Source organism: Myotis nattereri (assembly GCF_964212035.1).
Source record: "Myotis nattereri genome assembly, chromosome: 3".
In the NCBI taxonomy this organism is placed as follows: Eukaryota; Metazoa; Chordata; class Mammalia; order Chiroptera; family Vespertilionidae; genus Myotis; species Myotis nattereri.
This window is the reverse complement of record NC_138077.1, coordinates 6867028-6930857: the sequence shown is the minus strand read 5'-3', so window position 1 is coordinate 6930857 and position 63830 is coordinate 6867028. Positions and strand designations below refer to the sequence as shown.

At 53.3% G+C, this 63830-nt stretch overlaps 1 protein-coding gene across 1 annotated transcript; it reads left to right on the top strand.

Annotated features, from left to right (window-relative positions):
* Window positions 1-10441: 10441 nt before the first annotated feature.
* PRDM15 (PR/SET domain 15) lies at window positions 10442-46283 on the top strand (the record flags this gene model as incomplete). Its single annotated transcript, XM_081088044.1, has 25 exons — window positions 10442-10556; window positions 10810-11021; window positions 14136-14238; window positions 14681-14774; window positions 16691-16844; window positions 19373-19625; window positions 22434-22535; window positions 24313-24549; window positions 25368-25500; window positions 27220-27401; window positions 27527-27621; window positions 28006-28093; window positions 32245-32412; window positions 33316-33410; window positions 34432-34563; window positions 35766-35900; window positions 36693-36856; window positions 37672-37751; window positions 38095-38214; window positions 38538-38669; window positions 40233-40316; window positions 40783-40958; window positions 42974-43054; window positions 44577-44786; window positions 45727-46283. 25 exons carry the CDS (start codon window positions 10442-10444, stop codon window positions 46204-46206), a joined length of 3825 nt encoding a protein of 1274 aa, XP_080944170.1. The 3' UTR covers window positions 46207-46283.
* Between the last annotated feature and the right edge of the window lie 17547 nt (window positions 46284-63830).

The window sequence follows — 63830 nt, the reverse complement described above, 5'->3', positions numbered from 1 at the left end:
TCAGAAGACAAATAAATTTAAAAATTAACCGCCGTAGAGGTTAGTAGCTTTTCTTGGAGAAATTGTATTTGAGAAAGAGCCCCATTCCTTAGGGCGCACCTCAGGTGCCGCTCCTTCGATACGTCTTTGCAGAAGGTCCGGAAAGGAACCCTCTGCCATTTTGCAGGTTTAAGGCAGCTCTCAGGCACTTGGCTCCAGAGGTTAGGATGGAAAGCAGTGACCTAAATGCTTCCTCGCGTCCTTCTCACAGGTGTGAAGTGTGGGTGGCCCCTGTCCAGTTTACCTCATCATTCATGAGTCCATTCATTCAACAAGTATTTATGAAATGGCACCTATGACATGCCTGGCACTACAGAGAGCGCGAGAGAGTTCTGTTCGGTGGACCTCACGGTCTGGAGGGAGGAAGGTATCGCCAATAAACAAGACTGTCAGGTTGGCAATGGTTAGAGCAGGGAGCGGGAAGGATCGCCAGCAGGTGGAGGCAGTGGTATAGGTAGGGGTGGGTGCACTTGGGCTGTCAGGACTAGAAAGATCTGAGCAGGAGACCAGTGCTTTGAGGGGCTCAGTGGAGATCTGGGGTGAGGGTGTCCCTGGCAGATGAATGGCAAGTGCAAAGGCCCTGGGGTGGGAACAGCTTTGTGTGCCCAAGGATGAAAAGGACCTGTGTGGCTGGGGGAGGAAGCACAGGGCGGCCGCACAGGCTGTCCACCAGGGTTTATCCTGAGTGCCAAGTGGATGCCGCTGGGGGCTTTGGGGCAGGAGGGACAGAATCCGTGTCTTTTCAGAGATGACCCTGTGGCTGACACATGGGGAATCCAGGCCCCACAAGATTCCACTAGAAATGGGAGAAGCAGAAGGGGAAATGAGGAGTGAGGACAATGTGTATTTCCAGAGCGAGGCAGGTCTTGCTGTTGGTTTGGTTAGGGAATGTGTGGTGAGTGACAGGAGGTGCCATTTACTGAGGTGCATATGACAGGTGTGCAGGGGCGGGAGGTGATTAGGGGGAATCAGGGCCCTGCAGATGAGCGGCATCTTCAAACTGCCCCTCTGGGGTGGGATTAAGCCTGGCCCAGGGCCCAGGTCCCTCACCTTCCTCTTCCTCTAGGAGACGGCGATGCCATCCCCAATCTTGGTGTGAGCCGAGGTCCTGGGGTGTGGAAATCTCAGGGTGTCCACAGATGTGTGGGTTTATGGGGAGTGAGCCCAGTGTGGGTAAGACCTCGGACTTCTGGCAGATGGAAGGCGCCCTCAAGCTGCCGGAGGAAATGGGGACCGTTGGCATTTATGGTGTCCTTGGTGAGTGGCTGTGGGCCACTGCCATAATCAAGCTCTTCCATTCCCATCTTCCATTCCATTCCAGTCTTGTCTGTGGAACAATATTTCCTGCACTCACATTATAAACATGGAGACGGGGCAGAGGTGAACATTTGCCCATGATCTGTGAACTGGTTGTGGGGGAAAGCCCTACCCGCCTCACTGAAGGTGACTGTTCACCGAAGCCGACGCTGTATTTCCTGTGGTGCTCAGTGGGGTCTCAGTGATTGCAATAATAACTCAATCCAGAAGAAATTAGCACACCCTAATGGCCATACAAAGTCAAGACTAATAGCTTTCTATGCCTATTTTATTTTATTTATTTATTTATTTATTTATTTATTTTTTTAATATATTTTATTGATTTTTTACAGAGAGGAAGGGAGAGAGATAGAGAGTTAGAAACATCGATGAGAGAGAAACATCAATCAGCTGCCTCCTGCACATCTCCCACTGGGGATGTGCCCGCAACCCAGGTACATGCCCTTGACCGGAATCGAACCTGGGACCTTTCAGTCCGCAGGCCGACGCTCTATCCACTGAGCCAAACCGGTTTCGGCATTCTATGCCTATTTTAAGTGTGATCAGTAGTCATCTTGAGCAGGAATATGTAACATTGGGCTCAGTGTCTGCAGTGGTGGAGACAGACCACAGAGAAAGAAGTGCTGTGAGCTTCCCGATGTAAAGAGTCGTTGGTGTGTTTCATAGTAGATGGCAGTGGGCGTCACACCGCAGTGCTGGGGCCCAGGGGACATGTTTAGAAGAGTGACATACGCTGTTATTTTAAGAAGTCAATACTTATACTGGAAGTTATATTCCTTGCAGCTGTTTGAACCAAGGATGCCAGTTGAAGCTGTCAGCTTAAGTGCAGGGAATAGTATTTTGTAAAAACACTTTTGCAGAAATATTGACAAAATGTTGGGTGGTGCCAGGAAACAGGCATCAAGTGGGGTCCAGGGCCTTGGGAGGGCCCACGCTGGGCTGGGGCCATGGGCTAAGAGATGATGGGGCAGGTGCTGGGTGCAGAGGGAGAGAGGACGGGCCAGCCGGGTTACCCCCTGTAGTGGCTTTGGATGGGAGATGGGGATGAAGAGGGGCTTAGGAGGGAGCTCCCAGGGCATGGAAAGAAGAAAGTGACTGGGAGACCGCAGAAGACAGGTTCTCCAGAGGGAAGGGCGCGGCTGGTGGAGGGTATGTGACAAGGAGAAGAGGTTTTCCCATTGAAGAGAGAATGGGAGGTGAGGAAGCCACGGGAGTTCTTCCCAGGATTTTTGCAATGAAAGAACAGAAATGGGGCAGTGGCGTTCAGGGGGTGCATGAGTGGGTGCTGGCGTGAATGACCCTTTCCTTACTGAGAGGTGCCCTACGTTATTGGCTCCATTTGACTCGTCGATGGCCAGCAGGGTTGTGTCTCCAACTTAGAGCTGCAGGCGTTGATATATTGCAAGTGTCGTCATAACACCTGACTAACTGGCCTTCTGCCCTTGATGGGGCTGGGAGCAAACACATTCGAGGTGGAATGTCCTTAAATCATGCTTCCTGTGAGCGGACTGCCACCTCCCACTGGCTCTCTGGGGAGAAGGGACTGTACCTGCTGGACAAAGAGTATGCCTTTGAGAAGGAGTATTCCAAGTGTTTTGTAACTCTGAAGGCCTTTGGCCTGTTGTAAGTTAAAAAAAAAAAAAAAGTATGCTAATTAGTTATAGTAATTTTGCCTTTTATTGTGCCCAAAAACATAAATATAATTTTAGCACCTTATTAGTCAAGAGGTTCACGGCGACCCTTGTTGGCACCAGGCCACTTCAGTTCTATTAATTGGTCCTGTTATCTGGATCCCTTATGTCCCTCTTGGGTGTGTTTTCTCCAGCACATCTGCCTCCTCTGGACTCGGTTCCCTGACACTGCTCATTCTCTACACCAGGGGTGGGCAAACTTTTTGACTCAAGGGCCACAATGGGTTCTTAAACTGGACCGGAGGGCTGGAACAAAAGCATGGATGGAATGTTTGTGTGAACTAACACATGTTAACACTGCTGCTGGTGAAGGAGCGGAGGGGAGAGCAAGAGAACCCTCCGCTCCTTCGGCTCCGCGGGCTGGATAGAACAGCTGAACGGGCCGGATCCGGCCCGCGGGCCGTAGTTTGCCCATGGCTGCTCTATACGGTGCTCCCCATCCTTAGGCAGGAGGACCCTTTCCAAGCTCCCAGGGGGCCTAGTTTTAAAATTTTTTGTCTGTCACAGAAGGCCTATTATTTAATAAGAATCAGTGCTCACACTCCCCCCCCCCCCTTTTGTTAAGTGAAAAGATGACTGCCAGTTAAAGCTCTAATCAACGTAATAAAGTTAATGTTACCTCAGTTTCTATTTTTAAGATGGCAGAGTATAGACCTCTCTCTCCCCTCTTTGCTCAGAAATCCCTCTTAAAGAACAAGATGTGAAAAATCAGAAATACAGATGTTGTCTTTGATGAAACTGAGAAGTTCAGAAAGAGAAAACAGGAGAAATAAAAGAAATAATACAATAAAGTTTTCAAGCCCGGCTGGCATGGCTCAGTGGTTGAGCATCAACCTCTGAAGCAGCAGTTCATGGTTTGATTCCTGGTCAGGGTACATGCCTGGGTTGCAGGCTCGGTCCCCAGTGTGGGGCGTGCAGGAGGCAGCCAGTCAATGATTCTTTCTCATCATTGATGTTTTTGTCTCTCCTTCTCCCTTCCTCTCTGAAATCAATAAAAATATATTTACAAAATCTTTTTCAGGCTAAAAGACATGAATGCCTGGGTGCCAGCCAGTGCTCAACATTAAAATAGGCCAGGAAACTTGAGGTCACTGCAGCTAAAATAAAAATTCTAAAAGATTCAGGGGCTTGGGAGTCGCATACAAAAGGTTGCTGGCTAGAAAGACATCAGACTTCTCAGCTGTAACACTGGAAGTTGAAGGACGATGGAGTCCTGCTTTCCTTGTTCTGTGTAAAAACCACCATATGCTCAAGCGAAACAGCATCATGTGGGATTAGAATAAAGACATTTGCAGACATGGTCAGTCCTCATAAAAGCTTTACCTCCTAGGCACCATGTTAAGGAAACTACAGGAAAACGTGCTCCCAGACCAAAGGCCTAACCCAAGAGAATGGAAGCAAGAGGCCTCAGGAAATGGGCTCCATTTATACCAAGAGAACAAACAACTCCGAATGATGGTGAAGGGAAAACAACATAAAATCTACACACTGTGGCAACAAAATTCACATACAAACAAGAACTAAGCAAATGTAAAAAATAAATCAATTACCCCTAGAAGGTTGTACTAGTAATGAACTTTAGCGTTTCCTATAGGGCAGTTTATTGAGCCCTCAATAATATTTTCAGAGTCATCATATTATATGCACTCATTTAACCAGAATTATGTTGGGGAGAGAGGGGAAGGGAGAGCATGTAAGAAAGTGAACTATTGCCGAAACCGGTTTGGCTCAGTGGATAGAGCGTCGGCCTGCGGACTGAAAGGTCCCAGGTTCGATTCCGGTCAAGGGCATGTACCTGGGTTGCGGGCACATCCCCAGTGGGAGATGTGCAGGAGGCAGCTGATCGATGTTTCTCTCTCATCGATGTTTCTGACTCTCTATCTCTCTCCCTTCCTCTCTGTGAAAAATCAATAAAATATATTAAAAAAAAAAAGATTTAAAAAAAAGGGAAAAAAAGAAAGTGAACTATTCTCTACAGTAGTAAGCACTAAAAAGGTAGGGGCCCTCAGTAGAAGCCTGTTATTTCGAGATATGGAAGTAGATGTAGCAGAAAAACCCAAGGACTGGAGAGAGTCGACCTGGGAACGGATCGGAAGAAGGGAGGGGGAGGGGCGCTTTTTGGCCTCTCAGACTATGCATATGCTTTACAGCCATTCACATTGTTAGAAAGAAAAAAAAAGATCTTAGCCCTAGCCGGTTTGGCTCAGTGGATAGAGCATTGGCCTGCAGACTGAAGAGTCCCAGGTTCGAATCCAGTCAAGGGCATGTACCTTGGTTTCGGGCACATCCCCAGTGAGGGGTGTGCAGGAGGCAGCTGATCCATGTTTCTCTCTCATCATCGCTATTTCTAACTCTCTGTCCCTTTCCTTTCCTCTCTGTAAAAAAATCAATAAAATATATATATTTTTTAAAAAATGATCTTAGATGGGAACAGAAGGAAGCCGTGGGAATGAAAGACCACTGCTCTGTCATTGAAGAACCTGGCCCTGAGAGGGCTTCAGGAGGCCCGGGGGCTGGTTGGACCGTGTAGGTCTGTGCCACGTCACTCAGGCGCCGTCCTGCTCCCGATTCCTGTGTCTGGCACAGCAGCCGTTGGGGAGCGGGAAGCTTCCTGAAGTTAGGCAGCTGCTGGGGGGTTGTGGGTCGTAGCGGCCCAGGCCCACTGTTCCATTTCCGTCCTGTTAGGGTTCCTCGCAGGGGGACTCTGCTTCCCACATCTACTCTCCATCCTGGATTGGGAGCCGGTGGGTCAGATAAGGTGTGGTTCTGGGAATTAGCCTCTAGGCCAGTGGTTCTCAACCGTGGCTGCACATTAGAATCACCTGGGAATCTTTTTAAAATCCTGATTTCTGGGCCCCATCCTCCGGAAATTCTGTTTCTTTGTTACTAATGTTGTGGCCCCACCCCATAACAAAGAAACAGAATTTCCGGAGGATGAGGCCCAGAAATCAGGATTTTAAAAAGATTCCCAGGTGATTCTAATGTGCAGCCACGGTTGAGAACCAGTGGTCGGCAAACTCATTAGTCAACAGAGCCAAATATCAACAGTACAACGATTGAAATTTCTTTTGAGAGCCAAATTTTTTAAACTTAAACTATGTAGGTAGGTACATTGTTACTAACTTAATTAGGGTACTCCTAAGGCTTAGGAAGAGCCACACTCAAGGTACCAAAGAGCCGCATGTGGCTCGCGAGCCGCAGTTTGCCGACCACTGCTCTAGGCGATGAAATGCTCCAGATACAGTCAGTCACCAAACCTGAGGCCGGGCCGAGCCGTCAGACTCCGATTCTGCACTCATGGTGGGCTCGCTGTGGCAGGAGAGACAGGATGGGGCATGGACAGTGACAGCTGGGGGGGCGGTGCTTAAATAATGGCAATTGCAGCCACAGACAGACAGACAGAGAAGACCCAGTGAGACAGTAGGCGGTTGTGCCAGTGGGAGGGGATGTAGTGGAGGATCAGAAAAAAACAGAAATATAAACTCCTGCGGCAGGGAAGTCACCTCATTTGGATGGAGCAACTCATCATGTATAATGAGAAATAAGATTAAAAAGAAAGGGAAGTCATGTTAGTTTACACTACAGGATTATCAGTGCCAGATTCATGAGTTTGAAGCTTTGTTGGTTAATAAGCAATGAGGACTGATTGCTGTATATGCCGTTTCTTTATTGAAAGCTGGCTTTTGAAAAATACATACATAGCACAGTCATGATGGGGGATAGAGGATTGTGGGGTGGAAATCTTTGAGAACCACCATTATATGAGGTAACGATGAACTAGAGTTAAAACTTCACCTCTGCAGGCTGGAAGGGGCTCAGAGTAGATACTCTACCCCTCTCCTTGTATAGATGAGGAAATGGAGGCCCATGGAGGGGAAATAAGGAGCTCGAGGTTTCACATCTAGTCAGCGGCAGAGTCAAGCTCACTCCCTGGTCCCTGGTGCCTGTCCGGTCACAACAGGATCAGCCCCTTCCCTTGTACTAGCGTGTTCTCGGCCCAGGTAAATTCAGGAACTGCTGGGCTAAACACATTCCCACAGATTTCTATTGCAGGACTTCTCAGGGCCTTTAATGTGCCATTATGTGTCAAAACTCCAGAATGGGAATTGCAGCACGTCACAAATTTATTGGTCACAAAATTCATCTCTACCCACCTACTTCCCCCACCTTGGCCCTCACAGCGCATCTTTCAGAACAATTCTGCAGCACATTAGTGAAAATCACTCTTTTTTGTGTGTGATTTTTTCCTTTCATTATTTTTTTCTTTAGTGCTTTTAATAGTGTCATGAGGGCATGCATCCAGTGGGAAATGTCTGTCTGGATTAAAAAAGTATCCTGAGCCTCTCGGCCAGGGCTGGCTGCTGAGCACTTGAAATGCGACTGATCGAATGGGGATGGGCTCGAAGTATGAAATGCAGCCTGGATTTTCAAGACTTAGTATGAGGAAGTTACAAAGGAGTTGTAATGTGACTCACACGTTGAAATGATAATATTTGGGATGTGTTCTGTTAAATAAAATGTTACCAAAATTACATATGTGGATCCTGACAAGAATTTTGGTAGACAAGATTGTTCTAAAACTTATATGGAAGGGCAAGGAACCAGAATGGCTGAAAGCATTTTGAAAAAGCAAGGGAACCAGTCTACCCAATTATAAGACTTCCTGTAAAGTGATGGCAATCAAGACTGTACTGATTGATCTCTGCCGAGTGGTGTGGGCGCAAGGATAGACACAGAAATCAATAGGACAGGAAGGAGAACCGGAAACAGACCCGCACAGGTGTGGCCGTCTGGTTTTGGACAAAGGTGCAAGAGCGATTCAGTGGTGCTGACACAATTGGACGCCTCTAAGCACAAAACTGAACTCGGACTGTAACCTCACATCTTATACACAGATGAAATCCAATTGGATATTAGACTTACATGTGAACTATAAAAAGGTAAGTCTTTTCTAAGAAATATAGGAGAAAACCTTTGGGACTTAGAGTCGCATGCAGGGTCTTAGATGTGGCACCAAAAGCACAATCCAAAATGGAAAAACTGGTAAGTTGGATTTCATCAAAATTGTGAAGAGGATGAAAAGACAAGCCCTAACCAGGGAGAATATATTTGCAAACCACGTATTCGACAAAGGATCTAGGTGTATAAGGAACTTTCAAAACACAGCGATCGAAAACCCTGGCAGTCCAGCTAGATTAGAACATGGGCAAGAGACAAGAAGAGACATTTTACTGAAGAGGATTTACAAATGGTAGCACATTGAGAAGGCGTTTAATCTCATTAGCCATTAGGGAAGGAAATGCAGATTAAAACGATAGCAAGAGACCTCTCTGAGAATGACCAGAATAAAAACCGTGAACCAGATGCTGGTGAGGAGGGGGAGAAACTGGATCTTAAAAACTAAACATACAGCCAGGCCAGTGTGGCTCAGTGGTTGAGCATCGACCCATGAACCAGGGGGACATGGTTTGATTCCTGGTCAGGGCACATGCCCAGGTTGCAGGCTCAATCCCCAGTAGGGGGCATGCAGGAGGCAGCCAGTCGATGATTTTCTCTCATCATTGACGTTTCTCTCTCCCCCTCTCCCTTCCTCTCTCTGAAATCAATAAAAACACAAAACTAAACGTCCACTTAACGTGTATATTATGTGGCAGTGATGCGGCCCTGACTCCTGGTGACCCTATGAATGAGTGACAACCACAATGTCCCATAGACTCGTGCCTGTGGCTTTTTTTATGGAATCGGTTCATCTCCTATGTAGTCGTCCTTGTTTCCTGCTGCCCTCCATTTTACCAATACCCACTTAATACGTGGCCAGAGATGCATTCGTGGGCATTTATGCCAGAGGAATGACCACTCATGCCCACAGGAAACCCTATGCACAGTTGTTTATAGAGGCTTCATTTATAGTAGACAGAAACGGGGGAATCCTGTGTCTTCGGTGGGTGAGTGGGTCGCCCTTGCCGTGGAATATTATACAGCAGTAAAAAGGAAGGGACTCCTCATGCACGCATCACCCTGCATGGTTCGGAAGGGCATTATGCTGAGTTAGAAAAACAAAACGAAAAGCTAGTTTCCAAAGGTCGCACACTGTATGGGTCCATTTATATGGCATTCCCGGAAGGAAACATGGCCAATGGAGTCGGGTGGCGGGGAGCAGGAGGCGACTGTAAAGGCGACACAGAAGGAGGTCCTCCCAGCAGGGAACAGAGCTGAATCTTGATGGCAGTGCTGGTCGCGTGAGTCTGCACCTGTGATAAAATGACAGAATTGGGTGCACACGCGCTGTGCCAACGTCAGTTTTCCTGGTTTGAGAGATCTGTTCTTAGTGCTGCAGTTATGTAAGAGTTTTTACAGTATATACATAGTTATGTAAGATACAAGCCTGGGGAAAACGGAGTGAAAGGTACATGGGGCCTCTCTGTGCTATTTTTGAAGCTTCCTGCGAATCTGTAATATTTCACAACTGAATAACAGCCACAATCATCTCCCATGTGTGGCTCGCCTTGTACTGCTCTTGGGGAGTGCTGCTTTGCACCTGAAAAGGCTCTGGTGGGTCATCCAGGCCAGAGGTACGTGCCCAGGAGGCAGCCCTATTGCCCCTCCTCTGCCTCCCTGTGTCCTGTAAGTGGGCAGGGATGGCCTGGGACGTCTCAGCCAGGTAACAAATGGAAGGATCTTCGTGTCACACTCACACAACAGCCTCCTGGGAAATGCTGTTTTTTTGTTTGTTTGTTTACTTATTTTTAGCTACGTGTATTTTAAAATCATGAGTTTTCATTTTCCAATGTTTCAAAGCTGATTACTTTTTCTAAAGCCCAGCCTTTGCAGATCACATTAAAAAGTAATCTTTTACCACCTCACATCCATTAGGATGGCTACTATTTTTTAAAAAATCACAAACCAACAAGTGCTGAAGAGGAGGTGGAGGAACTGGGACTCCAGCCCCTGTTGGTGGGATGGAAAGTGGTGAAGCCGCGTGGGAGGCAGCACGGAGGTTCCTCCAAAAATTAAACGTAGAGCTGCCATGTGACCCAGCAGTCCCGCGTCTGAGATACACCCCAAAGCACTGAAGGTGGCTCCCACAGAGGTACGCGTGCACTCCAGTCCCAGCAGCATCTATTTGCAGGGGTCCTCAAACTACAGCCCGCGGCCACATGAAATACAAATATTGTATTTGTTCCCGTTTTGTTTTTTTACTTCAAAATAAGATGTGCAGTGTGCACAGGAATTTGTTCATAGTTCTTTTTTAAACTATAGTCCAGCCCTCCAACGGTCTGAGGGGCAGTGAACTGGCCCCCTGTTTAAAAAGTTTGAGGGCCCCTGATGCACAGTAGAGAGACCACGGCAGCAATGCAAATGGCCAGCCAGAGGACAGATAAACAGGGTGCTCCATGCAGACAGTGGAGTGGGATTCAGCCTCAAGAAGGAAGGACGGTCTGACACAGGCTGCAGCACGAGTGAACCCTGAGGACATGATGCGGAGTGAAGTAAGCCAGTCGCAGACGGGTACTGCGTGTACGTTGAGGGACCAGAGTAGTCACATGCCTGTTAAGTGGTCTTTTAAACTGTCCTGTGCATGTTCTGCCATCGAGTGAGCCTGGGCTTCCTCGGGACCCTGCACCGCCCTGTCTGCCGGGGCCTGGGCGCCAGGTCTGCGCTGGGATACAGGGCAGTCCCTCGGATTCTCAGGTCACTGCTGGGTGAGCGCAGGCTTCAACGCCTCATGCTGGTGTCCTGGAAAAACACCGTGTTTTTACAGAAAATGTGCCAAGCTCGCAGGAGTCTGATGAGGTTTCTGAGCTTTCCGCGCTGCCGGTGGCGGTGGGGCCTCTTGCCATCTCAGTCCTGCACGGTGGACATCGCAGCCTGGAGCGGAAGCGGCCCGCGTACTGCCCACCTGAGGGCTGGGTCCGGCCCCACGGCTCCGCGCCCGGCTCCGCGCCCGGGGGCACAGCCGTCCCGTCCCGGAGGGTGGCAGGGCCCGATGTGCTCAGGCAGCTGCTCCGCCCGGGCAGGTGGCCGCTGGGTGGGACCTGGAGGGCCAGCTTCCCGGTGACCACAGGGAGCCTGCGCACCTCGTTCTGGAGCAGCGGTTCTCAACCTCGGCTGCACGTCAGGATCACCTGGGGATCTTTTTAAAATCCTGATTTCTGGGCCTCATCCTCTGGAAATTCTGTTTCTTTGTTATGGGGGGGGGGGGGCACAGCATTAGTAACAAAGAAATAGAATTTCTGGAGGATGAGGCCCAGAAATCAGGATTTTAAAAAGATTCCCAGGTGATCCTGACGTGCAGCCGAGGTTGAGAACCGCTGCTCTAGATTTTTTCCCCCCATTGTTGACCGTGTAGGGTTTCCCTGGGGAGCTGAAGCATTTGCCAGTGTCTCCCCAGAAGCAGAAGATGAGGACACATTTGTTTGGCCAAATCTGGGTCCTTCCACCAGCCCCATCTGTGTCCTCCCAGAGGCCCCGACCACCCCTTGCCCTGCAGTGGGCCGTGGCGGGGAGGCTCACGCTTGTCCTGCTGCCCCAGGTGAAGCCATCCTTTAGCACAGCCTGGTGGTAGGTGTCCCGGGAGTGCCTGGTGAGGGAGGGGCACGTCTTATTAGAGCTGATACAATGTTCTCCAGGCGCAGACGCTTGCCCGAAAAGCTGCCCTTTCCTGTAAGAGCATCGTTGTTTTGTAAGATTTGACTATCAGGTTTTCTGTTTAAACTGTCTTCCAAGTATGTGTAGCAGGAAACCCTCAAATAGCCTTAGCGTCCAGGGCAGTGAGGCGAGCACAGGCCAGTGCCCCCCTCTCCCCGGAGGCCACGAAGGAGGACCAGTCAGCTCCAGGCCTGGCCTGCTCGGGGCAGGAGCAGCTGGGGCCTCCGAGGCCTGGGCCAAGGTGGTGCCAGGACGTGCTCCGTAAACACCGAGAGAGTGAGCGAAGCAGTTAAGATCACTTTGTACTTGAAACGAGTAGACTTTCCAGATCTCACTGCTAATCTAACCAGACTTTTTAACTTCGTGGCGTACATTGTACAAATGAAGTATTTGAAATTTTTCGACCAACTCGTGATTGTCTGGCGGTCCGGTCACCGGCTGCCGGGGCCCAGCTGTCACGGAGGATTGCGTGCGGATGCGTGAGGACCAGCGTGCGGAAGCGGTGGCCAGTCTGCCAGCACTCCGCCCCCTGCCTGGCCATGGCCACTGTGCTGAGCCTGTGCTGCTGTCCCACCTCGGGGCCCTCCAGGTCCAGTGAGGGGAGAGTCACTAGTCCAGGGGTCCTCAAACTTTTTAAACAGGGGGCCAGTTCACTGTCCCTCAGACCGTTGGAGGGCCGGACTATAGTTCAAAAAAAAACTATGAACAAATTCCTATGCACACTGCACATACCTTATTTTGAAGTAAAAAAACAAAACGGGAACAAATACAATATTTGTATTTGCATGTGGCCCGCGGGCCGCAGTTTGAGGACCCCTGCCCTAGATAGACAGCACACACATGATGGTCACAGCGGTGCCAACTGGTGAAGGGAGATTGCAGGGCGCTTTCAGGAAGTGTTACAAGGGCCCTGATTTGGACCCGTGGGTCGGAAAGCACTCCCCGAAGAAGTGACAATTACACGAAGACGAGAGGAGTGAGTAGGCACCAGCGAGCCGCAGAGATGGGGAGAGGCTCCAGGCACGTGTGTGTGTGTGTGTGTGTGTGTGTGTGTGTGTGTGTGTGTGTGAGGCCTGGAGGCAGGAGGGAGCTGGGAACTAAATAAAACAAGGCTGTGGTGGCCGCGAGGGCCAGTGAGGGGGAGGTGGGCACAGGGTGTGAGGACTGCAGCCCGTACCCCGGTACCAGGCTGGAGTTTGGGTTTCATGCCAGGAACAGTGGGACGCCGCTAAGCTTCGGGTTGGCAAGTAACCTGATTGGGCTCATGTTCTAGAAGAACCCCTGTGCAGTGTGGAAAATGGGGGGCCAGCCAGGGGAGAGCAGGAAGAGCCACCTTCCAGGTGGGAGAAGGTGGGGCGTGGCCCAGGGAGGTAGTGGAGACTGCTGGGAAGAATGCACCCTGGCTGTTTCTTGGGCATTTTAGGGCAAATGGGCAGGCCCATCTCCCTGCCTTGTCTCCCTGTTTATCCCCTCGGCCGCAGTGAGGTTCTCTTCTCTGCTGACCAAGCGTATGTTCGGCAGATCTGAGTTTTCATCTGGACTTTGCATTGTCTGCGTTTCATTCTTCAAGCTCCCGGGGAGAGGGCGGCTTGTGGAATAGCTTTCAGGAAGTGCCAGGCCGCACACTTTCCCAAAAGGTGTGCCCAGCAGAGAGGCTCGGGCGACAAGTAGGATGCAGGAAGGATGCCGGGTTGGCTTATCCGGGGATGGAGGGCGTGGGAGAGAAGGGAGTCACACTGGGTGGCATTGTTGATGCCAGGTGTATCGCACTTCATGCTTCCCCACAACTGCACGAGGTGAGCCTTTTCATTTCCATTTCACAGGTCAGGAATCGGGCTCTGGAATTGACATGTGCAGGTCACCCTGAAATAAGTGGGGGGTCTGAGCCCAGCTGCCTCTGTGCAGGTCACTCTTGAGCTGTACCTTGAGGATGACTAGGGAATAGAAGTGACCGGATCTGACAGGTTTTGTGGAGAGCAGGGGCGCCCCCTCCACGAGGCCATGGCTGCCTTAGTTCCTGGAGAACCGAGTGCTCCCTGCGTTGCAGGCCCCGGGTGGCAGCTCCAGGCGCCGTTGCCCTGGAGGAAGTCACAGTCCAGTGAGGGCGGGGACACCAGCTTTTAAAAAAATGCTGATGTATTTATTTTACAAATGGAAACACGGCTAACATAAAAAGGCGAAAGTGTGAATTCACGAAGACTTCCTCCTAGAGGCCACTCAACTCAATTGCTTTTATTAAAAACAACATTATTTTGGGTGAGAACACATTTCAAGGCCCCAACCCCATCCCACCATAAAGAGCCCCCCTCCCCCCCCCCCCCCCCCCGCATGTGCCTCAAAGCCCAGGCGCAAGGAGGCCTTTGGCAGGAATTGTCTTTTCAAATTGCTCTGGCAAAAAGCCCATCATTAACGACGCTCTCTCGCTCTCGTGCCTGACAGGTGTCGGCGATGGCTGAGGACGGCAGCGAGGAGATCATGTTCATCTGTGAGTGGCCTGTGCGCCGTGTGGCTGATGTGGCGCTGGCTGTCCGGGCAAAGCCACGTCCACACTGTGTCTTTATAGGACAGACAGAGAGCTGTTTCTTTTTCCATGGAGATGACTTTACTTGCTGTAACAAACACGATTTATCACATGAGAAACCTGTTGCCGGGGTGCAGTTCTAACAGGCTCACCTTTCTCAAATTCCCAGCAAAGGGCACTTCGCAGGGGCGGCGGTGGGTGCAGGAAAGTAATCCAAGGGCATAGAAAGTGATTCACGGTGCGGGAGATTTATGGCAAACAGGTGAAATTGGTGACTTTTCGTTTACTGTCATTTCTCGGGAAGATCTTCTTCGTCACCACAGAGGGGACTCTGCCTGCTGTGAGCTGGGCCTTTTTCTTGGGGGCATGTCCTGTGTTGTGTTTGTGGGGAGCACTTCGGTCACCCCCATCGGCCTTGGAGCTGAGCAGTGTCCTCCTGCTGATGCTGGCTGTCTGTTCGCAGGGTGTGAGGACTGCAGCCAGTATCACGACTCTGAATGTCCTGAGCTGGGCCCAGTGGTCATGGTCAAAGACTCCTTTGTGCTAAGCAGAGCCAGGTGAGTGAGCGCCTTGGACTGTGTTTACAGTGCTGCCTGTCTGACAGGGTTGTCTGCCTGTCAGCTGTGGGGAGGGCCAGGCTGCTGGGAGGGCCTGGCTGGGGGGAGGGGGAGGGCCAGGCTGGGGGGAGGGCCAGGCTGGGGGGAGGGGGAGGGCCAGGCTGCTGGGAGGGCCTGGATGGGGGAGTGGGGAGGGCCTGGCTGCTGGGAGGGCCTGGATGGGGGCAGGGGGAGGGCCTGGCTGCTGGGAGGGCCTGGATGGGGGGAGGGGGAGGGCTTGGCTGCTGGGAGGGCCTGGCTGGGAGGAGGGGGGAGGGCCAGGCTGCGGGGAGGGCCTGGCGGCCTCTTGTCTGCACAAAGGGAGGAAACAGTGGAAGGAGAGGACTGACCTGTGATTTCCGTCCCCTGTGAACTGAGTGGCGTGCTGCCAGGAGGAGCGGAGACATGCGCCACGCTTCAGAGGGAATGTCTGTGTCTCGTTCATGGTTCTGAGCAGCCACACTGAGACCCAGGTGGTGCCGTGGAAGAGCTGATTGGTTGGGTTGGTTTATGGGTCGAGGAGCGACGACCAAGTTGTAGGTCTCTTCGCACGGTTTCCCCGTAGCCCGAATGTAGGCCCGCCTCCTACCATCAGTGCCCACTGTGGGCAAGGTGGGCTGGGGTAGAGGCAGCAGTGAGTGCAGGTAGCAAGGCAGAGCCATGGCAGCTTCTGGAAAAGCTCCTGCAGGTCTAGTCAGGAGGCTCGGTGGCTCTGCCACGCTGTGCCCCCGTGGGGGCCGTGTCACTGGGGGCGGAGCGAGGGTGAGTAACTGCGGGTTCACAGCCCAGGCCGGACACGCGGTAGCTCTTTGAACTTGGATGAGGCCTTCTCTCTGCACCTCAGTTGCGTCACCTGCAGACAGAGCAGAATAGCAGTGCCTGTGAGGTCACGGTGCTCATTATACACAGTCTAGTGCCGCGCAGGGAGGCCCTGTCCTCCTCTTCTCAGCGCTGTTTCTAGAAGCCTCCCAGCTGGTTTTCCAGCCTCTCCATTTAGTTCCTTCTCCTCACTGTGAGTTACCTTCTCAAAACAAAGAGATACTATTTTTGCCTAAAGTAGAGATTGGATCAGCGCTCCCCCAAAACCTCCAGCGGCTGCCGGTGCCCACAAAACTCCACGGGGAGCCGTCCGTCCCGCAGTGGGACCCTCCGTCCTTGGGTTCCTCCGGCTCGCTGATGCTGTGGCTGGTGCTGGAGTCCCAGCCACGTGCCCTCTCCTCCAGCACCCCACCCTTGACCTTCTCCTGGTTTACTTAAAGAGCCCGCACCCTCCATGAAACCGGCGGTTCAGCCCAGCTGGAAGTCTTCTCTGGCCTTTGGAATGCGTGGCTCTTTCTTTCTCGTGGCACTTTCCACGTGGCACTTCGTCCCGAAGCTGCCGTAGTCCTCTCTCCCTGGACTCTGTGCTCCGCCTGCGCCCTCCCTGTTGGCCCGTCACACCCGCACCCGGAGCCCCTGCTGTTGGCTCTGTCTCTGGTGGACGGGGATTGTAACCGGCCTTTAGTAAGTGGCCCTCCATCGTGTGCCCTGGGTGGTCCCTGAGAGCCAGCTTTTCATCTCGTAACCGTCTGTGTCCTGGTGTGAGTGGCTGCCCCAGCCGATGGCACTCAGGGACTTGGTTTATTTTGGTTGTTTTTTTAAAAATATATTTCTATTGATTTCAGAGAAGAAGAGAGAGGGAAAGAGATAGAAACATCAATGATGAGAGAGAATCATTGATCGGCTGCCTCCTGCATGCCCCACACTGGGGACTGAATCCGCAACCTGGGCATTTGCCCTGACCGGGAATCGAACTGTGACCTCCTGGTTCGCAGGTCAATGCTTAACCACTGAGCCACACTGGCCGGGCACAAGGACTTATTTTGTTCCATGTCTAGGTCATCCCTTCCTTCCAACTTGGAGATCAGACGACTGGAAGATGGAGCCGAAGGCGTGTTTGCTGTAACGCAGCTCGTCAAGCGAACGCAGTTCGGTCCCTTTGAGTCGAGGAGAGTCGCCAAGTGGGAGAAGGAATCTGCGTTCCCGCTGAAGGTAAAGGCTGTGCCCGCGGTGCTGGGGAGCCCGTGCTGTATGACCGTCCGCTGTGCCAGGGGGCAGCATAGCCACTGAGTGCAGTGGCTCACAGATGTCCTGGAAACGCTCTGCGTAATTTCCAACGAAAGGCTGCTTCCTGTAATTTTCAGCTCCACAAACACGAGAGAGAGAGAGAGTGCATTTAAAGTGTCTGCAGGAGGTGCCCCAAACGCCACCAGTTCTGTTCCGACCCAGGTGGACGTTGCAGGCTGCAGGAGGTGACAGTTCTGCCACTGGTCACAGTGGGGTGTCGGGCTAGTTACCGTCACACTGTGCAGAGCGCATGTGCTTGCCAAGCTCTTTCTGAAGAAGGTGTCTTGTGGAGGCAGCGGAGAGACACTGGCACTAAGCTTGGCAGCTCTCAAAAGCCCGCCAGACTAGGATAGGACAGCTTTTATGTGAAAGTGAGAAAACAAAATGGAAGGAGCAGGGAGGGCTTAGCCACGGAGAGTAAGACCCGTGGGAGCTCCAGGAGGCCGGGGCCCGCGTGCTGTTCATGGCTCTGTCCCTGGGCCCCGCATGGCCACAGCCCCCAGCGAGCCTGTGAACGAGACGGGAGGAGCAGGGAGCTGGGGCAGCAGTACCCACAGCGGGGACTTTCCTCAGGGACCCTGAGCAGAGATCCACATTCAGGGCCAGAGATGAATAGATAACCTCGGGTTTGGGGCTTGGAAGATGGAACTTACCAGGCAGATTTCAGCACAACGGGGAGAGGAAAGGAGCTTGATGTTCACAAGGGAAGAGAGAAAGGAGAGAAAGCGAGGCCGTTGGCTGCTGTCCTTCAGGGGACCCGGGCCGCACGATACACAGCCTCCGCGGGCCATTGAACAGTCCTTGGTGCCCGTCTTGGTTTCTTTCAGTGACTCACTTCTGAAGGTCTGTGTCTGGCACGAGCTGTTCTCAGTATAGGCTCAGCATTGGCACCTGTGTGCCTGGAGCGCTTTATGCCACCGGAAGGAGGGCGGGGCCCCCTGGGAGTGCACTCCACACCAGGCGGGGGTCATTGGCCCTTCCGCCCTCCCCTCTAGTGTCCGAGGGCTTCATCCTCAGAGGGGCCTCCAGCCCCTACAGGAAGCGCTCAGGAGAGGGGAGAGACCCCTCCTCCAGGGAGGAAGTCCCAAGGCATCAGGAAATAGGGGACAAGAGCCCTATACAGTGTGGTTACTTTGAACTTCAGAATATTTAAGTTTCTCCACCTGCTCCCCGCCTGCCTTTAACCCACACGGAACAGTGCTGGTTTGCAGCTGAGGGCGCACCCTGTAAAGACCGAGGGACTTGGCTAATGTCACTGAGCACCTGTGATAGAGCCAGGAGAGCTCGCGTGTCCCGATGCCCATCGGACCCGAGTACAACCTAACATCCGATTCCCAGCTGGGCCACGTGTGGGACTCAGGTGTCCCAGTGACACCTGGACCAGGTACAGAATTCAGGCTTCCCAGTTCCCAACTGAGCCATGCTTAGAACTCAGGTGACTTGACGGCACCTGGACCAGGTGTAGAATTCAGGTGTCCCAGTTCCCAACTGAGCCATGCTTAGAACTCAGGTGACTTGACGGCACCTGGACCAGGTGTAGAGCTCAGGTATCCCAGTGACACCTGGACCATGAGTAGAACCCCAGAATCCCAGTTCCTAACTGGGCCGTGGGTTGAACTCAGGTGTCCCAATGACACCTGACCCAGGTGTAGAGCGCAGGTGTTCCAGTTCCCACCTGGGCCAGGAGTAGAGCTCAGGCATTCTAATTCCCAACAAGGTCATTTTTAGAACTCAGCTGTCCCGATGATGCCTGGACAAGGGGTAGAGCTCAGACGCCTCAATGACATGTGTGCTAGGAGTAGAACCCAGCTGTTCTGATGACACCTGAACAAGGACTAGAACTCAGATGTCCTGATGCCACCGAGACCAAGAGAAGAACTCAGATGTTTTTGCCCATCCAGGAGTAGGCCTCAAGTAGACCTCAGATGTCCCACTTCCCTGCTCGGTCATGCAGAGACCTCAGGTCTCCTGGTAACTCTTGGCCTAGGAGTACACCTCAGGTTTCCCTGTGCCACCTGGGCCACAAATAGGACTACCCAGGAACCCACCTAGACCACAGCTCAAAATCGGGTGTTCCGGTTTCCAGCTGGGCCGTGCATAGAACTCAAGTGTCCCAGTGGCGCCTGGACCAGGTGTGGAGCTCTGGTGTTCCAGTCCCCACCTGGGCCAGGCGTAGAACTTGGCTCTCCCTATGACAACTGGATCTTTCACTGTGTCTATACCAATGCCACGAAGTTTCAATCGCACTGTACGTGCGTGCCTGCCCGTGGTATTTTGTGGAAGAGCCACACTCAAGGGGCCAAAGAGCCGCATGTGGCTCACGAGCCGCAGTTTGCCGACCAAGGGTCTAGACTGCTTAGCCCCCTACCCCCCCGCATCCCCCCCCCACGCTGACACACAGACTGATGGGTGACAGGATCCCCCTTGGCCCCTGGTGGGCGTGCTCCCCGCAGGTGTTCCAGAAGGACGGGCACCCCGTGTGCTTTGACACCTCCAACGAGGACGACTGCAACTGGATGATGCTGGTGCGGCCGGCGGTGGAGCCCGAGCACCAGAACCTGACGGCCTACCAGCACGACAACGACGTGTACTTCACCACCTCGAGGGACATCCCCCCGGGCACCGAGCTGCGCGTGTGGTACGCGGCCTTTTACGCCAAGAAGATGGACAAGCCCATGCTGAGGCAGGCCTGCTCCAGTGTCCACGGTATGTGGGAGCCGCGCCCTGGGGACCAGGGGCCTCTGGGCTGCACACAGGAACCCGACGTTAGTGAGGAATTGTGCTGGCGAGCTGGCTGTGCGTGGGGAGGACAAAGGGGGTGGTCTTGACCCCACTTGGCCGGGTCTGTTGTTCTGCTTGTTACATATCCCAGCTGGTAGACAGTTGGAGCCCACACCCGAGCCAGACACCTGCTGGTGGGAACTCGTATCTCTTATCTCTGCTGCAGTAAGCCCTTCGCGCTCTCCACACCATGACTCGGCCTCGTCCTCTGAGGTTGCTCATTGTCCCTGGTTTGGGCAGAGGAAACCGACGGGAGAGAGGGTGAGGAGCCTGCCCTGTCCCAGCGCAGGAGATGGAGGAATCTGCTCCCAAGTGGGGCTGTCACCTTGCAGCTCCCCCAGAATCGGGGGGTGTGCACATATGTATGTGTGCGCAAATACCCGTGACAGTCATACATGTGATTGGCTCAAACCCGATGTTTCTATTGGAAAAGCAAATCGAAGTGCGTACCTGACAAACCAGGGTCCAGGAAAAATAAATAAATAAAAGTTGAGCGACTAAATAAATAAATAAAATGCCGTCTTCAACTTAAAAAATCTTTCCTGTCTTGGTGGCACAGGTCCTTTCCACGGCCCCGAGAGACCCCGTGACACGGCTGGGGCACTGTATAGGGCACTGTTAACCCAAGGGCACCGAGCTCTTTCTGACCTGGTTTCCTTGTGCCCGATTCCTTGTGGCTCAGGCCGCTGACGCCGTGTGTGCCTGGGAGCAGCCCGGACGGCACGTCAGCATTTGGGTTGTTAGAGGCTGAGCTTGTCATTTGTGTCCTGGATGATGGCGCACCCCTCACGACTTTCAAGGTCAAGCTCAGAGCAGAGCCGGGTGCCACTTATCGGCGTTACAGTTGTCCCGTGCCTTTTTACCTGCTGGAGAGTCTTTCTTTCATCTGGAGCTGATTTTGGAGACAATAGATTTTAATGAAATTAGTCCTAACCACTCTCAGTCAGGAATACGAGGTGGCTGGTTCCTCCTCTACGCTTCTGAGAATGGGGGGCACTTAATAATTATGTCAGGCCCTGACCAGTTTGTCTCAGTGGATAGAGCATCAGCCTGCAGACTGAAAGGTCCCAGGTTCAATTCCAGTCAAGGGCATGTACCTTAGTTGCGGACACATCCCCAGTAGGAGGTGTGCAGGAGGCAGCTGATCGATGTTTCTCTCTTCATTGATGTTTGTAACTCTCTATCCTCCCTTCCTCTCTGTAAAAAAAAGAAAATCAATAAAATATATATATATATTTTTAATATATTTTATTGATTTTTCACAGAGAGGAAGGGAGAGAGAGAGAGAGTCAGAAACATCGATGAGAGAGAAACATCGATCAGCCGCCTCCTGCACATCTCCCAGTGGGGATGTGCCCATAACCCAGGTACATGCCCTTGACCGGAATCGAACTTGGGACCTTTCAGTCCGCACGCAGGCCGACGCTCTATCCACTGAGCCAAACCGGTTTCGGCAATAAAATATATTTTTAAAAAATAATTATGTCAGGACAACCAGCATAAACTGGAAGGCAGGCTTACCCTAAGCAAGGCTTTGAGTTGGGAAAAGAAGTAAGCAACTTAGGTACTCTAAAATTTTAGAAATACTTTTTTGAGACAAATGGCAAGCAAGTATTTCTGGAAATGCATTGAAAGTTATTGCCTACTCTTACCTATTTGGTTAGTTGGATTCTTTCTTTCTTTTCCTCCTGAGAGCACTCCCTGTTGAACGTTCATGGAGCCCTGGCAGTGCTGGTGACTCTCCCTCTGTGTGCCAGGCCGCTGGTAAACTAGTGACACAGCAGCTGCCCAGCCCCCTGCGCTGCCTCTGCCGCCTTTTCCCGACACCGAATGCACGGCAGCCTCAACTCTGGGTGATGCAGTTAAGGGCCCAGGAGCTGCTGTGCGAGTGGCCCATGAGTGTCAACACAGGCTGTACAGTGACAGGAGTGGACGTGGTGGGGATGGCTCATGGCCCCGGTCCAGCCCTGATGCAGCCAGGCAGGGTTAGAGAAACCAGGCCGGGCCAGACGATCAGGGCCCCAACACTGAGGTCCCACGAGAGCACCCGTAATTTTTTTAAAGGAGCTGCAGTTCCCCTCCTCAGAGCAGGGCCTCCATGGAGGCTAGTCATCTTCTCCCTCCTTAGCCCCTGTGGTTCTGCAAGGAAGGACGGGAGGCACTGCCTGGACACAGCCGCCTGCCCCGGGGGCTGTTTAAATCCAAATTCAAATGAAATGGGTGTAAGACTTCAGTTCCTCTGGGACACTCGCACGTGTGGCCGCTGTCCCGGACAGCAGGTTACAGAGTATTTCTATCGCTGCACCCAGTGGTGGACAGCGCTGGGCCGAGGCAGCGGCCACACCAGGCTCAGGGCACACTGCCTGGCTGTTTTGGGTCCCTTGTTGTGTGAGCCGATGAGAGACTGAGGAATTTGTTGTCTGTAGGATGCATGTTTTATTCTTGAAGTTGTGTGACGGATGGGCCTGGTCCCACTAGGCTGGCTTCTTGGAGGAAGACACGTTTCTGTGACTGGAGACAGACCCTGCGTCAGGCGGCGGTGGCTCTCGGAGCGCCATGTCCTCATGTGTGAAACGAGGACATTCCGAGAACAGAATGGAGCCTGGACCATTGAAAGTGGTCCGTGAGCGATCGCTGTTGTCAGTGTCACCTGTAGGACAGGTGCATTCTCGGCTGGGCTGGGCCTTCGTGCACAGATGAACTGCCGTGGGTCACCTTGTCTCTCTTTTGAAGCTGCAGGCACCCCGGAGAACAGCACCCCGGTGGAGTCAGAGCCGAGCCAGTGGGTGTGTAAAGTGTGTTCTGCCGCCTTCCTGGAGCTGCAGCTCCTGAATGGTAAGGCGGGGCAGGCGGGGGCAGGTTGTTGAGTCAGAGTTTTGAAAGCCCTCTGTTGAGGTCACTGTGATTTGGGTTCTCTTGCACACCATCCCTTTTGGACAGCAAAACGTGTGGCCATCAGAGGCTCCCTGGCTTCAGTGAGCTGCTCGGCTCTGAAGCCTGTCTCCCAGACCTGCGTGCCTGCGGAACAAGCCCCATCCAGTGCCCCCCCCCCCAGCCCAGTGCCTCCCCAGCCCAGTGCCCCCCCAGCCCAGTGCCCCCCCACCCCCACCCAGTGCCTCCCCGCCGTCCAGTGCCTCCCCCAGCCAGTGCCTCCCCCAGCCCAGTGCCTCCCCCAGCCAGTGCCTCCCCCAGCCAGTGCCTCCCCCAGCCCAGTGCCTCCCCCAGCCAGTGTCTCCCCCAGCCCAGTGCCTCCCCCAGCCAGTGCCTCCCCCAGCCCAGTGCCTCCCCCAGCCAGTGCCTCCCCCAGCCCAGTGCCTCCCCCAGCCAGTGCCTCCCCCAGCTCAGTGCCTCCCCCAGCCCAGTGCCTCCCCCAGCCAGTGTCTCCCCCAGCTCTGCCTCCCCCAGCCCAGTGCCTCCCCCAGCCCAGTGCCTCCCCCACCCAGTGCCCTCCCAGCCCAGTGCGCCCCCAGCCAGTGCCTCCCCCAGCCCAGTGCCTCCCCCAGCCCAGTGCGCCCCCAGCCAGTGCCTCCCCCAGCCCAGTGCCTCCCCCAGCCCAGTGCCTCCCCCAGCTTGTGCTTTTACACTTTGGCTTGAGCCTGTCTGCGTATCTGGCATCAGGAGGTCTTCTCGCTCTTTAGTTCAGCAGTGTATCACGGGGCGGGGGACGAGGAGAAGTCTGTATTTTATCGAGTCTTTCCAAGTGTTTGCAGCCAGTGCGCTCCTTGTTACCTTGTTCTGCTGTGCGGCTGAACTGCCAAACCCTTCCTGTGACGTGTCGCACAACATGGTGTTTGCTGTGTGATTTTCTTTTCTCACTCGTTCTTGTGGGCACGCACCCAGCACAGTGTCCCTCCAGATGGGACAAATGAAGGCGTAATGGCCACTTTATACACAGCACCTGCGTCGACCCAGTGGCGCTTTACAGCAGGAAGAGTCAGTCCTGGGCCCCAGTGAGCCCCCAGGTGCCTTCTGTCATCTGCGCGCGCGCGCGTTAGTCCCATCCTCCCATCCATCCTCCCTCCTCCTTCCTGCTGCCCTGTGGGCCAGCTGGTCTGTGCCGGACTCACCTTCACTGGGACTGTGGCCACTCTCGTCCAGCTTTCTTGTCCTGGGAGGCCTCTGAGGGCTTCTCAGTTGAAAATAAAGCACAGTTTCTGTTCTTTTGCTTTTATCCAGTGTTTTTAGACAGTTTATCGAAAATTGAATATTTCTCTTTTCCTCTTAGAGGTTACATTTGTAAGTAATCGTGTTAGGTATTTATTGTGGAAAAATTAGAAAATGCAAATAAGCTTACAGACAAAAATCACAGTTGCCTGACTGTTGCCATCGAGAGAGAGCTCGTGGGTGTGGCCTCCCACAGTCCTCTTCGCACGTCGTGTGGCGCAGGCTGTTATCTGCACAGAACGGCCCTGCCTTTATCACCTGACTGACTGAAATAGTCGTCTGTTTGGTGTGTGGGAATGCTTTCTTCTCAGAAGCAGTGGGAACACAGTTTACCTCTGCAGAGGGCGCACTATTAGCAAATAAAATTGAAAACAAACGAGCAGTGCGGGAGGGAGCGGACACTGACCGGCTCCCCGCGCCCCGATGCACCTGCCTCCCTCTCCTGCAGAGCATCTGTTGGGTCACTTGGAACAAACCAAAAGCCTCCCCCCGGCCGGCCAGCAGGAGGGGGCTCCAGAGAAGGAACCTGACGGGTCTCAGGGGGAGCCTCCCGCAGTCCCCAAGAGCATCAGTGCCGCCAAAGAGCAGAAGAAAAAGCCTCGAAGGGGGAGAAAACCCAAAGCCTCGAAACCAGAACAGAAACCAGAACAGCCCCTGGTCGTCATTGAAGACAAGGAGCCCGCAGGTGAGGGCTGGCCCTGGGGGCGGAGCCAGCAGGTGAGGGCTGGCCCTGGGGGCGGAGCCAGCAGGTGAGGGTTGGCCCTGGGGGCGGAGCCAGCAGGTGAGGGCTGGCCCTGGGGGCGGAGCCAGCAGGTGAGGGCTGGCCCTGGGGGCGGAGCCAGCAAGGTGTGCTCTGTGGACTTGACAGGGCCTGAGGGGTTAGACTTCCTGCAGTTTCCCTTCCCTAAACAGGCCAGGCCAGTGAAGGGGCCGGAGCCTCTTCAGTGATGGGTCCACTAGTGGTCAGTTGCATGAGAAAGGCATGTGGGAGGCATGTGGGAGGACCGGTGCTAATTTGTGTGTGACCTTCCCGTGTTTCATTTGTGCAGAGGTTCAGACCTGGGTCCCTGTTACTGTGGCTATGTCGTGTTTGACTCTTGTGCTTGCCGTTATCTGCTTTTGAACATACTCACGGTGGCTTGTCTAATAACAAAATTAATATTTCTAAGTCTCTGTCACCATAATTTAATATATTTTAAGATCCCAATATATATGAAAATGTTGTGGTTTGGGTTGGTATGCTGAGGGATTGAAATAGTGCTAGGACTGCCATGGTTTTAATAAAGCATCACAATTTATAACCTAGTTTTGAGTTATGAATATCATTTTGACTTTCTATATATACAGATAAATATGTAGGTTCTAAAATATTGCTAGTTTTCCTTTCTTTCCTTGTTAACCGTGTAAACCTGTCCCGGCTGTGTCCCCTGGGCGTGCCGTCTTGGCTGGCTGTGTTCTGCCCCTGCCCGGCTGTGACGTGGCTGTCCCGTTCTTTCTGCACAGAGCAAGTGGCCGAGATCATCACCGAGGTGCCACCGGACGAGCCCGTGCCTGCGGCGCCGGACGAGCACATCATGGAGCTGGTCTTGGGGAAGCTGGCCACCACCACCACCAGCGAGGCCCCTTCAGTGCCAAAGTGAGTCCTGCCACAGCACTCGGGCCGGCAGCGAGGGGGCAGCGACTTCGTGGGGGGCGGGGGGAGGGCCTGACGAGTGGGGGTTTGCGTCTCATGGTGGAAGCAGATGAGTGTGTTTCTGAACAAGCAGCAGGAACACTCTGGACCCAGGAGCTTAATGGGGCGTCCACTGTGAAAACAGTTTGAAAAATATTTTTATTGTGGTAAAATAGACATAACATGAAATTTACCATCATCATAATTTTTAAGAGTACACGTCAGTGGTTTTAAATACATTCACATACATTCACCATCATCCATCTCCATAACTTCTTTATGTTCCTTGAACTGAAACTCCATATTATTTTTTTTAATATATTGATTTTTTACAGAGAGGAAGGGAGAGGGGTAGTTAGAAACATCGATGAGAGAGAAACATCGATCAGCTGCCTCCTGCACACCCCCCAGCGGGGATGTGCCCACAACCCAGGTACATGCCCTTGACGGGAATTGAACCCGGGACCCCTGAGTCGGCAGGCCAACGCTCTATCCACTGAGCCAAATCTCCATATTATTTAATAATTATTCCTTACCCCATCCCCAGCCGCGTCTGTGAATCTGAACAGCCTAGGTGCCCATGTAAGGGGGATCACACAGGAGTGGTCCTTCTGTGACGGGCTTGCTCCACTCGGCATGCTGCTCTCCAGGCCCATCCAAGTGCAGCCTAGGTCAGGATGTCCTCCCTCTCAGGCTGCGTGGCGGTCGCTGTGGGGGGGGCCACACTGGCTTGTCCATTCCTGCTTCCGTGGCACTTGGGCTGCCCCCCTCCTGCCTGTTGTGAATATTGCTGCTGTGATAAAGCAGTTTGGGCCGAAACCGGTTTGGCTCAGTGGATAGAGCGTCAGCCTGCGGACTGAAAGGTCCCAGGTTCGATCCCGGTCAAGGGCATGTACCTTGGTTGCGGGCACATCCCCGGTAGGAGATGTGCAGGAGGCGGCTGATCGATGTTTCTCTCTCATCGATGTTTCTAACTCTCTATCTCTCTCCCTTCCTCTCTGTAAAAAATCAATAAAATATATATATTTTTTTAAAAAAAGCAGTTTGGTATTGGAATTTCTGTAAATTGCTTTCCTTACTTTGTGTTTTCCCTTTTCTTTCAGTGAACAAGGAAAATGTTTGCATTTTGTTGTCATTCTTGGGAAATTATTGTCCTGAAGCTGAGTAAGCTGATGGCAATTTTTTCTCCACTGGCTCTTTTTGGGGTTCCCCTTTCTGTTGTCAAAGTGCACCTGGTCCTTCGTAGGCTGGGAACCTGTGGAAATACTGAAACCAAAGGCATGTCAGAAATGCTGTTACCTGTTTGTTTATTTACAATCTGAGTGCCTGGAGAGTTTCCATGGAAACAGTCAGAAACACAGAAGCAGATGAGATTTTAAAAATCCGGTTCAGGGAGAATATAAAGCCGAGAGGCCGTACCCATGAGGAGAGCTCAGGGACCTGGCTGCTCTAGGTGAAGCGCGCATTGTGTGACGCTTCCCGGCGGCCAGAGGTCAACGCAGTGAGACGTGCAGCTGGTCCGCTCACGGTGCCTCTCCTCTGGGTGCCCCTGGCCCTGGCTGATGCCGAGCTTGGCCCCTTTCTCCCATCGAGCAGGGACGATTCGGCAAGACCCTTTCCAAGATGACTGTAACCTTGAACTCAGTCTCCCACCTGTCTTCCCGTTCCCTGTCCACCTGGCAGGTTCCCGCATCATCAGAGCGGCAGCATCACCCTCAAGAGGAGTCTGATTCTCTCCACCCGGCACGGCATCCGGCGGAAGCTGGTCCGGCAGCTGGGGGAGCACCGGCGGGTGTACCAGTGCGGCACCTGCAGCAAGGTCTTCCAGAACAGCAGCAACCTGAGCCGGCACGTGCGCTCGCACGGTGAGTCCCAGCCTCTCTGTGGGCGGCGTGGCCCAGGGGCTGCCCGCCCCGCGTGGAGGGCCAGGGCGCCCATGTCTCCGGCCGCGCTGCAGTCATGGACCGGCTTGTTCTTGTTGGCTCCATAGGTGATAAGCTGTTCAAGTGTGAGGAGTGTGCGAAGCTGTTCAGCAGAAAGGAGAGTCTAAAGCAGCATGTCTCCTACAAGCACAGCAGGAACGAGGTGGGTGCAGCCACGGTTGTCCTCCCAGCTACGGGAGAAGCAGGCCACGGACCAAACAGTCCGAGGGGGAGAGAAGTTAGAGTCAGGGGAGAGGAGAGAACCACAGCGGCCGAGCCCGGCGGTTCTGGACACATCCAGGTGCCTGGCCTGGCGGGAGCAGGTGGCCCTGGGGGCTGTGCAGGTGCCTGAGTATGGGGTGCTCTTTCTAGGGCAATGGGGCGGGAAGAGTGAAAACTCTTCATGTTCCTAAGCTGAGGAGGAGAGTAGTAGAGAAACGTCGTAAACCACACACACGGAAGTTGCTAGAATGTTTCCTCAGGGAGCCCGTTCTGCTTGAGCCTCCCCTGGGCTCCTCCTCTCACTGACGCGCTGCCCTCTGCCCAGGTGGACAGCGAGTACAGGTACCGGTGTGGCACCTGTGAGAAGACCTTCCGCATCGAGAGCGCGCTGGAATTTCACAACTGCAGGACAGGTGAGCGGGCCGGCCAGCGTCGAGTCCCAGGGGACGGGGTGGGAGCTGGGGAACGTCAGAGGGGGTAAAGGTAGGGTTAACAAATAACCCCACCACGCATTTTGCTTCCGAGCAGTCATTAGCTGGTCTAGAGACAGACGGAGACATCCCGGGTCTAAAGGAACTTATGTTCCCACTTCCTGTTACACATGCCCCCCCATTTGAGTTCCCACACATGCCATCCTTGCCGAGTGTGGCGGGCAGCGGTGTCGGGTTTGCGCTAGGACCATGTGAGAAAGAGTGGTGGGTGGTGCCTGCAGGGGTGTGTCTCTCACTTGTCGGAAGGGGCTTCCGGAACCATTAGCCTCCCTTCTAGTGGAGCTGCCAGTGTCCAGACCATGTTGTTCTGAGTCCACTTCTGCCACCAATGTCCAGAAGTGACAGGAACCTCATTTCCTCATGCTGCCACGAGCCCGTGCCGAGGGGGCCTCCCTGGGTCTGGGCAAGCATGCTGGGCACTGTGTGTGGGCAAGCTGGCAGCTGGCAAGCACGCGTGCTACAGACATCCTCGTGGACAGCAGGAGGCAGTGGCTTAGGAGCCCAGCCCCTGGAGAAAGCCCTGCCCTGTCCCCACTGCTCCTCCTGGGCACCGGGGTGACTTGCGTTCTCCCTCTCTCCAGGAACCCTAGCTCACCCGGGAGAGGGGGGGACCAGTGGCAGTCGGCTTAGCGACCTACCAGGTTAGCCTTTGATACCGACCCTTTCCTGTTGGCCCTCTGTGTGCGTCACTGTATCTCTGTGGGGGTCTTGGTCAGGTGGGTCTCTGGGGAGCCTTAACCGGCTTAGCTAAGTCTCCACAGCCCCTCCCTCCGCAGCCAGCGCCTGCCCGGAAGCGCCCACTGTAACCCTTGCTTGGCTCGTGTGTGTGTTTGTTTGTCGGGTTGGAGGGTCCTGTCTGGAAGCTGGCATGTCTCGCCCATGGCGCCTTGCTCCCATGGCGGGACTGTTCCGAGTGGCAGACGAGCCCTGTTTCACCTGAGCTCCAGCTGCTCCGCAGCATCTGAGTCTGTGGCTTTAAGTGGCCTTGGCAGCTTTCGGATGAACTTCCAGTGTGCCGCACACCTGCACCCTGAGCCCTGCACCCAGGTGCTCCCCAGATCTGGGGCAGTCCCCCAGCCGTCTCCATGCTGCACCAGCTGCAGCCGGCCTTAGCCTGGGCTGTTCTGAGCCGGAAGACGCCCGTGTGGCCACTGGCAGGTCTGTGTGCCTGCAGGAGTGGGGCAGGCTGTCAGGGTGTCAGGAGCATGAGTGGCACCTGTGCAGTGTTTGGTGAGTGACTCAGGGTCCAGGAAGAGGAGGTGTCCTCTGTAGCTGTCTCTCTGGACAAGGTGAAGCAGAAAGTAACAGAAGTCAGAGCCCCGGGTGCTACTCGTGGGTCAAAGTTCTGACAAAGCAGACCTTTCCTTTGTCACGTGGAAGTACCAGCAGCAGCTGAAATGCACCTTCTCTTTTCCCAAGATGCTCTTTCAAAGGGTAGAAGTTTTGGATGGAAAATAAAGGATAAGCCTGGATGTGAGCTCATTTGCAAAATGCAGTATTTGCATACTGTTACGCTTTTTTATGTGTTCACATAAGAAAATGTGTGTCTTCCATAAACCATTAAGCCAAGAATTTGTCCAATGTGAGGGAGAAGCTTTGAAACGTGTAGTCTGCTGGGTTTTTCTCATCCTTCCACTCAGCAGGGCCAGCCCTGGGTGTGACAGGTGTTGGTGTAACTCTTCTGAGTGGTCCCTGAACTGCCCTTGACCATCAGACTGCACTAGTGAATAGCAAAGGTTCATGTCCAGGCTCCCATGCAGGTCGGCTCCACTAGAAATCTGCTGTCTTATCTCTGGGTGACCCTGCACCTACCCCCTCACCAGAACCCAACTGATAGGCATCTGTTTTCAGTCGCTGCATTTTATTAAAACATTAGAGGCCTGGTGCACGAATTCTTGCACGGGTGTGGTCCCTCCACCTGGCTGGTGATCGGGGCCGCGGGAGGTTGGCTGGCCGGCCAGGGGGAGGGACTGCGGGAGGTTGGCCGGCTGAGGGAGCGCACTGACCACCAGGGGGCAGCTCCTGCATTGAGCATCTGCCCCCTGGTGGTCAGTGTGCATCATAGCAACCGGTCGACCTATTGTTTGGTCATTCGGTTGCTTAGGCTTTTATATATATAGATAAATGTAGACCTCAAGGGCACCAGGGTTATTGGTGGGAGAAAGTTATTGTTGGAGCCAGATGCCCATCTGCATTCCTAAACTGGTGACTGGATGCCACACAGGAAACGCACCCTGAGTGAGGGACGTCCCGAAAGCCCTGCCTGCTCCTACCTGGGCAGGGCAGCCACCCTGAGTGAGGGACGTCCCGACAGCCCTGCTCACTCCCTCTACCCGAGCAGAGGCCACAAATGAGTCAGGAATAGTTACAGGTGATTTCTCACCATATGCTGGAGGGACTCCTGAGAGAGAAAGCTAAAGCCATGGGCACACTGTACCTTCCATGCTAGTGGGGTGCCTGCCCATGAGGGCAGCTCACCTATGCTATTAGCACCTGCCCAGGAGGGAGGCTCACCTGGGTGGTTTTGCAAGCCTGGGGTGGGTGGGGGTCTCTGTGATCTGATGGGACAGCTCAGTAATGGTGTGGCCTCCACAAAGCAGATGCAGATGCCCTTGGTCTGGTGGTCCTATCCCTAAGAAGCCATGCTCAGAGGATTCAGCAGAGGCCCCCGGCAACATGAGCCCAGCATCCACGCCCTGGCCACACTGAGGGAGGGGAGGGGAGGGGCCCCGGCCCCGTGGTGGGAGGGGAGGGGCCTCGGGCCGGAGGCTGGGGCGAGGGACGCTGGCATCGTTGCAGGCTGGGCTGAGGGGCCCCCCCGCCCCCATGCATGAATTTCGTGCACTGGGCCTCTAGTAAAAAATAATGCAGTAAATTGTGGTAAAGGAACCAGGTGGACTATTACATAGCCCCTGAAATAAGCATACTAAGCACACATACTGCATACATGTGTGTGTACAGGGGATCATGTAGATGCACCTGGGCTGCACATTGGGGTCACCTAACCCCCTGCCTGGACATTTTGGTTGTCACACTGGCTGTGTGTGTGTGGGGGGAGGGTGGTGCTGCAGGACATCCACAGCACCAGGTTGGCCCCCACAGAGGACGATGTGGCCCACGTGTTGCCAGGGCCCAGTCTGAGACCCTGGGTGTGTGTGTGTGGGGGGGTGTGTGTGTGGGGGGGTGGGGGGGGCAGGGGGTACTTAAACGCACCACGGGCTCCGTGTACAGCACCGTGCGAACCATCAGATTCACGGTAGGAAACAGCAGGGCTTTGTGCAGCCTCAGGGACCTGTGTGTTTGGCAAACGTTTGCTGACTCCAGGAGCAGGTCAGGGGCTGGGACCCAGGCCCAGAAACAAGGATGACACGGTGTGTCCTGAGGCCTCCCTCTGAAGGGGGATGCCCCTGTGACCCACTCTGTCATGCCCACCTGCAGGGGGACCCGGCGTGGGCTGGTGCTCCAGGAGGGCTGTGGGCAGTGAGGGCTGCCTTCAGGGCTTGTGCGGAGGACAGACCCCTGGATGGGGGTGGGGTGAGGGGCAGAGCACAGAACAACACAGAGAGGGTCGGGGCCTGTGCTGGGCATGAGGCCCTGGGATCCCTGAGCCAAGCGGGGAGTCCAGGTGGTCCAGGAAAGACAGACAGCTGGAGGGGTGCTAGCGCCATGCAGGTGCCCCACGCCCGCTGCCTGTGCTCACCCAGGGCAGGCCTTCAGGGGACGTCCTGGCACCTGGAGGGAGAGCGCAGTGGCACAGAGGGAGCAGGTGGGGACTGTCCAGTTCCCGGTGGAGCACTGGGGTTCCTTGGGCGGAATCGTTGAATGCCGTGGGGGAGAGGAGGTGGCGGAGGATGCGGGCTGGGCTGGCGGCAAGAGGAGGCGAGCTAAATCTTGGGAACCAGCCCTCCAGCCTGTGCTTGGACAGTAGCACAGGTGACCGGCTTCCTGGCCGCGTGGGCCTCACGCATCTCCACCCTTCACCTGCGCCCTTGCCATTCCCACGGCCTCACCATGGAGCCTGCATCCGATGCCGTTGACCTAAAAGCTGCTGTGTCTGCTTGCTTTCTGGACAGATGACAAGACGTTCCAATGTGAGATGTGTTTCAGATTCTTCTCCACCAACAGCAACCTCTCCAAGCACAAGAAGAAGCACGGGGACAAGAAGTTTGCTTGTGAAGTCTGCAGCAAGATGTTCTACCGCAAGGACGTCATGCTGGACCACCAGCGGAGGCACCTGGAGGGTGAGCGCCCTGCGCAGGGCAGGCCTGAGGGAGGGGGAGGAGTGGGCCGTGCTGTCACAAGCCCTGCCACCACCTGATGGAGTCATCGAGCTGTGGGGATTCAGCCCAGGCAAAGGGAGGAATCCGTAGTGTCAGGTGGGAACTACAGGGACAGTTGGGAATGTCCTAAGTATTCAGGAGGGGAAGAGTTAAGGAAACCAGGCTCTCTGTAGGATTGAATGGTAGGCAGTCATTAAAAGCTTTTCAAAGAGTTTTTGAGTATTATGGCAAAATGCTAGCCATGATAGAGAGCAGGAAGAAAACTGTGAAACTGACGCGGTGAGCTCTCCGCGTGTGTGTGGAGCATGTTCCAGGCGGAGGCGTTGGGGAGCCCCTGACTGGTTTTCCCTGGCTCCTCCTCTGTGTGCCCCGAGAGGCCCCCAATGCCTGAAAGCCATAAGGATTTTGTTATCAGCTGACCTTGCACCCTGGCCCTAATTCAGCTGGTTTAATTTGAAGGATGAGTATTAGCCTCTTTTTAATAAAAAGCCTGCCTGCTTAGAGCCGTCTCCAGGAAGCCTGCCTTTTCCCTGAGCCTTTCCATCGGGCACAGACACCTCTAGGTCGTTCGTTATAACCTTCCACGCTGTGAAGTGGGAAACACTCGCTGCCCTCGTATTTCCAGATGTTTCAGCTGCAAGAACCCTGTCACCGGACCCGTGGGTGCTGCAGTCTCCTCTCCCCCGGGGGCCCGTAGGAGCAGCGGTTAGCGCTGATGCCCACATCACGCCCAGGGATGCCCCACTCACTCATATGTCTCCCCACGGTGGGCAGCCGTCTCCGTCCTCTGAAATGACACTGGGCTGCAGCAGAACTGGCTAATATCACGTATTTACCCTCTCGCTTGGGCGGTGGGCCTTTCAGGCGTCAGGCGAGTGAAGAGAGAAGACCTGGAGACCAGCGGGGAAAGCCTGGTCCGCTACAAGAAGGAGCCTTCGGGATGCCCCGTGTGTGGCAAGGTAACACCGCGCTGCCCCGCAGTCTAACGCACAGCTCACCCCTTCCCGCAGTGACGAGTCGGAGCTCTGCCCACTGCAGGTCCGGAGAAGGTCCGGGGACATGGACACTCGGGGTGTCCTAAGCTGCAGTGTCCGCTCACTCGTGGCCTTGTCATTGTGATCTTTCGCTGTCGAGCCGGGTCTCCAGGGAGGGAGCTGAGGATGAGCGTTTGCTCTGTCAGAGCCTTTTTCCTCGTTGGCCACCATCCCCACCTGCGTGCGCCCGTGCTCACGCTCTCTCTCTCCGCAGCGTCTCTGCGACCTGTCCTCTGGCAGAGATGGGAGCCGCTCACCGGGGAAGTGGGAGGTCCTGGGGGCTTAATTCTGCCTGCTGGTGCTGGTCTCCCCTGTGGCATCTCTGAGTGACAGCACCCACAACCGCGTGGCCACGGAGGGTCCTGGCATGTTCCCTGAGTGAGCGAAGCGTGATGTCAGCCTTATGAGCAGATCCGCTCAGGGAGTGTCAGGCGACTCCTTAGCTTGACCTTAAATGTCCAGCAGTGCACTGCCCATCAGAGCCCCGGGGTGCTGTCAGCCCGTGCGGGGGCCACGCAGGCGGCCACGGGAGTGGGGTGTTCTTCGTGAATGAGCTCCAGGCCTTGGCCCTCCTCAGACTCGCCTCCCACGACCAGAATGTGCAGAGGCCACTGTGTGCCCAGGCTAGAGAGCGTGTCCCTCTCGGATGCAGAGCACTTGCTGCGGGGGCCCAGGGGGACTCCCAAGGGGGCTCCTCGCCCCCACAAGCTGGGGTTGTCGGGGACAGAACCACCAGCCTGGGCTTGGGTAGTTGCTGGGTCTCAGCCACACACAGTTCTGTGAGCCGCTGCCAGGCCCGGACAGTGGGGAGCGATGGCCGCAGGGACAGCCAGTGGCAGCACTGCCAGCGTTGTTGCCATTGCAAGAGGAAACGGAAACTGTGGTTACGGTTTACGCGAAGCCGGTGTTGGGAGCGGCGCCCCCATGTCCGCCTCTTCGCCCGCAGGTCTTCTCCTGCAGGAGCAACATGAACAAGCACCTGCTGACCCACGGCGACAAGAAGTACACCTGCGAGATCTGCGGCCGCAAGTTCTTCCGTGTGGACGTGCTCAGGGACCACATCCACGTCCATTTCAAGGTGCCCGCCGTTCGCGCTGTCCCGGTAGCTCACTCGGCGCACGGGGGCCTCGGGCCAGCGTTCTGACCTCTGGTCCGCTTGGCCGCACGCCTCTCATCAGATGCGGCCTCATGACCGTTTGCTGGTCTCGGGCAGCCCCGCTGCCGGGCTCCCAGTCCGGTGCCTCCCGCGGGTGGATGGGGTGCTGGGGTTCGCTCCCCTTCTCCCTGCCTCGAGGAAAGTGAGGAGTTGGCCGGAGCTGGGGAGGCAGCGAGGACTCTGGGCATCGGGGCAGGAGACGTGCAGATCCGGGGAAAACAAATGGATGCCAGGTGCTGAGGCCCCGAGGAAGCTGCGCTCACCCTCGTCACCTCCCTGCCTGCGGCTCAGTGACGGGCAGTTCCCAGCTCCGGTGCAGGTTGGGCTTTCCCTGGGCAGATGCTGGGGAAAGTGGGGGCGAGGCACGAGTGTGGGAGGCTCCCGGTGCAGGTGCAGAGCCATGTAGACCAAGCTAGGGAGGAAGGAAGGGCCCCAGGAGGGCGAAGAGCCTCGGGGAGAAGGGCTTGGACCTCCCAGGACCCTGCCATGTCCCAGCCGGAACCTGCGGGTACCAGTTCTGCCACCCCTCTGAGCCTCCACGTTTCTCTCTGTAAAACGGGGCCCCGAGCCCTGCCATGGAAAGTGGGTTTCCATGAGCATTAAATTAGACCCAACAGGTGACGGGCCCGCCGGGTCTGAGTGCCCATGCCTGTGGTCTGTAAGCAGGTGCTAGTCCTCCTCGGGCAGTCTTTTGCAGAAAAGTAAATGGAACTTCAGAAACTTGGGGGCAAGCCCGGTCACGTCGACAGGAGGAGGCCTTAGAGACCACTGACCCCACCCCACTGACAGAAGCCATCGAGGCCGGGACGTTAGGTGTTCCCAGGGTCAGGCAGCACCAGGCTCACGCCAGGCCCACGGGAGGGAGTCTGCTGCTCCCTGCCCACCCCTCGGGGCCGATGCTGTGCATTGCAGAATTATCTGAGTGTGAGCAGGGCCTGGTGGGTTTCCCGTCGGGAGTGGGGTCTGCAGGGGGCCCACACAGGACGCAGCAGGCGGGAGCTCCTAGGACATCCTACCCCACAGAGGCGCTGCCTCTCCGCGTGGGTGAGCCTCCTGCTGCCGTGGATAAGGAGCCGGTTAACGCTTTGCCACGTGGGTTAGAAGTCGGGCTCTGGCTCTTCCAGGACATCGCTCTGATGGATGACCACCAAAGGGAAGAGTTCATTGGCAAGATCGGGATCTCCTCCGAGGAGAACGATGACAATTCTGACGAGAGCGCGGACTCGGAGCCTCACAAGTACAGCTGCAAGAGGTGCCAGGTAACCTGCCGCTCAGAGCGTCGGGGAAGGGGGCTTGGAACAGGCTGCGGACCGACGGGCCCGGGCTCGGTGAGCGGAGTCCCAGGCGGTGGCCCACTTGCAGACACAGCTGTCCTGCTGGCTGCCCCGGGTCACTTGGGTTCTCGGGGAGGATGCCTGGTCTCACTGTGTCACACGGACCATCCTCGCGGAACCAGTCTCCCGACTGGCCGGCGTACGGCTGTGTGGCTCACCCGGTGGGATCTGGCTCCCTGGAGGTCGGCCGCATGAGGGGCCTCCCTCCCCCCCTCGGACCAGTGGCTCTTCACCACAGCCTGCCCCGTGCGTGGAAGGGGGGCGTGCTCAGAGGGGGTGGTTCTGTCCTCAAAGGGCCCGGGCTCAGCAGCGTGCTGTGTGAAGGCGGTCCCTGCACTGGGTCCCCTGCCTGGGAAAGCGCAGTTCACTCCTGTCGAGTGCAGGTGCCATGTTCTCTGCGAGCACCAGCCCGTGTGCCCATCCTGGCACCTGCCGTGCGCCTGTCAGGACCCTTGGGTGTGAGTGCGGTCAGGGCGGTCAGTGGGTGGAGAGGAGGCAGTCAGGGCTGAAGAGGAGTCCGGAGGCCCGGGAGGAGCTGGGGCCCACTCCTCACATCCCCCGCTGCAGTTTTGCCGGCGCTGCCCCTGCCCTAGGGGTGCCCTCCTCACCTGCCAGGGTGACGGGCTCTCACCAGCGTCCCTGCCCCGTGGTGCGCGGCAGTGCGTGCTGAGCTGCAGCGCCGAGCTGGGCGAGTGGTGAGCGTGTACCTGTCTGCAGCTCACCTTCGGCCGTGGGAAGGAGTACCTGAAGCACATCATGGAGGTGCACAAGGAGAAGGGCTACGGCTGCAGCACCTGCAACCGGCGCTTCGCCCTGAAGGCCACCTACCACGCCCACATGGTCATCCACCGCGAGAACCTGCCCGACCCCAACGTGCAGAAGTGAGGCTCCCGGGGCTGCGGGCTCAGCGCTGGGTGGTGCCTGAGGGAGGTGCCCGAGGGAGGTGCAGAGAAGCGATGCTTGAAGGGGCAAGTCCCTCTGCTCTGTGAGCCCCACTGGGTCCTGGGGAGGTACCTGTCCTCCACCCGTCCTGCCTCGGCCCCACCCCCTGCCAGGACTCAGCATGAGCAGCGCATTACAGGCCTGGGGAGCCACCAGGAGCCCTTTCCACAGTGATCAGGGTCCCTGAAGGCCAGCTCCCATCGGGCTGCAGCCGGCACCAGTGCTCTGAGCCTGAGCGAGGGTGGATGGTTGTGGCTGCAGTGGCTGCAGTGGCCAGCTCGGTCGCCCGAACAGAGTGCACAGGCCGGAGGTCCGAGACGAAGGTGTCACAGGGCTGCCTCCCTCCGACTGTGAGATCATCTGCCCCAGGCCCCTCTCCTTGGCGTGTAGGCGGCCCTCATCTCCCCGTGTCTGCATGGTCGTCCCGCTACCCGGGCCTCTGTGCCCACACGTCCCCTTTTCATAAGGACACCAGTCATACTGGCTCAGGGCCCATCCAGAGACCTTGTTCCAACTTCATCACTTGTTAAGCCCTGATCTCCAATACAGTCACGTTCTGGGGAACTGGGGGTCAGGGCTTAAGCGTGGATTTGAACTGGGGGCACATTAAGTTCACGACAGCCTACAGTCCGTCTTCTGTCATCTCCATTATACCTTTTGGTCTCATCTCTTGGCCTCTCGGTGCCTAGGAAAGCTGTGCCCGCTGCAGGGTCCCCCCATGTGGGGCCGCCCTGAGGCTTCTGTCTGGTTGCAGGTACATCCACCCCTGCGAGATCTGCGGCCGGATCTTCAACAGCATCGGGAACCTGGAGCGGCATAAACTCATCCACACGGGTAGGTGTTCCTGTTGGGCACAGGGCCCCGGGCTGAAGGGGGTGGACGGCCTTCTCTGTGGGTTTCGTCCAGAGCAGTTGCGCATCGTCCCCCTCAGTGCATTCCTCGGTCCCGCTTCTCATGTCCTGGCCACGGCGTCCGCTCCCAGCACGTCCCTGCCCATCACCCGCTCCAGGTCCTCGGAGCCTCCTGCCAACGAGCCCAGAGGAAGCCCTGAGGCAGTGGAGGGAGGGGTGGCCCGTGCTTCCGGCTGTGGGAGGCCGCCTTCCTCCCAGTTACTGCCTTGCCGCCTTACCCAGCCTGCGGGTCTTCCAGGAGTGACATGGGGGTGCCTTGTTGGTAGGTGTGAAGAGCCACGCCTGCGAGCAGTGTGGGAAGTCCTTCGCCAGGAAGGACATGCTGAAGGAGCACATGCGCGTGCACGACAACATCCGGGAGTACCTGTGCGCCGAGTGCGGGAAAGGTACGGTCCCGGGCGCGCCCACGTGGCGCTGGGACTGGCCTTCAGGGGTGCAGCTGCTCCCCGTTGGTGGGAGAGCCTTTCAGAGCAGAGCCCGCCTTCCCGTCCCCCTTTCCGCAGTCCCTGACACCTGTGCCTGCCCAAGGGTTGGGGTGCGGGCACTGGAGGGGGGTCGGGCACAGGCGCTGGGGGATCCAGGGCACCGGGGTGGTTAGGGGGATCCCGGGCATGCGGAGACAGGTCCAGGGCACGGTCGCTGTAGGGGGGCCCAGGGTGCGGCCCGGAGGCGCGGGGCGAGGCGGGCGCCCACCTGCCGCTGTCCGCAGGCATGAAGACCAAGCACGCGCTGCGCCACCACATGAAGCTGCACAAGGGCATCAAGGAGTACGAGTGCAAGGAGTGCCACCGCAAGTTCGCGCAGAAGGTCAACATGCTCAAGCACTACAAGCGGCACGTCGGTGAGTCCTGGCGGCGCCGGCGTGCGGGCAGCCGCCGGGCCTGCTGCCGAAACGGCCGGAAGCGCCTCTGGCGGCTTCTCACTGTCCTTGGCTCCCCGCGGGCCCGGGTCCGAGCGAGCTCTGCTCTGGGAGGTGCGGGGCAGCAGCGGGCATCCGGGAAGCGTCCCGTCCCGTCCCCCAGGCGCCCCGGTTCGTGTCACTGCGCATGCGCACAGGAGTCCGGGCGCTGCCAGACTCGCCCGCGTGAGTTTGGCGACACTTGCCAGTTCTGCAGGGCCCTCGCCCTGCTCAGCCGTTCCCCGTGGGAGTGTGTGCCTAGGAAGGGAGCAGGCAGGGTCCCAGAGGTTGTACAGCTGACCTCAGATCCTGGGACGTCTTAAGTGTCCGTCGGCAGGGCAATGGCTAAGTCGTGCAGCCATTAAAAAGAATGCAGCTGTCGGAAGCGAGGAGATTCACGGTAGTTTACATAGAGTTTACGGAGGAAAAGCAGCCTCTGCAACATCACATGTGAGCCCCTGTTTGTAAACATGGACCTGTGGGTCGACGTGGGCGTGTGAGGGGGAGCTCAGGTGGACACCAGAACAGAAGGGAGCTGGCCCCTGGTGATGGGATTTGCCTGAGCCGGACATTCCTGGCAGGAGCCTCTCTACCATGTTCCCTGTCCTCGCTACGAAGGCCTTGGCTCCTGCCACTGCCTGGCCCAGCTTCCCTGTGTGCCTCAGCTGTCTGTCCAGGCCACCATGCAGGTCGGCTTGGGTCCCCACGCACTGGGCTTGCACAGTGTGCTGCCCTTGTCTTCCTGGGAAGCGCGCCCCTTACCTGCCTCACCTTCTCCGGGAAGCTTTCTTGCTTCCCCAGGACTGGGTCCCGACCCGCCTCTAGTGCTGCAAACTGTACCGTTCCACAGTACTGCTCTGCTGTACCAGCCTCCGCGCTCCACCTGCTGCAGCACCCACTGCCCCTTCGGCCCCTCCTCCAGCCACGATGAGCCCAGGCCCTGTGCCTCCTGGGGGCTCTGTATGTACTCACAGCACGCAGTTGAAGCACGTGGGTCCTTCACTCACTTGTCTTGTTCCATTTTGGAGGAACCTTTGTTTAAGAGGCTTTCTCAGGTCCACATTCTTGCCAGTTTGGGGAATACATCTGTCTTGCTCACCCGATGCCTGCTCCCCAGGTTGCAGGCAAGCAGAATGATCGCCCCCGACTGATGGCCTGTGGGGGCACTGGGGTAACGTAACCACCTGTTTCATAAGCATGGCGTCTGCCTTCCCTTGTCATGAGCTAATGCAGAATAAAGCTCATTGAGTCGGATTCTGCTCATTGGGAATGACTGGCAGTCCCCTGGGCCCCGGGCTGAAACTGACATGCCAGCCTTCCTGAGGAAGCACCTTGCGAAGCCACCTGCAGAGGGCAGAGTTTCCAAGCCTTAGCTCAGTGCCTGTCTCCTGGCAACCTCCCTTCCCGCAGCCTCTCCAAGTTCCGACCTGTGTCAGGGACAGGACTCCCGCTGCGTGTGGTTGAAGCACTGCGAACATCTGAAGCTAAGTGTGGCTTTTTCTGCAGGGATTAAAGATTTCATGTGTGAATTGTGCGGAAAGACTTTTAGTGAGAGAAACACCATGGAGACCCACAAGCTCATCCACACAGGTAAGCAGGTGCGGCCTGGGGCGGGGGCGGCTGTGTGACCCTGCGTTGCAGACTGTTTGAGAGTATCGAGGGCCGTCCTGCCTCAGTGGTGGCCCGTTGCCTCCTAAAAATCAGCCCAGTACAACGTTCAAATATCTATTCTTAAATTTTCAATTATTGGAGCAATGATGTGGCTCCACACTCAGCGAGGCGGGAGGCCACTGTCCTGCTCACCTCAGACTGTGCTTGTCCCTTTGGCCTGACCAAGGGCCGGTCCCAGCAGCACGTGCAGAGGGTGAGGCCCCTCCTGCCGACCCTGCAGGCTGTGGGACCACCTCGCTCATGACCTGTGCTTGTCTCTTCCTCCGTGTGTGTGTGCGTGTGTGCGTGTGTGCGTGTGTGCATGCGTGTGTGTGTGCGTGTGTGCATGCGTGTGTGCGCGTGTGTGTGCATGCGTGTGTGCGTGTGTGTGTGTGTATGTGAGTAGTGGGCAAGCAGTGGACCTGCTCCGTGTGTGACAAGAAGTACGTCACCGAGTACATGCTGCAGAAGCACGTGCAGCTCACGCATGACAAGGTCGAGGCACAGAGCTGCCAGCTGTGCGGGACCAAGGTGTCCACCAGGGCCTCCATGAGCAGACACATGCGACGCAAGCACCCGGAGGTGAGCATCCTCCTCCCTGCTCCCCCCACCCCCACCCCGCCGGCCTGGTCCCTCTGCCCTCCGCCTGGTGCGAGCTTCTTTTGACCCGAGACCCCACCACCCTGGCTCAGGGGTCTGTCTCCCTTTGCAGACCCGGAATTCCTCGAGGCCGGGCCTGGGTCTTAGGTTCCCTCTGCACTGCAGCACCTGCATGCGGGAGGGAGGCACTGAATGAACAGAGAGAAGAGCCTTGCTTGTTATTTGCTAAGGTTATAGGTTAATTTTCACTGGAATCACAGCAAGATGAAAGTACAAGCCTGCCCCTTGCCCCACTCTTCCCTTTGAGAGGCTAAGAGAATGTGCAGAGCGGGGCGTGTCCGGGTGGTGCTGGGGGCGATCAGGGTGGCACTGAGGACCCAGAGGGAGAACGTGTGGCAGCGAGAAGACGTGGCTCACCTGGAAGCCCGTTCCAGAGGAAGGCCCAGGGCTCTGGTACCTCATTGCGCTTCCAGAAGAGGCAAACTGGAGAGCAAAACCGGGAGGAAATGCAGGCAACCAGCTCTCAGATCACCGGAGGGAAAGGCTCTAAGCAGAAGAGCAACGAAAGGTGTCACGAGCAAAAACCTCAGACTTGACTACGTAAGCAACGTAACACTTAGAAGTGACGGGGTTAATGAGCACGCAAGCTGGCAGGTGCGTGTGAGATGTCACCGTCGTTCACAGGCACCAACTTCACTATCAGAGACGATAAGCATTCAGTGTGCACGTGAGAGGCAGTTCGGGAGAGGACCTGCCTCTGGTTAAAGCACAGGAAAAAGCACTCCCCTTCACTGAATCCCAGAGACGCAGGCGCTAACGTGCAGGTGCCCCCTCCATCCGCGAGTGAGCCAGGAGGTTTCAGATTCAGAGCGAGCGTGCGGGCGGGCCCTGCGTGGCTGCGCTGTGGAAGGCAGCGGGCAGTGTCTCCAGTGCTTTATGAATGATTCTTCGGACGCCTCCATGTCAAGCCAGGGGGATGGGTTAAGTTAGTGATGGTTAACAATGTGCTTGGCTTTATAAACAGAGTTCTAAATAAGATTGTAAAGAAGCAGGATGCGCTGTGTGAGCACTACAGCAATGTCCAGCGCGCTGTACGTGTGTCTGCAATACTCGCCTTTATCATGTAAAGGAGACGGGTGAGGAAAGGAAGGCAGGAAACAGTCTGCAGTGGTTTTCTCCTGGGGGTGAAGTTATGGTCATTTCTCTATGTGTTTCCCCATTTTTAATCCTTGCCTTTAATGAACGTGGGGCCTCCCGCAGTGCCGGGGTCACCAGCTGTTTGGATGAGGAACACTTACAGACAGGCTTTTACAGTTTCCCCTGATCATGTCTAGTGTTTCTACAGCGAATTCCCTTTGTTAGTAGCTCGCCTTCCTTGCACCTTTTTGGAGTGTGCATTCGCTCTCTGCATGCGTGTTCCATTGTCTCACATCTGACTTGATTTGCTTAAGTAACCCCAGTCCAGGGGCAACTGGCAGAGGCAGGCTCATGGACGAGGACCCGCAGCTGGTGGAAGGGACATGTGGGCCCCGGGAGGGAGTGAGCATGGCGTGGGGGCTGCAGTCAGGGCCAGGCAGCGTGGCTCACGGAGAGAAGGTGGGGGCGGAGGTACCCACCTTGGGGCAGGTTAAAAAGTAGTGTTTAAGGTACAAATGTCTCGTTCTTGGTAATTCCTATGGGACATTGATATGAAATAACACGATTCATTGAAATGTCACTTGCTGAAAGCACGTTAGTAGACAAAAAAGGGAGGAAAGACAGTGTCCCCCTCGGGCATGGGTGGGTGGACATGAAGTGATGCCCAGACGGGCCAGGGGCACCCTCCATGCGCAAGTTCATTGCAGACACTGGAGGTGAGGGCACATGGCATGAGGGCAGGGCAGGAGCGGGTGGGATTCTGGAAGCAGGCTTCCAGGGTCACTGCTGATGGACACATGGATGATGCCCATGACGGAGGAAGGAGAGCCGTCCGGCTCACTGCCCCGGCTCTCCTGCAGGTCCTGGCCGTGAGGATCGACGACCTGGACCACCTCCCGGAGACCACCACCATTGACGCCTCCTCCATCGGCATTGTGCAGGTGAGCACAGAACGCCCTGCGGGGGGGGGGGGGGGGGACTTCCAGGTACGCAGACACCCTCGGGCGGGGCCTCCAGAACCCAGGCAGCAGTCGGGAGCGCTCTGGGAAGCCCCGTGGCCCATGCTTTGTGTCTCACCTTCGTTTCATGCTCCATCTTTTTGGTCGGTCATCTCTCCAAGAGCCTTTTACTTTCTGTAAGTTTCTAGAACTTTAAGGAATCACTGATGTGACATGGAGGCTGGTGGGTTTGAAATCTGCAGGGGAGAGGGCAGACTGGAGACCCAGGGCAGGGTTGATGTTGCAACTCGAGTCTGAAGGCCAATGGAGGCAGAATTCCCTATTCCTCCAGGGCCCTCAGCCTTTCTCCGGGGCCTTCACCTGATTGGATGAGGCCCCCACAACATAGAGCAAGTCTGTTTTACTCAATGTCCACTGATTTAAATGTTCATGTCATCTAAAGAGTACCTTCCCAGCAGCATCTGGACCGTGTTTGACCACACAATTGGCCCCCTACCCCAGCCAAGTTGGCACTTAAAATTAACCATCACAGGTAGTTTCCAGGAAAGCTTAGCCTAATTAGTTTACATACGAAAATTCACTTTAAATGTATTAGATGAAAAAAAAAAAAAAAAAAGAAAACATTCACATACCAAAAAAAAAAATGTATTAGATGAACCTACTTTTTAAAGGAGTTTTTAGGCAATACCTTCATAAAAATTTCTTTTATTATAAAGAGAACATGTCACACTCTGAGCTATTTTAAAGTCCTATTTCTACCTCTTTTTTTCTGAAATGGTGTTTTGAACACAGTGCTCAGGTGCCAGGTTGGACTGAGTGAGCGTGAGAACGCCTTAGTGCCCGCGAGGCCCACGCCCACCGTGTGAGGGCAGTGCCACGGTGACCAGGCCTGGCAGGTTCCTCTGGGTGTCTCTGCCACTGGAGCGGACCGAGTCTCATGGGGTGGCCCCAGAGGTCCAGGAGGGTGGAGGGCCGGAGTGGAGTTCCTGGCTGGACAGCCCTGCCCAGGGGCCTCAGTGACCGGCCGCGGCGCACCAGCTCCCAGAGAAGCATGTGGGGCTCTCTCTGGGTCGCCGTGATGGCTGGGCCTGCTGGCTGTCCCCCGAGGAGATGACCGTCTTGTTCCTGTGGTCAAACCTGTTTTGATCCAAGACATTCTGGGGATGAGAACCTGATGTGAAAACATTTGCAGCCTCAGGCTGAGCTCATCAGGACTGAAACAGTGGCTTAAAAATTCTGTTTTTTATGTTTTTGTTTATATTTCACCCCAAAATGTAGCTTTTTAAAACATGACTTGTATGTAATTTCCTCCACTTAACAAAAACCCCTGAAACTTGCCTCAATCTTTAGAAATAAAGTGATCAGACTGTGGCCACTGTGTTTCCTGCGGCAGCTGAAGGCCCGAGAGCCTCAGCGCTGACCCTGGATGTGTCCCCGGCCCACACTGGCCACCTGGGCTCACGACCCATTGACCTGCAAGTGGCTGAAACTTCTTTTCCCGCAGCCTGAGCTGAGTCTGGAGCAGGAAGATTTAGCAGAAGGGAAGCCCGTGAAAGCCGCCAGGAGAAGTCACAAGAGGAAGCAGAAGCCGGAGGAGGAGGCAGGGGCCCCGGTGCCGGAGGACGCAGCCTTCAGCGAGTACTCGGAGAAGGAGCCCACGTTCACGGGCGCTGTGGGCGACGAGACTGACTCTGCCGTGCAGAGCATCCAGCAGGTGCTGCTTCCTGTGCCGGAGCTGGGGCCCAGTGACTGTGCAGGGGCAGCTGCCCTGGGCGCCGGGGGCAGGGGGAGAGGGAGATTGAGGCGGGTAGGGGCGCACATATACCCGCTCCCCTCCCTGTCTGTCACGCCTGTGGGTGCCGTTTTTCACCTAAGCTCTCCCACCTAAGCATTTCCCAGTGTAGACCTAGAAATCACACTTGTCCTTGTGAATAGCAGCAGGACACCCTGGATGGTAGGAGAGCCGGCTCCCCTGGTTGGGCACCGGGGGTGTCTAAGAGTGTCTCTTCGTTGTGGAAATGGCCCAGTGCACCTGCCGCCCACTCAGGGAGAGTGGACCCTGCAAACCGAAGGAGCCGTCCAGCGGGTTGGAGGCTGCAGGTGGCCAGCCAATCTGCTGCCTGCAATAGAATCTTCCCATTTGCTCATCCTCCCCACTTTGGCTTGAGGCCCCCAAATCTCGTGTCAGTGTGTCTGGAGCTGCGCGGACACGTTTCCGTGGCCTTCCGTCCCTCTGCACGAGGAAGAAAGCTGCTGTCTTGTGATCTGTTAGCTGCTGCTCCCGCAGACTTGTTCGCTGCCCTTTTGGCTTTCTAGTTGGGCTTTTCACTGCCCACCAACAAGGCCCTTTAGAGGGCGAATATACAGTGATCTGTCTTTCTCATTATTACTTTTCTCCATCATTTTCTAGCCTGTGGAATCATTTGCTTCTCAGTTCAACCTCTATGCTATGTCTGTATCTTTTTTTCTCCTTTTCACCAGAGTTATTGTTTCAGGACAAAATTAACTTGATTTAACCTTTTACCCAAAGATGCTTCGCTCTCTCCTTTGGGCCTGTGCTTATTCCAGCATGATGACCCGCCTGTCACCGTGCGGAGGGGGAACCTGTGTCCTCCCCTGTTCAGGGACTCACTGTTTTATGTTGGCTCTTCCAGGTGGTGGTGACTCTGGGGGACCCGAACGTGACCACTCCATCGAGCTCGGTTGGCTTGACCAACATCACCGTGACGCCCATCACCACGGCAGCCGGGACTCAGTTTACCAACCTCCAGCCGGTGGCCGTTGGGCACCTAACCACCCCGGAACGTCAGCTGCAGCTGGACAACTCGATCCTGACCGTGACCTTTGACACTGTCAGTGGTTCCGCCATGTTACACAACCGCCAGAATGACATCCAGCTACACCCCCAGCCAGAAACCTCGAACCCGCAGTCTGTGGCCCACTTCATCAACCTGACCACGCTGGTCAACTCCATCACGCCCCTGGGAAACCAGCTCAGTGACCAGCACCCGCTCACGTGGCGGGCAGTGCCCCAGACTGACGTGCTGCCGGCCCCGCAGCCGCAGGCCGCCCCTCCGCCGGCGGCGCAGCCCCAGGTGCAGGCCGAGCAGCAGCAGCAGATGTACAGCTACTGAGGCGCCTGGCGGAGGACTTGCAAGGGAACCTCAGATGGGCTTCCTTGTGTGTTGTTGAGATTTGTTTGCTGGATACCAAACAGAAAAAAGAATCATCCATTGCAATGTAAGTAAGGTTGATTAGCTTTTGCAGACTTATCTCCAAATCCCCCAGCAACCAGCATGGTCTCCCAGTTTGGCTACAACAGGTGGCTGTAGACCCAGGCAGGTTGCAGGCACTGCCTTAGCCGGACAGCTGGTTGGGCTGTGGCCACGCCTCCAGCCTTCCCCAGCAAAAGTGGGTCTGGTGGACACGGCTCCAGAAAGCCACACTTCAAGAGAAGCAGGACCCCAGGAGGCGAGTGCTATGTTATTGGGAGCATAAGGGGTTTGTTTTATTTTTCCTCTGGAACTCAGTTACTGTATCAAAACGTGGACAGTCCCACGTGTGGCAACAAGCTGCAGTGACATGCAGCTTTCTCCTTGCTCCTGGATATTTTTTGCAAGTGAGCAAGTAGAAGTTCAAGTAACACTGAGTCTCCACTTTGAAATCTGAGTTGAGCCGAATTTGTTTCACAACTTTGGGCTGAAACCATGTATGAGAAGATGGCTGTGAGAGCACAGGGCCCCCTCTGGCTTCAGGTTCATCCCAGGCCAGGGGTCATGAGGTCGCTGACTCAGGCATAAAGGCCTCTTCGTAATTTAATTGATTTTTAGGATCATTTTTTCTTTTTTGACTTTATTTCAAACATATATTATGTTTTCAAAACTCAGTTGTGGCCATGTTTTTTGTTTTTTGTTTTAACATGCCAACGTCATTTGCACTGTAGGACGGTTGGTCCATGTCCAGTCTACACAGCTGCCCCAATGCAAAGGGGCGCACAGTTGTGGGCAAAAGGAAGCCTCGTGCTCCCCTGCTGGTGGCACCTTTGGGAATGACTTCCCTGCCACCACATTATTTATCATGGTGGAGGCTCAGCCAAAACCCCCTGAACTGAAGAACAGGGAAGAAATTCATGTGTTTTCTTCTGTTTAAACTTTAATTCCAAAGGTTGACGTGGTTCAAGATCAGTTTTCTCTACAAATGAGGAGTAGGCCTGGAAAGCATAGGTTTTTGTAAGACACAGTGACACTGCTGTTTCCTGCCAGGCAGTGGGGAAGGCAGAGGTTAGTTCAGCAGTAGAGCCACTAATGCGCCCATGAGCGTGCTGAGTAGCGACCAGATCTGCTTCCCGGGACACGCCCTTCATCTGTGCACCCATCCCAGGTGGTGGGCGAGGCCGACGCCCACCGCAGCCCGCCCTCCTGCCTCAGCCAGAGAAACAGAACGAAGTTTGATTTTTACTCTCCTAATATTTTTAACGCTGTCCGAAATGAAATGATAAATTTGCCTTATCTGTCCTTGCTCACTCTGCCCCAGACCCTGTATGATTTGGGAGATCCTCTTGAAGAAAGACTGAATAGGAGTCGGCAGGAGCTAAGTGATATTGCCGGTGAGGCTGAGGACGATTTGCTACACAAAATGAATTTTCTCAGCACTTCGCTTTGTTCCGCATGGCGAGATTCTGAGGACAGGGCTAGAGTTTGTTTTGTGCAATACACGCCTTCACGAACTGAGGAGACTCCTCACCCAGTGGCCGTGGAAGGGCCTGTAGAGTCCCCCTCCTCCACACAGCTCATGCATACACTCCCAGCTCTCGCCTCGGATGGTTGAAGTAATTGTGGGAGATTGTTTGACTTTTTAATTTATGATAGTTATTTTTATGTTATTTATGTATATAATAACCTGCTTTTTACATAATAGTTTCATCAAAGGAATTTGGGTGAGGGGTGATAGATTTTCTAAAATATTGTCTCCATTCTCCAAATGTAAGGGGTCCAGGTACCCACGGAATTGCCCAGAATGCCAGGGTTCCTAAGATATTTTTTAAGTATCACCAACACACTGACAATTTCTTTTTGCATTTGCAGAATGTAAAGGGCAAATGACCAAGTAAAGAAAACAAAACAGACATGATCAAACGTCTGCTAGCATTTCCCTTTTACTCCTCTTCCTTGTGAAGCAAAGGCCTTTTAAATCACAGTTTTATTTTTTTAAAGAAGTTGTGTTTGTGCCTAGAGTAAGAATGCACCGGATGTTCTTGAAGAGCCTAACGTAGGTTGTGTGGCCTGGTGTCCTACCACTGTTCATTTAAATAACGGACGAATAATAACACTTCTTGTTATAATAAGTGAGAACTCCACATAAAAGTGAGGTGGAGTCCTGAGTTTCCTGTGGATGGATTTGGTCTTCATAGGGTTGCTGTCTGAGGCAGAATGGATTCAGGTGTCTTAAGACAGTTGCTCTCTGAGTGCATGTGGAAGAAGCTGGGGAGCTAGAACCCCAAGTTCTGCTCAGCCCTGAGTCATTGACTGTAGATTGTTCTGCGCCTGTATCACTGTTCACTGGCAGGAATGTTTCATTTTTTAACTGATCCCAGTTGCACAGCTGTAGCCATAAAAGCAAATTGGCTCCAGCCTTCGTGGCCACCAGGCTCTGTGAATCCATCTCAGTTGTTCTAAATTAATAAATCATGAGAATTTATTTGGGGGCCTCTGGATTTGTAATGTTGTGTCATTCTGGGCCACAAGATGGCGCGAACCTTGGGGAGTTGGACCCCAATTCTGACTCCTGAGTTCTGAGCCCGGCGGCAGGAAGGGACTGAGCCTCTGGATCGGCCGTCTGCTGGGACCTGCCCTCTGCAGGCGCCACCTCTGGGTCCCACAGGAAACCGCTTTGGAGAATCCGGGCGTGGGAAGCAGAGTCACGGACTGCACACGTTTCCCGAGCTACACGTGTGTTTCCCCAGCTACACGCGTATTTTCCAAGCTACTGTGTCCAAAGGTGTAAGGCTCCTGCTTCCCACCTGGAGGCGCTGTCGGGACATTGCCATTGGTTTTGAAGTTCATTAAGACTGTTTGGAGAAGTTAGTGTATTTTATGTCCCATCAGTTTGTTTAATGAAAAATAAAAGGTGCTGTGACCTGTGTTTTTCAGTCGCTGGCCCTCTCTCAAATCCCTGTTCCAAGTAGTGGGCGCATCCTATCTAATAAAGAGGGGATATGCAAATTGACTGTAACTCCGCCACAAAGATGGCGGCGCCCACAGCGGAGGCAGGGGTTTCCGTAACACAAATGGCTGCATGCACAGTGGAGGCCGAGTTCCCATAACGAGCCCTAATGAGCAATCAGCAGGGACCTGAGGCTCTGTCCCCCCTCCTCCCATGGGGCTTGACAGGGGACCTCAAGTTGTGCCCCCCTGCCCCAGTGCTAGGCCAGGGGAACTCAGGCTGCTCCCCTCGCCCCAGGCCGGCGGACCTCAGGCCACGCCCCCTGCCCAGCAGGGCTTGACGGGGGAACTGAGGCTGCGCCCCCCCCCCCCCCCCGCCCGGCGGGGCTTGACAAGGGTGGGACCAGCCAGGTCTGGATCTAGCCCAATGTGGGGGTGCCAGCCAGGTCTGGGTCTCACGCTATTTTGAGGCACATGTGGGTGGGTGGGGACTTAACTCCGGGTCCCATGGTCCGCCCCAGACTCTGACAGGAGGAAGATTTTCATATACATTTTACTAATTTTCTTTCATCTCTGACACTTCTATTATAGAGAAAGGGCAAATAGCAACATTAAAATATTTCCTCTAATCCCCTTTTAATGTGCACGAATTTCATGCACAAGGCCACTAGTTTGATATATTTGGAGAACAGTTGTTTTCCTGCTGCCGAAGACAGTTTGATTTCTCTGCAGCCTGGAACCTGTAGAACGTTTGGATTACTTGAAATGTTCTGTGAGGTCTCAGAGGCTTTCCCAGGGGTTAAAAAAGGTCAACAAAGAAGGTGGAGGTAGCATTTCTTGCAAAGCTTAGATTAGCAAACAGACACAAAAAAGATGAGGAGCCAGAGAGGGGAAAACTTCATCCAGGCATTTTTTGGGGGCTGCTGGTCTGGAACAATCCCTCGTCCGTCAAATATTAAATTATATATCTTGCTCTAGCTGGTGTTATTCAGTGGTTAGAGCGCCAACCTCCACATCACACATCAATGTTTCTCTCTCTTTTTCTCCCCCCTCCCTCCCTCCCTTCCATTCTCTCTAAAAATCAATGGGGAGATATCCTTGGAGCAGGATTAACAATTATATATTGTGATTGGAGGGATGGTCATTGTAAAGTTATGCACTACCTGACATGTCATCTAGTCCTCTAAGGATTTGAACTCGGAAATGTCCTACACACTTGAATCATATGTTTGATATGTAGGGTAGCAATTCATTTGGCCAGTGAAGGGTTCATTCTTTTAACAGTCAGCAAATTCTAAGCACCTTCTTGTTTGCACCAGGCCTGCTGGTCTGCTCACGGTCGACCTTTCAGAGCATCCCTGGGCAGTGGCGGTGGCAGGTGCTGTCTGTCACTCTCAGTTCATCCATACCCTGTGTTTCTTGGTGAAGTGAGATTACCACGTGGCGCTTGGCTCCACTAACAGCCCTGGGACAGACTCGCCTGCAAACAGTCCTTTCACTGCATAAAGAACAGATGCCGGGACCAGCCATCATGGCTCAGTGGTTGAGCGTCAACCTTTGAACCAGGAGGTCACGGTTCGATTTCTGATCAGGCCACATGCCTGGGTGGGAGGCTCGATCGCCACTGTGGGGCATGCAGGAGGAGATGATCAATGATTCTCTCTCATCATTGATGTTTCTATCTCTCCCTCTCCCTCTCTGAAATCAATAAAAAAAAGATTTTAAAAAAAACAAACACAACAACAAACAGATGCTGGTAGAAAGGGGGAGATGGCTGGACCACTGGCTCCCTCCTCCTCAGTTTTTTGGGTTTTTTTTAAAATATATTTTATTGATTTTTTACAGAGAGGAAGGGAGAGGGATAGAGAGTTAGAAACATCGATGAGAGAGAAACACTGATCAGCTGCCTCTTGCACACCCCCCACTGGGGATGTGCCCTTAACCAAGGTACATGCCCTTGATCGGAATCGAACCTGGGACCCTTGAGTCCGCAGGCTGACGCTCTATCCACTGAGCCAAACCAGTCAGGGTTCCTCCTCAGTTTTTATGTCTTGCTTGAGTGCATCAGCATCAAGGGGTCCTTGCTTTCAGTGGCAGGGCCGGATGATCATACTTGGGTGGTGATGCAGTCAGCGCAGTTACCAGACATGGCCCTGAGCTGCCTGGACAGAGCTGGCTGGACCTGCCCTCCCACCTGCACCCCGCTCCCCACAGAGCTGAGGCTCCCCCTCCTGGGCCCCACCATCCCAGGTGCAGGCGCCGGCACTCCCAGAGACACCTGAAGCGTGGCACTCCACACCCATGCCACCTCGGAGCCGCACAGCCCGCTCTCTCCCATTGACAGGTCTGCTTCCCACTGTTGCTCCAGAAAAAAGGGTGAGACCCCCCAGGGGCAGGTGCCCCTCCAATGGGGCCTGGACCCGCCTGTGCCTTCACAGAGAGCCTGGCCCAGCACACTTCCCCAGGGAGAGGGAGGATGGAGGACCTGGGATTTCACTGGACTCGGCCTGTTGCACGCAGAGGGACCCAGATCCTCAGGAATGCCAGTGGGTCGTCCACTTACATGACAGCTGGAGTGTGGCCTGAGCCAGAGTTTCACCCACAAAGGTAGGGCCTCTGGGAGGTGGTTAGGCCGTGAGGGCGGCCCTCAGGAATGGATCATTGTTCTCTGAAAGAGACCCCAGAGAGCCCCCAGCCCTCCCACCATGAGGGGACAGCAGGAAGGCACATCTGTGAACCAGGAGTGGGCCCTCACCAGACACCAAATCTGCCAGCACCTTGATCTTGGACTTCCAGCCTCCAGAGCCGTGAGAGGTACATTTCTGGGGTTTTTATATGCTGCCCAGTCGGTGGTATTCTGTTACAGCAACTGAGGGACAGTGTGTGTGTGTGTGTGTGTGTGTGTGTGTGTGTGTAATGCTGTACAAGTTCATCACTTGTGGTTTGTGTATCATCACCGTCAGTATACTAAGTATGTTGTTGTTTTTAAGATTGGCTTTTTAAAAAATACATGTTTTCATTGATTTCAGAGAGGAAGGGAGAGGGAGAGAGAGAGAGAGAAACATCAGTGATGAGAGGAAATAATTGACCGGCTGCCTCCTGCACGCCCCCTCCTGGGGATGGAGAAGACTGGCTGTTTTTCACTGCATCACACCCTTGAGAGCTGCCCGAGAGGTTTGTTCCCTTCTGTTGCTGAGCCTGTTGTGTGGATGTACAGTTCGTTCAGCCCGTCCCCCACTGAAGGACTTTCTGAGTTGTTTCCAGTTTGGGGCTCTGACGATAAAAGGTGCTGTGAACACTGGTGTGCTCACAGTTGTGTGTGCACACGTTTGCATTTCTGTCGGATGACGCCCAAGGGTGCGATGGCCAGACTGTAAGGTGGGCGCGTAGACTCACCTGGGGGACGGTGTGGGGCTGCCTGGGAGCCGGCGCCAGGTCGTTTCACGTGTGGCTGTGTTAGCCGGGGAACTAGTGTTCTAGGTGCAGAGGCGGTAAGAGCCACGTGTGCTGTGTCCTAACAGCAACACCTAGAATCTGAGACCGTGGTTTTGGGAAATGAGAAGAGTTTGCCCAGCCCAGATGCCTCGTGGAAAGGAGGGACTCGGCCCTTTTACTTGAGCCTGTGGGAAGGTGTGTCCCCTAAGTGCGAGGGAAAACATACTCTCTTGACTGCCAAAGCTTTGAAACATTAAAAAACACCGGAATTTATTATATCCAGTTGGAATTATCACGTGAAATTTCTATGTCTTCACAGACTTTCGGAAACCCGGGCTTCCATGTGGATCGCCCCCACACATCCTCATCTTTGCTACACAGCTCTCCAGGACCTCCCTGTGCCGGCCTGTGAGAGCCTCCTGATGGAGGCAATAAAAGAACAGCGGGCCCAGCCGGTGTGGCTCAGGGGTTGGACATTGACCCATGTACCAGGCGGTTGCCAGTTCGATTCCCAGTCAGGCACATGCCTGGGTTTCAGGCTCGATCCCCAGTGGGGAATTGGGCAGGAGGTGGCCATTCCGTGATGTTTCTCTCTCGGTGGTATTTCTATCTCTCTCTCTTCCTCTCCCTGTCTCTCTCTAAAATCAATACAAACATATTTTTTTAAAAGAACAGTGGAAATTTCCCAAAAGTACCATAGTGGAAAAAATTACTGGTGCCTCGTGTTCTTAGAATCATGGTGTCCCTAGCAAAGATCTTGTTTTGTACTTGGTTGTTTTTCTGGTCGGTTGGACAGTGATTTTTCCAGTTCCTTAGAATGTGAGAGCTGAACTGTGTGGCTAGATTTTCAGCTCTTAGACACATCTTAAAAGCAGCAGTAAAAATATGTAACTGAAACAAATCGTACTTCAATGAACAGCACGCCAGGTTAGAATCAGAAGAACAATAGTTCTGTCAGGGCCTGTGCCTGCATTAGCTCCGAGATGGCGTCACTCATTGTGGGATGAGGGGGTTCCCAACACCCCTAGCGCGATATGACCATCACAAAGCTTGGTCTTCATGAATCAGCCATGTCCTGTGTGTGGAGTCGGGTCTCTTTTCTTGTGTTGAAAACAGTGTGAGAACTTTTAGAGAAATTGTGGACTTCGACTTTTTTTTTTTTTTTTTTAACTAGAGGCCTATACTTTTTCCTTTTTCACTTAAAAGGCAACAACAAAAACAGTAAATGACTTTATGGGGCTCCTAACTGACTGTGTCATCTGTGGCTCCAGGGGGAGCTCTGGCTATAATTACCCCCACCCCACACCTGCCTTCAAGTGGGGTCGGAGCCGGGATGATTTAACCCATTATTCACCAGCCACAGTCAGACTTCTGACTCTGCGGGGCTGCGGCACCTCGAGGCCGCAGGGCAAATGGCTGGGAGAACGTCCACTTGGGCTCCGGTGACTCAGCTGAGTGAGGCGCCCTTTTCTTCAGCTTGGGACCAACTCCAGCTTCGTAGCCGTCGGCTGTGACTTGGGGCCTTTACTCCAAACCAAGAACAGAAACATCGCGTGCCTTCCCCAGACCTGATTGATTTTGTTACTAGTGCGGCGAGTGGAAGAGATTTTCCAACATCACACGGTCATCGAAGGGTCCCCGTCCAGGAACACCGTCACGTAAGATGATGCAGGATATGCCTTCCTGTTCTGCGCATGCTAAAAAATAAATAAAAGGATGAAGAAGAGCTGACGATGGCCTTCTGTCTGACCACCGTTCACTTTGTAAACCCATGCGCTAAGTCCTGGGCCAGCCCTGGTCCTTCAGCACCTTCTCCAGACGCTTCCTCCTCGGTGTCAACCTTCGAGGGCTCCACAAATGGGCTGCAAACCCCGAGGTACGGTATCACTGTGCACATTCCAGTGAAGGCTCCGTGTGCGACTGAAGTCCCGTGACTTAGAAACTCCAAAATCACCTCACCTCACCTCGCATTGTGACTGGGGTACGTAGAGATTTTCTAGAATGTGTTGACTGTCGTACTGTCTTCGGGGATAAAGTTCCCAGAACGTCACTGGGATGACGGCCTTTTAAAACTCCTTGCTTTCCTGGGATGGATGAAACGACGATGTGTCTAAATCCCTTTCCTGTGACCTGAGGAAGGAACACGTGTGTCTAGTCATGGGGCGGCCTGTGTCTGTCACAGGAACGAAGGGTGGCTCCTGGGACAATGCACGATGGCTCCCCCCCCTCCCCCAAAGGTCCTGCACAAAGGCCATTGCCCGAAACAGAGCCCTTGCACGCTTCTGAGCCGCGAGCACAGCGAGGGGGAGGCGCCTGCTGCTCCCTGCGGGCTCTGTCCTTAATGCACATCAACACCATGCCTGTCTGTGTGCGGTCCACTCCCTCTCTTGTTCTTGTGCAAAAACAGGGCAACTCTGTGGTTTCATTTTCTATCTCAGCATATAATAAACTTTGAACTTAATTTCTTTAATGATCAGTTTTTCAGAGGAATGTAAAATGTTAACTATCTGGCATCCAAAAGCATCAAGTCTGAGTGATTCTACAACTTTAAGTACTGAGCTGATCTTGGACCTGTCACATGCTGCACATTTTTCTTAGTCTTTTAAGGTTCTTTTACTTTCATTATTGTTATTTTTTGTTAATCCTCACCTGAGGACATTTTTTCCATTGCTTTTCAGAGAGAGGGTAGAAGGGAAGGAGGAAAGGGGGGGGGGGAGAGAGAGAGAGAGAGAGAGAGAGAGAGAGAGAGAAGAGAAACATTGATGTGAGACACATTGATTGGTCGCCTCCCACACGGGCCCATCAGGGGCGGGTTGTGAACCCACAACCCAGGTATGTGCCTTTGACCAGGAATCAAACCTTTTGGTGCACCAGCAGACACTCTAACCATTGAGCAGCACCAGCCAAGGCTTTTCTGGTTCTTTAGGAGAGCGTGTGCCAGCAGTGACCCATCCTGTCATTACAGTCCCATCATCACCAGACGGTAAGTGACACCTTCGGGGTCCCACAATCTTCCATGTGTGCTTTCCATTTCTCTTCCGGTTGGGCTGCTGTGAATACAGGGCTCCAGGAGACAGACTGTAAATACTGCTACGTTAATCATCCGTCTTCCACGTTGGGGCGGCCTTGCAAATAGCAACATCGCCTCTATCCCACGGCCCAGCTGAAGGAGCCTTTTATAATCTGCAAGGACGCGCCCTCAGGGTCGGGCCAGGGACACACCCTCGGGACAAGGTTGCGGCTTGCCCTTCTTGCCCAGGAATGCCTTCCAAAAATGTAAGTTTTTGATCTTGTGAAACAATAGGTTCCAGAAGGCAGTAAGTCGATTATTTTTTTTTTTTCTTGTAACGAATGAAATATTCTTGCATTATCGTTTTTTCTGTGGTCGGATTCAATGAGGATATTAAAAGCCTGACGTTTTGAAGGTTTTTGAATCATAGTCAATGCTATAAACCGGTCCTTCCTTTGGAGTCTGAAGTTAGGTGATGACTCTGTGCATGGATATTGGGCGTACGACTGTTCCAGACAGGTTGGCAGGTAATTACTCAATCTTTGCAGTTTAGTCTTTAATAACTTCTGTTAGAGTCGAACTGAATTGACAAGACTGTGACACCAACATCGTCGTGTCCTTATGCAATGAAGTCTCATACTGAGGACTTTACCGCTGGCGTCAAGCGGGCTCGGAGCCCGGGCAGATGCCCTCGCCTGCTGCGTGCATAGCTCGCTGTCCTCCCAGCTGCCACTGTGACAATATGTTCTGCAAGGTGCTAGAAGGGCTTTTCCAAATTATTCTATTTTGATGTACAAAGCAAAGAGTTGAGCGCAGATGGGAGGAATTTAATAATTTAATAATTATTCTATTCTATTCTTTTAAGGTTTAGAATGTGCATTACTTATTGTAGAATAGGGGAAATGGAAGTTCAGAAATTGAAGGTTTTAGAAAGGTTTAGAATTTTTTAAAGAGAATGGCGTATTTTTTTTTATGGTTATTGTTTTGCATTTGTTTAAAGGAATAGATTTTTTTTTCTTTAGCAATCTAATGTGTGTACTTTTGGATAACCTCCCAATGAATAGTGGCGCCCGAACAGGGACCCCTAGGTAAGCCCCACTCTCAGGATGGATAGGACTCCACCGTAGGAAGAGGGTGGATAGTCTTCGCCGACTCCGTCCACACCTTTGGGGACCCCTGGACCCGCTGGGGGTGAAATTGGCACAGAACCTACACAGAACGTTCTCTAGAGACAGAAGAACTTCGCTGGAGAGAACATGGCAAAAGATCCTGCACAGAAACTGGCCTCAGAACCTAGAGACAGAACCTAGCGAGAGAACATAGCAAAAGATGCTGGACTGAACCTGACTACAGAAATTGGCAAGAGAACCTGACTAGAACCTGGTGACTGAACCTGGCTGGAGAACCTGGAGAACCTGGCTGGAGAACCTAGCAAGAGACCATGGACACAGAACCTGGCTGGAGATCCTAAACAGAACTTCGCTGGAGATCCAGACCAGAACTTGGCTGGAGATCCTGGCTAGGCTGCTGATCAACTGAACGCTGTCTCCGTGTCATTCCTTCTTCGCCGACTCCGTCCACACCTTTGGGGACCCCTGGACCTGCTGGGGTTGGACCCCAGCAGAATAGCTTCATCCTAGATTAAAAATTCCTTGGCACCTTTATGCTATGGAAGTTCTTTTTCTATATATAGGGATGAGGAAAGGCATTTACCAAAAAATCTAAGGTGCGTTTATAGGCATTTGTCTTTCATATCTTATAGCTTTGGGCGATTATGGGTCACAAACTTCTTTTGTATTGACAAATTTGGGCAGTCTCAGATTATGTAAGGAATCAGGGTGGCATTGGGCTCTCAGGGTACAGTAGCAAGAAAAGAATTTAGCACTATTCTGAAGCATCAACTTAGAAACCTTCCTAATTTTATACTGATGTGGGAGGCTTGTGGCCCTTTCTCATCCTATATAATCAAGAGGTAATATGCAAATTAACCCTCACACCCTCACAAGATGGCTGCCTATGACCAGGCCAGCAGGGGGGTTAGTGAGAGACGACCAAACGACTGGACAAGCAGGCTGCGTGGGGCAACCAGGCTGGCGGGGGGGCGTTGGGGAGGGGGGCTATGAGGGGCGACCAGGCCAGCGGGGGTGGGGGGCAATTGGGGCAACCAGACCAGCAGGGGGCGGCAGTTGGGGGCAACCAGGCCAGCAGAGGGGGGCAGTTGGGGGTGACCAGGCTGGCAGGGGTGATAGTTAGGGGCGATCAGGCCAGCATGTGGAGGCAGTGAGGGGCAATCAGGCCGGTGGGGGGGGGGCAGTTAGGGGTGACCAAGCAGGCAGGCAGGTGAGCGATTAGGAGCCAGCCGTCCAGGATTGTGAGAGGGATCCCAGATTAGAGAGGGTGCAGGCTGGGCTGAGGGCCCCCCCATGCATGAATTTCGTGCACCAGGCCTCTAGTAAACTATAAGCTGCTTGGTTCCAAATATCTCTATTGCATCAGAAAGAATCAGAATGTCCTTGATTTCTTCATTTCTAAATGGGAAGAATGCAGGTGTGGCACATTTTAAGATCAGGCAGGACATGGCTTGACTCTCATGACCTATAATAAAATCCACCCAATTCTGCTTTCCAAGTGGGGGCCTGTGCATAGGAAGCTTCTTCCATAGAAAACATCAGTAATTAAGAAAATATTTTCTAGCCGAAACCGGTTTGGCTCAGTGGATAGAGCGTCGGCCTGCGGACTGAAAGGTCCCAGGTTCGATTCCGGTCAAGGGCATGTACCTTGGTTGCGGGCACATCCCCAGAAGGGAGTGTGCAGGAAGCAACTGATCGATGTTTCTAACTCTCTATCTCTCTCCCTTCCTCTCTGTAAAAAATCAATAAAATATATTTAAAAAAAAAGAAAATATTTTCTTGTATGCAGCCCTGTCTCATATGCATAATCTCATACATTCTCTCTCCCCTCCCTGCCCCCCCCCCCACACACAATCTCACACACACCTCAACTTCAAGATTTTCAGTTAGCAATTTCAGAATAGTTTTTTATCTTTAATATTCATTTAATTTGTCTTTGCAAATAAATGTTTAACATTAGTATGTAGATACTTGCTGATTATTATTGCGATTTTGTATTTAAATTGCAGGGTTTATTTATTTATTTATTTACTTTCTTAATTGCGGTTTTTATGGCAATTTTATTTTATTTAAATTCCTCCCATCTGTGCTCAACTGTTTGCTTTGTACATGGGCTTCATTGTTATTTACTTTTATCTCTTACAGATTTCCAGGAGATATATGAATTCTATTAAGAATCTTTCATTAAGCCATACTTACCTATGAGTTTATGTTTAATTGTAGGGCATGTACTATCAGTACTGCAGCAAACACTTTGCCAGTAAGCGTTTGCTTTGGAGCCGGGCCAGGAAGCATGCCAACTCAGTTCCTTGTACTTTTCCTATAAGCACAGATCACGTAGGGAGACTTTAGACTTAAAAATATGTCATTTCATAACTATGTCGTAGTCTACTCTGAAAAGGGCAAGAATAAGTCAAAATTTATGATTTGGTTAATTAAAGTCTAAGTAGCCAAGGAAAGAAAAACAGATGAATCCCTAGAAAAGTTGAAGAATTCATCTTTTTTAAAAAAATTAACTCTTAATATTCTGAATTTCCTTGTAATGAGGTGTTTTGTTTTCATTTGTTGGCACATGGCCTGTGATTTGATGCTGGACAGTTTAGCATAGAAAAATGGAAGGTTTTCATGACAATCACAATTTCTCTCTCTTCCTGCCTCTGGCCTTGTGCCCAGCCACGGTGTGGGGGGCACTCCATTCTCCCATACATTTGAGTTGCCGGGGAGAGCTCCTGCCGGCTGGGACTGCCCATCCTGGCAGCCCGTGCCGAATCAGTGCTGGGTAGGAAGCCAGCTCAGCAGGGCCAGGGCCACGCACTCAGCCCTGACCACTGTCCTGGAAGCCCCGGCCCATTTGGGCTGGAGGCTCAAATATTTCACACTTTCAATAAGTAATACTACTACAAATGTTACAGTGTCTGCTTGCAGAGGCTTTTGATTTGTTTTGCAAACTGAAGAGTTAAAATCCTGAGTAAAAACAACAGCATATTGTTTTAATGTTTCCACTGATTTATTTGTTAGCCACACGAGGTGCCCGGTGTTTCCCGGGTCCGTGTAAATGTCTCCCCTCTGAGGTGCACGGCCTTCCCTCCGTCATGGCTTCTGTGATAACAGGTAAGAGACACAGATGAGAAGACGACAGAGATCCTGGAGGTGGGCTTTAGCCAGGGCACATTGGTAGAAACCCTGGAAAACATGCGTGCGCCAGGTGTTGAGTACTTAACTACAACGTGAGTCTTTTACTGACATGAAGAAAGGCACACGGGGAGTTTTATGTGATAGATCCAAAAGAACCTCCGGCAGGCGTACAGAATCCCCTGGCCCCACAGGCAGGCGTGTCTCCTTGAACTCTGCGCCTGGAGCAGCAGGGCTGGGGGACTGCACCCACGTGCCCGGCCCCTCAGGGACTGCCCTGTCAATATTTACCCAGGTCGGTGCGCTCGCTCCTTCTCACGCACGCACCTCTGCCTGTTCTGCACGCTGTGGAGCTGTACGCAGGTACCAGCTAGTTGCAGAAAAAATTATTTCCACTGAAAGTGCAAGTCTTTACGTAGAAGCATAGAACAGACTGGGGAATCTCAGAGGGAAGGCAGGGGAGGGTGGGTGGGTGGGAAGAGATCAACCAAAGACCGTGTATGTATATATGCATCACCCATGGGCACAGACAAGGGGGTGGTAAAGGCCTGGGGTGGGGGATGGGAGGCAGGGACGGAAGGGGGTGGGCTAGAAGGGGTCAATGAGGGCAAAAAGGGGACATATGTAATACTTTCAACCATAAAGATTTCATTTTTTAAAAAGTGAAAGTCTTTAAAAATTGATCTAAAGATGTGGAGAAAGGGAAGCTTTTTAAAAAGTCAGTCAATGTTTAATTCATTTAAATGTTAATGTTAGTTTACTCAATTTAAATGTTAATTTTGTTATTAGTTTATGACAATTTATCAATATTGGTTTGTAAATTATAACAAAATACCACACTAATAATGTTAATAATAGGGAAAACTGGCGGGGCTGAAGGGCCTGGGAGAGGAGGGGTCCATGGAAGTTCTGTCCCTTCTGTGTAATTTTTCTGTAAGCCTAAAACAGCTCTAAAAAATGAAGTCTTTAATTTTCTTAAAAACAATTATATGTATATGTATATATTATTTATATGTAATATGTATATATGTATATGAATATATATAAAATATATACTATATATAATTAAATATGTATATATTTATAGAAAATAATTGTCTTTAAACAAAGTTAATATATGTAGGTGTATTTGTGTATGTATATATGTGTATTAATATGTATGTATATATTTATGTATGTGTGTATTTGCATATATGTATATGTGTGTCCTCACTGTGTATTTGTATATGTGTGTATATGTGTATGTATGCATGTGTGCATATTCATGTATACATGCATGTGTGTATGCATGTGTATATATGTATACATAGGTGTTCGTGTGTGTATGTAGAGACATACAGCAAGCACTGGGGGGAGATTGAAATGGCTGGGCTTCCTTAGAGAGCTGTTTGTCAGTATCTTGTAAAGTTAACATTCCTCTTCCCCACAGGTTAGCCCTTCTGCTCCTAGAGTGCCTTACGGCAGATGCACCCACCGGGTGAGGGATGAGGGTGTGAGAAGATGGGGTGCATTGTCGCCTTCCCTCCATTTTCTTTCTTACAGTTTCCTCTTTCATCGCCATGATACACGTGTGGTGTGAACGCAGGGCATGGGGCACAGCTGGTGGCCTGCCCTGGGGGCATTGGTGCAGCTGAGTGGGGGGCCTCTGCTTCGTGCACATGCGCACACAAGGTAAAGCAAAGCGCGTTAGCCTAGGAGGGGGCAATCTGAGGATCACGTTTCATAGGAATGAATTCATCTTTTCCTTATTCTACCGCCACACCTTTGATGTTTTCCTGCTTCCCACTAGATCGGTCTTATATTTGAGCCATATTCTTTAATAATAAATATTGACTTTGCCTTCAACACATGAAAAACGAGTCTTTAAATAATGGATCGTTTGTTTAAGCTTTAAATTACAGATGCAATGAGTAGTCACAAAGCGGAGATGTGTTTGAAAATAATGTAAAGATTACATTAATTAAAGCCGCTTTCATCTGAGTTCCTCCAGCTCGGGAACGGTGTGCTCCGTAAGCAAGCGCAGGGGAGGTCACCTGGCCCACCTGCTGGGATGCGCAGGTGACTTCCCGCACGCACCGTCCAGAACTCTGATGGGGAGTCAGACTGAGGCTCTTGCTATAACATGAAAACCCTGGCTTCTGCAGAACCTATTTTATTAGTCCCATGTATAACTTCGACCCACTGCTCCATAACTTTAAAATGATATGTGACTATGGAAAAGTGAGTATGTTTTACTGACCTTGGAAATTAATAGTAAAAGAACCCCAAGAAATCATGATAATCTCACTGTTGCTTATGGAGGGAAGTAACTGATCAGGTGGGGAGGCAGTTGGCATTTTAAGAAACTGTAAGTAAACTTTGAACAATATATCTCACCTTTTGTTCTTAGAATGGCCTAGACCAGGGGTGGGCAACCCCTGGCACGCGTGCCAAACATGGCACGCCAGTAACTTTTGCTGGCACGCGAAACACTCTCTGATAATCTTCCATTTACAATTTTTTTCTTAATATCGACTTTTTTATTTTTCAGATAAATTCAGTGTAGGTGCATCTTAGATAAATAAATAATTTTACATAACATGTATACATTAAAAAATAAATGTATTTTTCATCATCATATACTGTGTTTTTGTCACTCGAATGAATTTTATTATTTCTTCAAGGTTCCTCCCATATGTACACCTTAAGAGATATCAAGTAGGTGTAACATGTTCTCAAAAAATTAGGGTTGGCACGCAGAAGAATTTTGAGTCAGAGATTTTGCTGGTTTTGGCATGCACTCACGAAAAGGTTGCCCACCCCTGCCCTAGACTTTGGCTGCGTTAAACAATACATGCCATTTTGCTAGAAATGGGGCTGTTGTGTTTACAGAAAATCGGTTGGCAGGAGGTACAGAGGAGGAAGAGAGAGCTGTCCCCCCCACCCAATATGTACTTAGATGACGATGAAGAGTAGCCCATTTACAGCGTGTCTGCGTTATGCATTTTTATTAATTTTTGCTGGCTATTCTGTGCCAATAGTTCCCTTTCAAGTTCAGAGGTCCTCACACCAAAGCTCTCCACTCCCCAGAACACAGGTAATGACAGACCCTGAAAATCACACTTACACTGCAGTCCCAAATAATGGCACCCACAGCGTGGTCCCTGGAAAAGCTCTAAGACAGTGGTTCTCAACCTTCTGGCCCTTTAAATACAGTTCCTCATGTTGTGACCCAACCATAACATTATTTTCGTTGCTACTTCAGAACTGTCATGTTGCTACTGTTATGAATCATAATGTAAATATCTGATATGCAGGATGGTCTTAGGCGACCCCTGTGAAAGGGTCGTTCGACCGCCAAAGGGGTCGCGACCCACAGGTTGAGAACCGCTGCTCTAAGGCATCCTTTCATTTTTGTAGTTCCTTTTGTCCTCAGTGTGTCTCCCACAAGGGGTGACTTTCAAATGCCCACTCTTTAAAGCCACTTGGAATAGCTCTGGTTGGCCAGGCCGTCCACTGGATACACATTTGGTTCTTTTGTCTTATTTTATTTCTGGTATTTAAGGATTGCTTTTTAAAAGTCAACTCATTTTACAAGTAAGCAGAATATTTGCATGGTTCCAGTCTATACAACAAAGGTGTGTTTCTATGCCAGGTCCTTCTACTCTCCATCCCCACAGGTACCCTTCAAAATACTTATGGCTGCCCTAGCTGGTGTGGCTCAGTGGATAGAGCATTGGACTGCAGACTGGAAGGTCCCGGGTTCGATTCCAGTCAAGGGCACGTGCTTGGGTTATGGGCTCAATCCCCAGGAGGGGGCATGCAGGAGGCAGCTGATCAATGCTACTCTCTCATCATTGATGCTTCTATCTCCCTCTCCCTTCCACTCCGAAATCAATAAAAATATATTT